Source organism: Pleurodeles waltl, chromosome 9, assembly GCF_031143425.1.
Source record: "Pleurodeles waltl isolate 20211129_DDA chromosome 9, aPleWal1.hap1.20221129, whole genome shotgun sequence".
In the NCBI taxonomy this organism is placed as follows: Eukaryota; Metazoa; Chordata; class Amphibia; order Caudata; family Salamandridae; genus Pleurodeles; species Pleurodeles waltl.
The window spans coordinates 642,412,991-642,485,079 of NC_090448.1; positions in this window are offsets into that span (position 1 = coordinate 642,412,991).

Sequence of the window (72,089 nt, forward strand, 5' to 3'; positions counted from 1 at the left end):
ATGCAATACATTGGACGTCATGGAAATGTATGAATGTGTCCCAAATGGGTATCTACATCTGATGGCAAAAAGTGATCTACAACAGTCATTTTATGTGTTTGTAATATGTGTTGACTCATGTGATGTGTGTAGTTGTTTGACTTTGGGGACATTACATTTCACATGACAAACAAAACTCAGGGATGATTGAGGATGGCTGATGAGTGCTATGTAGGATATGTTACACGTAATATGTCATTAATTGTTGGTTACAACTTCATGGTGACTTGTGTGTGGAATACACAAATGTCTGACATGTGTACATGTTTGGTACGTACTGTGTTTGAGACACTGGGCCTGATTACGACCCTGGTGGTAAAAACCGCCAGGGCCGTGGTCCGCGGGAGCACCGGCAACAGGCTGGCGGTGCTCCTTTGGGCATTCTGACCGCGGCGGTACAGCCGCAGCCAGAAACGGAAAGTCGGCGGTGTACCGCCGGCTTTCCGCTGCCCTGGGGAATCCTCCATGGCAGCGCAGCTTGCTGCGCCGCCATGGGGATTCCGACCCCCATACCGCCATCCTGTTCCTGGCGGTTTCGGCCGCCAGGAACAGGATGGCGGTATGGGGTGTCGTGGGGCCCCTGGGGGCCCCTGCAGTGCCCATGCCATTGGCATGGGCACTGCATGGGCCCCCGTAAGAGGGCCCCACTTAGAATTTCAGTGTCTGCTTAGCAGACACTGAAATTCGCGACGGGTGCTACTGCACCCGTCGCACCCCTTCCACTCCGCCGGCTCCATTCGGAACCGGCTTCCTCGTGGAAGGGAGTTTCCCGCTGGGCTGGCGGGCGGCCTTTTGGCGGTCGCCCGCCAGCCCAGTGGGAAACCCAGAATGACCGCCGCGGTCTTTTGACCGCGGTACGGTCTTCTGGCGGTTCCCGCTTGGCGGGCGGCGCCCGCCAAGCTTGGAATCACCCCCACTGTGCCTTAACTAAATCCATAATATGTTTGGTACACAATAGTTTGACTCATTACAATTACCTATGTTACTTGTGTTGCTGTGGTGGACCTGCTGCCCTGGCTGCAGGTGTTCATATATTTCAGATGTGCATTCCACAGAAGTGTCCAGTTCAAGTGTGTGGGCATGTGTAACCCTGTGTCAGGATTGGGCTGCATGGTGTCACGGTTTTGGGTGGGTCTAGTCAGGACCCCTTGGGTTCACAAAGTAACTCGCAAGGAGGTAGAGTACCAAAGCAGAAGAGTAGCTGAAGGCATACAAGGGGAAAGGCCAGCTATGGTAAGGCAGAGAAAACAGAAATGTGAAGGCAGAGCATCCTTGTGTGAAAAAATATGGAACAGGTCACTAATGTACAAACACGCTGGGGTTATCTCTAAGGTTGTACACAGGGTAGGGCTCTGAACTTGCCTCTGTGCAGATTAATCTTACAGATAGTCACCACGCAAGCCCCATAGAAAGAAGGCAGCAGAAATGATTCTGTGTCTGGACCCTTGGGGCACAACCAAGAATTGTACTTACATACACAAGACTAGCCCTTGTGGGTCCGGCTGGAGACACAGTGGGAATTTCTGGAAAACAGCCATACCACACTTTCACTGTTAGGCACTAAAGACTACATGCAACACTAGACGAGGATGGGGCAGGATTTGCCTCCTGGAAACCAGGTGCCAACCCAAGTACAAAGGAAAACACTTCTACAGAGGTGAGGATGGATAGTACACTTACCAGACACGATAACCCATGAGGAAACAGAAAGCAAAGGAACCAAATAGGAGGCAAAGCCAGGAACAGGGAACAGGCTCAGGCTGATCCAAAGGCTGGAACAGGTGTGGGAAACAGAAAGCAGGCTCTGGCAGAAACAAACATGTACAAGGCTGGGAAACAGGGAACAGACTCTGACTGGATGTAGGAGGCTGGCCTGGTTTGTAGTGGGTACCTTAGGTACTTACACCTTATATCAGGTCAAGTTATCCCTTATTAGTGAAATGTAGAAGTGTTCTAGCAGCTTAGGCTGATAGAGGTAGCTGTAGAAGAGCAGCTTAGGCTGAACTGGGAGACATGCAAAGTTCCTGCAATACCACTATAGTTACACAGTACTTATACACAATAAAATACAATACTCAGTGTTATCAAAAATAAAGGTACTTTATTTTAGTGACACAAGGCCAAAAATATCTTAGACGTAATACTCCTTCTGGAGGTAAGTATTATACAAAATATATACAATGGAGACCAAAATCAGGTACATAAATAGTCACAGAATAGTGCAAACAATAGAAAATATCATAGAATGCAATAGGAAGAAATAGGCCTAAGGGCAACACAAACCATATACTAAGAAAGTGGAATGCGAATCACAAATTCCCCCTAGACAAGTGTAGTGTGTAGAGGGGCACTGGGAGTGTTAGAAAAGCACACAGGTGAGCAAGATACCCCAACCCAGAGCCCAGGAAAGTAGGAGTAAAGTACTGCAACTTTCCTAAGGACACACTCCAAGTCATGATTAGAGTTATTACAAGAACCAATCAAGACTGCAAGCAACAAATGGTAGATTCCTGGACCTGAAGACCTGTAAAGAGAGGAGACCAAGTCCAGAAGTCGCAGAAGATTCCAGGAAGGACAGGAGCCCCTTCCAACCTAGAAGATGGTGCAAAAGCGGATTCTCCGGTTGGAAGAAGTTTGCAGAAGAGCACCAAAGAAGATGGCTGAGGGTTCCTTCGTGATGCAAAGGGTGTCCCACATCAAGATGTTGGATGCAGGCGAGTTGCAGCGCTGGATTCGTCCAACAAGCCTTGGTTCAAGCAATGTTGCAGATTACGTCAAAATGGGACTGCCTGGACTCAGGAGGGATCTGGGGGCCTCAACTCAGACTAAGGAGACAGAGGGGGTTACCAACACTGGAGGGAACCCACAGATGAACAGGCAGCTCCCACTGAGGTCCCAGGACATGGGGACAAAGAAGGTGCAAATTGTGGTTTTTGCAGCACTACAAAAGAAGGTCCCACGCTTCCGGAGAACAACTCAGCTAGTTGAGCGTCGCAGGATAGAGTGCTTCGGACCTGGGCCAGGTGGCACAAAGGATTCTCGCAAATAGTGCACAGAGGCGTCACGAGGTAGAGATGACCCGGTGCACAGGGGTACTGTTGCAAATGGGAAAGGCAAGCTCTTACCTCTGCCAAATTTGGACAGCTGGACCGTAGGACATTCTGTGTCGAAGGGGTCCACTACCTGTGCTCCAGGGAGCCCGCGTGTCGCCAGGAGAGGAGTTCCAGAGAACCGGTGATCGTCTTAGAAGGTGCCTGCTGGAGCAGGGAAGTGACTCCGCCACTCCACAGGAGATTTCTTCGGTCCTTCTGCTGCAAGGTGAAGACAGGGAGTTCCCAGAGTTTGCACACCTTGGAAACTGTTGCAGTTGCTGGCTGGAGCCGAGGTAGCTGAGTCACAGTAGCCTTTCTGGATACTTTGTTGCAGTTACAGCGGTTCCTGGAGCAGTCTGCGGTTCATCCAACGGTCAGAGGATGAAGCAGGAGTTGCAGAGAATTCCTGGTGGAAACTTGCAATCTGAATGTGAAGAGGAACCAACAGGAGAGACCCCAAATAGCCCTGAGAGGGGGGAATGGCTACCTACCCAGGAATGCACCTATCAGGAGGGGTCTCTGACATCACCTGCTGGCACTGGCCACTCAGAGATCTCCAGAGTGTCCCCACGCCTTGGAAAATGAAATGGCTAATGCCAGGGACACACTGGAGGAGCTCCAGTCACCACCGCTGGGGTAGTGATGAACAGGGGAGTCGTCACTCCCCTTTCCTTTGTCGAGTTTCAAAGGGAAAATCCTGCGGAAGCGAGAAGAGCTGTAAGTCCAGTTTCGCAAAAGACGATGTCAAAGAAAACCGTGAAAGGAGACAAATAAAAAAGTTCCAGATGTACTGCAGACAGTAAATGAAGAGCTGGACACAACAACAAGAACAAACACAGATGAAGATCTGAGAAAAGGAGAAATAAGTGCAAATTGAAGATCAAAAAGAAAAAGAGTTGCAAATCGAAGATACTCTGGTCCTGAATGGGCATACTGTGCAATAGATGAGTGGCAACGAGAAGTTTTGTCTTTTTGTTTTGATCTTGAATTTCCAGATCAAGATTTTCAAACTTGAATTTGTTTTTCAATTGAAAATTGAAACTAAATTGCCAGTTGAATAAGAAGAACATTACATGCTAAACGTGCATATGGAAATTGTTGTTTAACAGACTATGCTATGCTGAAAGAAACTTTGAAACCAATTTTGACATGCTGCTAAACCAATTTTTGTCAACAGTTCTGGAGAAGATTCCAAAAGCTGTAAATAACTTCAAAGATTAATATTTTTTTTTCTGATTTTTGGGGCTGCATAATTAAATATTTTTCTTTTCTTCTACTTTCTGATTCTTTACAGGCTGGATAATAATCACAATGGAGTGAAAACGAATATGTGTTGCAAGTGTGTGTATTGCTTTGGGTATTGTATGTGCGCTAGTGTGTTTACTGTTGATTGTGATCATAAGTATTCATCACACATCAAAACATAGTTATATTAGTTCTATAGAGACAACTACACTTTTAAAATTAGAAGAGTTTAACCCCTTAGCTGCTGGGCCTTTCCCCACCCAGTGCTGAGCCCTTTTTTGGCTATTTGGGGTAGTTCGCGCTTAGGGCTTCATAACTTTTTGTCCACATAAGCTAACCACGCCAAATTTGCGTCCTTTTTTTCCAACATCCTAGGGATTCTAATGGTACCCAGAGTTGGTGGTTTCCCCTGGAGGAGACCAAGAAAATAGCCAAAATACAGTGAAAATTTAGTTTTTTCCAAAAAAATGGGAAAAAAGGGCTGCCGAAGAGGGCTTGTGGTTTTTTCCCTGAAAATGCCATCAACAAAGGGTTTCTGGTGCTGAAATCACTATCTTCCCACCTTTCAGGAACGGGCAGACTTGAATCAGAAAACCAAATTTTTCAACACAAATTTGGCATTTTACTGGGACATACCCCATTTCTACTATATTTGGTGCTTTCAGCCTCCTTCCAGTTAGTGACAGGAATGGGTGTGAAACCAATGCTGGATCCTGGAATGCTAAACATTTCTGAAAACTAGACAAAATTCTGAATTCAGCAAGGGGTCATTTGTGTAGATCCTACAAGGTTTTCCTACAGAAAATAACAGCTGAAATAAAAAAATATTGAACTGAAAACAACAGCCATTTTTCTTTATGTTTTACTCTGTAACTTTTTCCTGCGATGTCAGATTTCTGAAAGCAATATACCGTTTTGTCTGCTGGACTCTTCTGGTTGCGGGGATATAAAGGGCTTGTAGGTTCATCAAGAACCCTAGGTACCCAGAGCCAATAAATGAGCTGCACCCTGCAGTTGGTTTTCATTCTATACTGGGTATACAGCAATTCATTTGCTGAAATATGAAGAGTGAAAAAGAGGTATCAAGAAAACCTTTGCATTTCCAAAATGGGATCAAGATAAGGTTTTGAGGAGCAGTGGTTATTTGCACATCGCTGAATTCCGAGGTGCCCATACTAGCATGTGAATTGCAGGGCATTTCTCAAATAGACGTCTTTTTAACACACTCTCTTATATTAGGAAGGAAAAAATGTAGAGAAAGATAAGGGGCAATAACACTTGTTTTGCTATTCTGTGTTCCCCCAAGTCTCCCGATAAAAATGATACCTCACTTGTGTGGGTAGGCCTAGCGCCCGCGACAGGAAACGCCCCAAAGCGCAACGTGGACACATCCAAATTTTTGGAAGAAAACAGAGGTGTTTTTTGAGAAGTGCCTACCTGTAGATTTTGGCCTCTAGCTCAGCCGGCACCTAGGGAAACCTACCAAACCTGTGCATTTCTGAAAACTAGAGACCTAGGGCAATCCAAGGAGGGGTGACTCGCGATGCTCGGACCAGGTTCTGTTACCCAGAATCCTTTGCAAACCTCAAAAAGTGGCTAAAAAAACAAGTTTTCCTCACATTTCGGTGACAGAAAGTTCTGGAATCTGAGAGGAGCCACAAATTTCCTTCCACCCGGCGTTCCCCCAAGTCTCCCGATAAAAATGATACCTCACTTGTGTGGGTAGGCCTAGCGCCCGCGACAGGAAACGCCCCAAAGCGCAACGTGGACACATCCAAATTTTTGGAAGAAAACAGAGGTGTTTTTTGAGAAGTGCCTACCTGTAGATTTTGGCCTCTAGCTCAGCCGGCACCTAGGGAAACCTACCAAACCTGTGCATTTCTGAAAACTAGAGACCTAGGGCAATCCAAGGAGGGGTGACTCGCGGGGCTCGGACCAGGTTCTGTTACCCAGAATCCTTTCCAAACCTCAAAAAGTGGCTAAAAAAACAAGTTTTCCTCACATTTCGGTGACAGAAAGTTCTGGAATCTGAGAGGAGCCACAAATTTTCTTCCACCCGGCGTTCCCCCAAGTCTCCCGATAAAAATGATACCTCACTTGTGTGGGTAGGCCTAGTGCCCGCGACAGGAAATGCCCCAAAACACAACATGGACACATCCTATTTTTTTTATAGAAAACACAGCTGTTTTTTCCAAAGTGCCTACCTGTAGATTTTGGCCTCTAGCTCAGCCGGCACATAGGGAAACCTACCAAACCTGTGCATTTCTAAAAACTAGAAACCCAGGGGAATCCAAGGAGGGGTGACTTGCGGGGCTCGGACCAGGTTCTGTTACCCAGAATCCTTTGCAAACCTCAAAATGTGGCTAAAATACCACGTTTTCCTCACATTTCGGTGACAGAAAGTTCTGGAATCTGAGAGGAGCCACAAATTTCCTTCCACCCAGCGTTCCCCCAAGTCTCCCGATAAATATGATACCTCACTTGTGTGGTTAGGCCTGGTGCCTGCGACAGGAATAGATCACACAACGGTCAATGTTGGTCCTTACGTGAGGCAGCTGTTGACCCTGGGGTGATCCATTCCTGACACAGGCACTAGGTGTAGGCACTCAAGTGGAGTAGTGTTTTTTTCAGGACAGGTGAGGAGTCACTGGGTGGTAGGAATGTTGTAGATCCCAGCATATTCCTGTAGTTTGTGTGACAGAAATGCGAGAAAAATAGAGTTTTTTTTCAACATTCAGCTTTGCAGGGTATTCTGGGTAAGAAAACTTTGGGGAATCCACACAAGTCACACCTCTGTGGACTCCCCCGAATGTCTAGTTTCCAGAAATGTTTGGGTTTAGTGTGTTTCTCTATATGGCCGCCGAATCCAGGACCAAAAACACAGGTGCCTGCCTTACAAAACCAGTTTGTTTTGCCATAGACAATTTTGATGTCTCCACAATATGATTTGGGTGGTGGAATTTGGGGCTGAACTAAATTGGTGAGCTCCCAAGAGAGCACTCTCTCTCTACTTGCCGCCGCATTCACCTGCTCTCTGGGTTGGCCTAACCCACTATTACCCAGTTGCACGAACAGCTTGCGAAGGGACAGCAGGACTGTCCTCATCACCTCCCTCATAATGTACTGGAAGAGGAGTTTTCGAATGGGACTCCTCTGACTGAAAAATCACTCCCAGAGTCTGCGCCATTGTCCTATCCCTCAGATGCTGTCTCAGTATCTGATGTCTCAGTCTCTGATCCTATGTCAGAGCGGTCCTCTATAACCCGAGTGCAGGCAGCAGTCATCCATCAAGATGCCATCTCTGCTATTGGCTAAACTGTTGCTCTAAAACACTAGCCTACGTAGACAGTCACAAAATCGATGGTGTGTGTGAGATACGTGCAACAGTAGAGGCCACCTTACCTGCGCTTCTTCCCTCAATCAGCACGTACTTTCAAGACACTCAAAAAACACCTTGTCACATACCATTCGTCACAGTCTTTAGCACCTCCTGCGCCCAGTCCAACAATCATTATTGGTGCTCCCACTCCCTCCTCCTCGGATTCCCTCATTACCACCCAGCAAAAGTGCCCTTCATCTCTCCATAGACTTTACTAATGTACTCAGCTATTTACATAAAATACAGATGTGCTCTTTGCAGTAGGCATATAAACCTTCTGCGCTTCTTTATGGCACTAAAACTGCCACTAGACAAGTCGGACCCTTTTCCCCCCAGGGAAACCACACACATATTGACAAAAGTGATGTATATATGACAGCCAACCACCTGAAACTCAACTCAAGCAAAACCGAAATAATCCTCTTTGGCCCTCACCAAAAAAACCTGGGACCCCCCATGGTGGCCCACCACGCTAGGCCCTGCACCCACTCCCGCCAACTACGCACGCAACCTCAGCATCATCCTAGACTCCTCCCTCTCTATGACCCAACAAATCAACGCTCTTACCTCCTCATGCTTCAACAAACTCCGTATACTGAAAAACATTCAAATGGATCCCCACAGAGACCAGAAAAACTGTCACTCACGCACTCATCAGCAGCAGGCTTGATTACAGAAACGCCCTCTACGCCGGCACCACTCTAAAACTCAAGTGCAAACTACACGCATCCAGAACTCAGCAGCACGACTCATCCTCGACCTCCACCGACACATCTCTCCACACCTCAAATCCCTCCACTGGCTCCCCATTGACAAAAGGATCACCTTCAAGATCCTCATCCTCACACACAAATCACTCCACAACACAGGCCCTGCCTACCTCAACGAGAGTCACCTTCCACACCCCCACACGAAACGTCCGTTCAGCTGACCTCTCTCTCGCCTCTGTCCCCCCCATCAAACACACCACCACCGGGGGCAGATCCTTCTCCTACATTGCACCCAAAACATGGAACGCACTCACAACCCACATTCGCAAGACCCAAAACCTACTTCTTTTCAGGAAGGGCCTCAAAACCTGGCTTTTTGAACAGTGAACCTCCTAGCCACTTTCCCTCCCCCCGTCCCCCCCCCCCAGCGCCTTGAGACCCTCACAGGTGAGTAGCGTGCTTTATAAATCTCTTTGATACAGATCTACCTATATATATATATATATATATATATATATATATATATAAATATATATCTACATAGATATATCTATAGGTATATCCATGTACCTAGATATATCTATCTACATAGATATATATATATAGATATATACATATATTTTTTTTTAGTTGTTGTATGGTTTCCTTGGCGGCCAAAATGGCCCCCAGGGAAACCCTACAACATCTAAAAAAAAAATTGCCCCCACAGGGGGTCACCCTGCCCACGGGCGACCCCCTGTCATTTCATTGTTTTTTTTTTTTGAAAAAAAAAAAATCCCCTGGGGGGGCGCAATCGCGCCCCCCCCCCCCCCCCAGGGGGCACCTACCTTTTTTTTTTTAAAGAAAATTATGCCGGGGGGGGGGGGGGGGGGGGGGGGCGGCGGCCCGTTTTCCGGGGGGGGGGCCGCCCCCCAAAAGTGAAATCCCTGGTGTCTAGTGGGGTTTCCTGGCCCCCGATCGCAGCTGTGCTGCGATCGGGGGCCAGGAAACCGTTTCAGAAGGCCTCGTAAGAAAGGGGAGACTCTCCCCTTTCTTACGAGGCCTTCTGAAACTGTTTCTGGCCCCCGATCGCAGCTGTGCTGCGATCGGGGGCCAGAAACAGTTTCGGAAGGCCTCGTAAGAAAGGGGAGACTCTCCCCTTTCTTACGAGGCCTTCTGAAACTGTTTCTGGCCCCCGATCGCAGCTGTGCTGCGATCGGGGGCCAGAAACAGTTTCGGAAGGCCTCGTAAGAAAGGGGAGAGTCTCCCCTTTCTTACGCGGCCTTTTCAAAATGTTTCCTGACCCCCCCGATCGCAGCTGTGCTGCGATCGGGGGAGCCAGGAAACCTGAAAGTGTTTCCTGGCCCCCGATCGCAGCACAGCTGCGACCGGGGGCCAGGAAACACTTTCAGGAAGGCCTCGTAAGAAAGGGGAGACTCTCCCCTTTCTTACGAGGCCTTCCCGAACGTGTAAAAGGCCGTTTTCCCCATGAAAGCAGGAAGCGGCCGCAAGGCTGCTTCCTGCTTTCATGGGGAAAACACCTTTGCAACGTCAGCGCGCCTCGCGCCTCGCCGCCCCCCAAAAGTGAAATCCCTGGTGTCTAGTGGGGTTTCCTGGCCCCCGATCGCAGCTGTGCTGCGATCGGGGGCCAGGAAACCGTTTCAGAAGGCCTCGTAAGAAAGGGGAGACTCTCCCCTTTCTTACGAGGCCTTCTGAAACTGTTTCTGGCCCCCGATCGCAGCTGTGCTGCGATCGGGGGCCAGAAACAGTTTCGGAAGGCCTCGTAAGAAAGGGGAGAGTCTCCCCTTTCTTACGCGGCCTTTTCAAAATGTTTCCTGACCCCCCCGATCGCAGCTGTGCTGCGATCGGGGGCCAGAAACAGTTTCGGAAGGCCTCGTAAGAAAGGGGAGAGTCTCCCCTTTCTTACGCGGCCTTTTCAAAATGTTTCCTGACCCCCCCGATCGCAGCTGTGCTGCGATCGGGGGAGCCAGGAAACCTGAAAGTGTTTCCTGGCCCCCGATCGCAGCACAGCTGCGACCGGGGGCCAGGAAACACTTTCAGGAAGGCCTCGTAAGAAAGGGGAGACTCTCCCCTTTCTTACGAGGCCTTCCCGAACGTGTAAAAGGCCGTTTTCCCCATGAAAGCAGGAAGCGGCCGCAAGGCTGCTTCCTGCTTTCATGGGGAAAACACCTTTGCAACGTCAGCGCGCCTCGCGCCTCGCCGCCCCCCAAAAGTGAAATCCCTGGTGTCTAGTGGGGTTTCCTGGCCCCCGATCGCAGCTGTGCTGCGATCGGGGGCCAGGAAACCGTTTCAGAAGGCCTCGTAAGAAAGGGGAGACTCTCCCCTTTCTTACGAGGCCTTCTGAAACTGTTTCTGGCCCCCGATCGCAGCTGTGCTGCGATCGGGGGCCAGAAACAGTTTCGGAAGGCCTCGTAAGAAAGGGGAGAGTCTCCCCTTTCTTACGCGGCCTTTTCAAAATGTTTCCTGACCCCCCCGATCGCAGCTGTGCTGCGATCGGGGGAGCCAGGAAACCTGAAAGTGTTTCCTGGCCCCCGATCGCAGCACAGCTGCGACCGGGGGCCAGGAAACACTTTCAGGAAGGCCTCGTAAGAAAGGGGAGACTCTCCCCTTTCTTACGAGGCCTTCCCGAACGTGTAAAAGGCCGTTTTCCCCATGAAAGCAGGAAGCGGCCGCAAGGCTGCTTCCTGCTTTCATGGGGAAAACACCTTTGCAACGTCAGCGCGCCTCGCGGCGCGCTGACGTCACAAAGGGGCGGGTGGGGGGCGGGGGGAGACACGGTAGCTTCCGTGTCTCCCGGGGGGGGGGGGGGAAAATAAATAAATCCTCGGGTGCGACGCACCCGAGGATTTATTAATGCCCTTCCTGGTGTCAGCCACTGGTCGTGACCCGCACCAGGGAGGGTGTGTGGGCGTCGGCCAGTGGCCGACGCCCGCACTTAAGAGGTTAATAGGGATGAGAGATACTTTCCTCTAGATGACTCACAAGGAGATCTTTCTTCAAATGCTTTCTATCGCTTGTTGTATGAATATGTTGAAACAATTAATGTGGGAGAGAGCTATGTTTGTTTGCAAATTCCTTCATCAGTGGAAGAAGGATTAACATACCATAGCTAGCCATTAACATATGGAATTAGTTGAAGTCTTCTACTAACAAGGCTTTATAACCAGGAATAAATTCAATATTTCTACTCTAACCTAGACGTAGTGTTTTTCTTTTGTTCTGATTAATCACATTTGAGTAACATTGCCAAAGAAAGAAACATTGACATTGTGGGATGTTTCTTTGAGCCTACACTAACATTTGGGACTGCCTATGCACATCGCAACAACCTTACATGCTTGCTTTTACTAGTAGAAAAGTCCTTTTTAGAGCAAACTGATGACAGGAGAAAAGCTTTTGAAGGAGAAAATAGAGAAAGTGTTAGTGAAAAGGACATTTAGAAATGACTACGCATTTAGTAAAACTAAAACCCTAGGGAAGCTAGCTTTCAATGCGCATCATGTAGGAAAGCTTTGCATTTGTACACCACAATCTAGATTTGACACTAATTTTGTTAGAACGAGTGAATGCAGCCATGTATTTCTTTTCAAGAATACATGGGACTTTATGGTAAATGGCCAGGACCCTGTTATTCCATGGGTTTATTACATCTGTGGAAAGAATGCTTGGTATCATCCCCCAAGGGGATGGTATGGGACTTGCTATTTGGGAGTTGTATTCCCGAAGATTTACCAAATTGACAACGTAGATGACACACATAAGTAAAATTAACTGCAAAGACCTAGACCAAAATGGGAACCCTATTCTGATCTAATTGGGGATATATTCGGAGCAATTATTGTTCTGTAAGAGTTGTTCTGAATGCTCTGAAAATTAGAAAGTTGTCAACTATTGTGGATAACATGCTAACTGATTTTTCTGGAGCTGTAATTTTAATGGATAATGAAATGGCTGCAGTCTGTTCAATGGCTCTTCAGAACCGCCTTGCGTTAGATATAATTTTAGCAAAAGAAAGTGCAGTCTGCCGGATGCTGAAATCGAAACATTGTTGTGCATACATTCCCGACAACAGTAAAGGAATTAGAAATTTTATTAAGAACCTGACAGATTCAAATTCAGGTTTAAAAGATCTGAAAGAACCAGGCTAATGGGAACATGTTGGCAAAAGTGTGACAAATGTGAGAAATTGGCTGGATAACCTTGGTAAAGGGATTGTGGGAAAAATTCTGAGACCATTATTGACCGTGATTACTTGTGTCATTTGTACTATCGGATTTTACAACCTGTATAAACTGATTAAGAGAAAACAAATGAAAAATGATCAAAGGTGGGAAGTATTGAGACTTGAGAAACTGAAAAGCAAAAAAATGTATGATTTAAGACAAACTGAAAATTGGAGAAATATAAGAAATAATTGATGTATTAGAGAGACTACGTTTTAGGCTACAAAAATAACATAAATGATTCAATAAATGAATTAATGGAGTTTTGTAATGACATATGAAGTCACCAGAGGAGGGATTGTCCGAGTGTGAAAATTACTAATAAAATTGTGTGATTAACTGAAAGAAAAACATGCGTTTAAAAGTGAAAGTGAAAATGAGGCCTACACTGATAATTGAGACAGATATTTCAAAAATGAAAATAAATTAATGTCTAATTAAATGTATTTTATGCTTTGCTAACTGAGAGTAATGAAAACATAAAAATTTCATGTTGCACATTTTACTACAATTTTACCCATGCCTATATTAAGCTAATTCAGTTGAAATAATGTGATGTTTAGAAATTGCTGATGTGGGTGGAAAGCCACTGCCAATGTTCTGTCCTTCCTGAAGCATCCTGTTGACGTGGAAGGAAATGTTCTAGTATTGATAAAATTATTTAGTTCCTGTTAGATAGTGTTACACAGAAAACAATGGCTTTCAGTAGTTTTATGTAGTTTGAAACATTTCATATCTGCAAACGGAAACTGGTGATGACAGTGAAAGAAGCTAAACCAATGAGGGAGAAAAGACCACAAGAATGCAACATGAAGAAACATGCTTTAGTTTTAATTGGTTCTGTCCTAACCACCCCATAGTCTGACCAATGGTAGAGTAGCAAGTTATTTTCTGGGACTTTAATATAGCAATGTTTAGGCGATATAGGTTCAGATTTATTTTTTCTTGCTCAAATTCAGGCTGATTCAAGATTCTCTCTTGCTGCAGTTACTGTCTGTGCTGTGTTCAGATGTGTTATTATTTCCACTACTGAAATAATGTGCTATGTGCCAAGTACAGTTCTGATGCGCTAAGGCCAAATATTACTGAACTGTTTCCCTATATGTCACTGTCCACTGAAGCTGACCATGAATATGCTCCACTGAAGAAGACTTTGCTGCCTGCTGAACCCATTAAGGAGAGGTATAATACAGTATGCACATTTGTCTTCCTTGCAGGTTCTCATGTTTTTCTCTTCTAGAAATCTAACCGCTATTTTTGCTAGCGCCATAGATTGATGTTTTCCAAATTATTTTTTTGTTTTATTTTTGCATGAAGTCCAACATGATTAATCTAATTAGGGTAATAGTTAGAATGTCACGTTCTGAATTTGGCGCAAAATAACTGATTATGAGTAATACATCTGTGTTAACTCAATGTATTCAATTTCAACTGTGCATCTGTTATTGCTGTTATTCTGTATGGTGATTCTTGAGTGCCTAATAATTCATATTCTGTCAAAGCTGAGATTCTTTAGAAGTTTTAGTCAATCTGTGTTATTCATGTATCTTTATAATTTGGTTTTGCGTCTAGTTTACGTGATCTTTGCATTGTAATCTAAAGGGCAATAAATGTTTAAACTTTACTAAACTGGTGTGGTGATTCATGGCCAAATAGGTCATGATGTGTTTAAATTACTGACTCTGATGTTGATTAATGATGGTATGGTTTGGTTTTGTTTACTATTGACATCGTTCTGTTCAGGGCCAAACACTCACATCTATCTGAGTCCCAAGGTTAATTCGACCTCATTAGGGTAGATACGTGTCCCACTATAAAATAAATTATCAAAACAAATGTGAGATAGGATGCGCCCACAAAAGTCAGGATCTGAGTGCATTCTCATTTGGCTCACAAAAACAACTGTGCGTTGCCCCAAGGCTACAAGAACAGCCCTGGCCTGTTCTTAGCCAGTGTAACATCAATATTGCATGGTATTGATCCTGATGCGTTGTCTTGTGTGGATGACATCTATTTCACAGATTACGACCTCAAAATTTGTCTTTCGAGGATCAACTGGATTGTTTTTGGATTCTCAGCCCTTGGTTACAAATTTAATTTAAGAAAACTAAAATAGCCTTTCCCAGTGTATTGTTCCTGGGATATGAGCTATCAAATGAGGGCAAGAGCCTGGCCCCACACTTTTTAGAGAAATATGCTCAAATCCAGCCACCAAACACTATTAAGAAACTACAATCTTTATTTGGTTTCTTCAACTTTGGCATAACTTACATTCCTGACTATGCACGAGGTATCAAGCCACTCTGTTAATTAATACGCCCTGATTTTTCTAGCAGACAATGGACAGTAGAACACACACGTATCCTTGGAGGAATGTAACAGGACATGCTAGAAGCAAAACACTTACACACTCGGGATAACAAAACAAATTTGGACATCAGAATAATTGCTGGTGCCATGGGTTCACTTATGTCACCTTTAATGAAAGCGACACGGTGCCCATGGCATATAAATCCTATTTATATTCCAATGCAGAACAACGCTTTGCACCCACAGAAAAAAATCTAACTGCAGTACAGGTGGCTGTCATTAAGGAGAGGCCAGTTGCCCAAGGGAACTCCGGTGCCAGCCTTAGAGGCCGTCACCAAAGCAAGTGTTTCTAACTCTAAAGCATTACATCCATGCTGGATCCAGTGGGCAACCTACCTGACTGCCACCGATGTTGATTACATCTTTGATCCAAAACTTCAAACAGAAGAATGTCTCTAATACGAGCAGGAGTACCCTGCACCTCTAGTCATCTTGCCACTTGACAGATATCATACTGTCATTTACACTAATGGTTCAGCACAACCACCTGTAAGTACCAAACATGTGAGGGGAGTGATGAAGGATGGTGTATTCCACCCTCACAATACCTACAGGCAGACCCTGGGGGACTGCACAACTCAGCTGGCTGAACTCAAAGCACTTATCCTAGAGCTAGAATACACGGATCCAGGACAACTCACTCGGATTCCCTGTGATTCGTACTACTGTGTCCAGTCCTACAACGATTATCTTAATCATTGGTGATTGAATGGGTTCAGAGACTCCAAAGGGAACACCATAAAGAACAGAACTCTGTGGGGGAGGGTGGCTGATTTTAAGACTAAGCTACCTAGTGCTCATGTAGTCCATACACTGGGCCACCAACGTGTATGAGTACACGTTATTGGCAAAACTTTGGGTGATGAAGTGGCGAAATCAGCAGTAGTTACAGCTTCTGTTGCTGCAGTGACTTGTTCTCAGACACGATTGGATAATGACATTTTGCCTGCCATGAAAGCTTTGGCTGAAAGCAAGCCTCTTCCAAAAGCATACTCTACAAAATATTAATAACACATCAGTGCACAGAATGTTGCTTAAGCAACACTTCCTGGAGTTGGAGATCAAGTGATCACCAACCAAGCCCAGAGATTAGATCTCATCAAAGCAGCGCATGAGGGTGTTGCATCCACAAGTGCTGGTGCTGCAGCCATAATAACACTCTTATAGAAATGCTTCTTGTCACTAGGTCTAGACAAGCAGACCGAGCAATAAGCTCTTTGCTGTGACATTTGCCAGCAGATAAAGGGCTCAAACATCAAACGGGCTACATAGACATCCCTCGTAATGTCCAACAGACCTCTACAATGTGTGTACCTGGAACACTGCAGTCTTCTACAACCTGATTGTGCAAAAAAATACATCTTATTCGCTGTAGATTCTTGTTCTAGATTCCTGTGGGTATGGCCTCAGCGTTCGGCTGACACTCTAACTATTATAAAAGACTTGCTGATCTTTATCGGTACATATGCAGTTGCAGCATTCCAGGGCCTTTGCTTCTAAGGCATTCAGGAACACCATGGGGATGATGGGCGTTGAACTCTATTACTCCTCACCCTACCATCTTAGGGATACCTATGTATGTCCCAGATCTAGATGGCCTTGGTTTGGTGGCAGCAGATACACCTTTTGACATAAATGAACGTTTCACTGTCTTACAGGAGCTTCAGCAATTTTGTGATGATAATTCATTTGCCAGTGCTGCCACCTTAGGAATAAGGGATTTGCCAACAACTTCTCCTGGCTGGATTCCTAAAGTTGGAGATCTGGTTTGTGAGAAGATTGCTGTAACGGAGGAATTTGTCCCATCCGACATAGCACCGGTCCAAGTCCTGGGAATACAAGGTACCAGCACTGTCATCCTACCACCACTGCCTGGTTCCAAAACAAACACATTTGTCTCCATTGACAACATCAAACTCCATGATGTGACAAATCGGGCACAGTGGACCCAGAGGTCTCTTGGGAAGTTCCTGGTCCCCTCTCACTACCCGACAGGACATATCTCTTCAAAGAAGAAACAACTTTACTGACAACAACAGCATGTACAACAATGCACAAATGCCTCCTCGAGCATGGGGAGGGCAGAAAATTAGCTTTTGCTGATTCCTGTTACCACCTCAACGAGAAAACCTGTCCAAGTTGTGGCTGTCTTCTATTCCATCATCACCTAAACTGACGACATCGTCTACTATGAGCCTCCACGTGAAGTGGATCCTTCCACCAGTAATGCACTCACTCTTGTGTTTGCAGAGACTGCTTCTGGTTATTTTATCGACCTTGATGATTTTTCTTCGACTTTATCCACATCTGCACCTGAAACTGTTTCAAAGACACGTAATCTGTACATATGGCTTAAAAATAACTATTTAAGTTATCCATGAAACTATCTGTGGATATTTCTGACATTGCTACAGAGGTCATTCAAATTCCAAATGTCTTTAAAATTTCAATGACTGATGTAATCACACCTGGTATTTCCGATGATTGGGATGTTCAAACAGTTGATTCCATGTTAGCTGAATTGAAGGATTATACTGTATTTGAAAGTGATGATATGTACACTAACAGAATGAATTATGGGGAAATGTTCTGTTATAACAACTGGGAACATTCTACCTTCACCATGCAACTAGGCACAGATCAGTATTCAATTACACACAGTGGGAACACTGTTCAACTCCATCTGGGGGGAGCCCAAAGCATTATTCAGATACATTCACCTATTTTTCTGGGCATGACATTAAGAATTAAAATTAGGAACATTTTGCTAACAAACACAAAATTGTTTTTTTCAGATTCCTTTGTTCCCCGACTTGCAGTTGAAGGCTACGAATACTGGGAGAACAGTACTGATGTAAAGAGTGTATGGGGAACACAAGACTGGCAAAATAGAGTAGGGACGTTTTATTTAGAGCGTGCCTTGTTCCAGTGCAAATGATCTTTATAAATGACATCCTGTCTAGGGTTAGCAAAAATGAAGAAAATTAATGCTCCCAGTACTCCCACACCAGCGAAATACACCAATTGGCAGTCCTTCCTAAACATCACTGAGGAAGAATTAGATGCAAAGGTTCAGGCTATAATTCTTCACTTTCTAGTTGTGGTGCATGGTTATTATGGCTTATAGACACAAATGGGTGTCAGGCACGTTTTGTGAATTTCTCTGGGCCGGCCAGACCATCGCTTTGTCTGGGGTCAACACTCGGGTATAGTTTCTACATACAGGGGGTTATTCTAACTTTGGAGGAGGTGTTAATCCGTCCCAAAAGTGACGGAAAAGTGACGGATTTACCACCAGCCGTATTACGAGTCCATTATATCCTATGGAACTCGTAATACGGCTGGTGGTATATCCGTCACTTTACCGTCACTTTTGGGACGGATTAACACTCCTCCAAAGTTAGAATAACCCCCACAGTGTGGGTAAAGTGTGCCAACAGTGGTTACAGGCTAACACCTTGGCAGCAGTTAAGGTGCATCTTGATACTCTTTCTGAAGATATAGACTTGCAGGACTTCTTGTTAGGTCTGAGAAAGCCACGCTCTAGAAGATTAATCTATGCCATATGTAATGAGATCTTGTAGCTTTCTCAAATGGAAGCAGCTGCGTGTTTAAGGCAGATTGATAAGGAAAATTTGGAAAAGGCTTTAGCTTTTGTCGATAATGGCATGGACACACAGGATATATTCTCTTAATAACACAGTGTCATCTGCGATCAACATCGTTCAGAGTGACATGTCCTTTTTACACCATGGCCAAAGTCAGCTGCGTTCCATAATGCAGTTAGGTTGGACACTACAGATTTTGAAAACTTTTCATGGAAAATCATTAACAGTAGTGACCTGTTTGCTGCTTTTAATTTATCCAGGGAACAGACAATGGCTAAAATGGAAGCACGTTTCACCATGCTTCATATAGAGGAGTTAAAAAAGTTGCTTTTCACAGTTGCAGAAAGTCCATCAACAGGATGGCTTGTGCATGGCTTTATAACTCTGCCCATTTCCACCTTTTGTTTTTCGAAATGCTTGAAACATCTTGACGTAGGCAGATACGAGTGTAGGAGGCTGGCCTGGTTTGTAGTGGGTACCCTGGGTACTTACACCTTATACCAGACCCAGTTATCCCTTATTAGTGAAATGTAGTAGTATTCTAGCAGCTCAGGCTGATAGAGGTAGCTGTAGCAGAGGAGCTTAGGCTGAACTAGGAGACATGCAAATATCCTGCAATACCACTATAGTTACACAGTACTTATACACAATAAAAGGCAATACTCAGTGTACCAAAAATAAAGGTAGTTTATTTTAGTGACACAAGGCCAAAAATATCTTAGAGGCAATACTCCTTCTGGAGGTAAGTATTTTACACAATATATACAATAGACACCAAAATAAGGTAAGTAATTAGTCATAGGATAGTGCAAACAATAGAAATTACCATAGAATGTAATAGGAAGAAATATGTCTAGGGGTAACACAAACCATATACTAAGAAAGTGGAAGGCGAATCACGAATTCTCCCCTAGACAAGTGTAGTATGTAGAGAATCACTGGGAGAGTAAGAAAATTACAAAGGTGAGTAAAACACCCTACCCCAGAGCCCAGGAAAGTAGGAGTAAAGTACTGCAAGTTTCCTTAGGACACACTACAATTCGTGATTTGAGTTATTGCAAGAATCAAGCAAGACTGCAAGCAACAAATGGTGGGTTCCCGGACCTGAAGACCTGTGAAGAGAGGAGACCAAGTTCAGAAGTGGTAGAAGATTCCAGGAAGGACAGGAGCCCCTGCCAACCTAGAAGATGGTGCAAAACAGGCGTCTCCGGTTGGAAGAAGACTGCAGAAGAGCACCGAGGAAGATGGCTGCGGGTTCCTGCGTGATGCAAAGGATGTCCTACATGGAGATGTTGGATGTAGGCGAGTTGCAGTGCTGGATTCCGCCAACAAGCCTTGGTTCAAGCATTGTCGCAGATTGCGTCAAAATGGCGCTGCTTGGACCCAGGAGGGACCTGGGGGCCTCAACTCGGACTGAGGAGGCAGAGGGGGCTCCCAACACTGGAGGGAACCCACAGATGAGCAGGCAGCACCCACGAAGGTCCCAGAACACGGGGACAAAGAAGGTGCAAACGGCGGTTGTTGCAATACTACAAAAGAAGGTCCCACGCCGCAGGAAAACAACTCAGCGAGTTGAGCATCGCTGGATAGAGTGCTGGGGACCTGGGCCAGGCTATGCACGAAGGATTCTTGCAAACAGTGCATAGAGGCCTCAGGAGGTGGGTAACCATGCTAGACAGAGGCTACTTTCTCACAACGAGCGGCTAGGCAATAGCTATATTAAAGAAGAGTGGGAGTCGCACTTTGAATATAGATGTTTGAATGGCGAAACAGGTCTTTCTTATTGAAATCGAATGTGAGTAGCAGAAATGTGGCCTCACATTGCTACTACTAATGTAAATTATGACATGCTGAGCAGACTAAAGGCGCTACTGTTCCAGAAACAAGTTGCGTTGACATCGCCTAGAGAGACATATGCTCTCCAGATACCAAGATCACCAGCCAAGATACAATTCCTATTAAATAGCAAGTTTCCCAAGCAGTTTGGAGAGCTGGTATACAGACTATTCAACGCTTCAAACACTGCAGGGATTGTTCACTTCTTTAAGGCCGTCGGGTCTGGATTTGTGTCCATCTTCCAGACTGTCTTCAGACTGCTTTAAAAAAGAACAAGTGATGTCAAACATTCATCCCCAGTACAGAGATCTGGGCCTAAATCCATCATTTTTTTGCCACCCATGCCTTTCCAGTTTGGACCCAGCCATATGCAAATCAGTCTTGACCCCGTCCCCATGGGAACAGTCCAGCCCTAACTGCCAATCCAGGTCCTCCCTGGACTGGAAACAAGCATCCTGGAACTGGTTTCAGGGTATCACCCTTCATCAGCCAGGCTATCTTGACTCCAGTGGCATGGGGAGCAAGGGAACCACGTCTGGGCATACCCTTCCCACTTGGGGCAGCAAATGTAAAAATAACAAGTGATGGACGGAATGCTGAACAATGTCAAACATTCACCCCCAGTACAGTGATCTGGGCCTAAATCCATCGTTTTTTTGCCACCCATGCCTTTCCAGTTTGGACCCAGCCATATGCAAATCAGTCTTGACCCTGTTCCCCATGGGAACACTCCAGCCTGAACTGCCAAGCCAGGTCCTCCCTGGACTGGAAACAAGCATCCTGGGACCGGTTTCAGGGTATCACCCTTCATCAGCCAGGCTAGCTTAACTCCAGTGGCATGGGGAGCAAGGGACCCACGTCTGGGCATACCCTTCCCACTTGGGGCAGCAAATGCAAAAAGAAGAAGTGATGGATGGAATGCTGAACAATGTCAAACATTCACCCCCCAGTACATAGATCTGGGCCTAAATCCATCATTTTTTTTGCCACCCATGCCTTTCCAGTTTGGACCCAGCCATATGCAAATCATTCTTGACCCTGTTCCACATGGGAACAGTCCAGCCCGAACTGCCAAGCCAGGTCCTCCCTGGACTGGAAACAAGCATTCTGGGACCAGTTTCAGGGTATCACCCTTCATCAGCCAGGCTAGCTTGACTCCAGTGGCATGGCGAGCAAAATAACAATGGGTTAAACCCAGATCTGTGTGTGTTTGATAAGTTTCAGCACTCCTTCCATCATTTTATTTTGCGATGTTGCAAGAGTGAAGCTTGGCTACCACCTGGAAATCCCGTTGTCATGGTGCCTAAGGGTCACTGACAATTAAATTTGTCTGCTCAGTGAGTTGGTCATTTCCAGTCCACATCGGATGGTGAACTTGGCTGTATCCCTCCCATCAACAATTGCTTGAGATAGTATGGATCGGGCCTCCTCTGAGAGCAAGGGCACCACTTCCACAACCGAGACCCAGATGGTATGGGAGTATCAAAGATGCACACGGTGTTCACCAGCCACAGTGCCAGGCTGGCAGAAGAGAACATCCTCTTCCCAAAGGCATCCAAGGTTTTGGACTCCCTGTGCAGTAGAGTGGTAGTATAAGTGCCAGGATCTAATTTTGTAGGTGGAGGCCTAGAAAACCAAGCTCTCTGGGATGGGGTGCTGGGTGAGGAAACTGGGGTCCCCTGGGTGGGGCGATAGGACATTGTCCTGCCAAAAGGAGTCCCTGCGCAGGGCTTTGACCAGGCCCTGAGAAAGACATCACTAAGGGCTTCATTAAATGGGAGTAACAGTGCAGAAGTGGTAATTCCCAGCTGAAGCACCTCTGTCAAGACGTTTGTTTTGACTGCCGCCAAGGGTAGCGTATTGTCTAGGACTTCAACTGCTCTCTGCATCACCACTGCAAAAGAGGGACCCTCCTCCATAGCCATGGTGAGGGGAGGGACCAGGCCAGTGTCTGCAGAGGTTTCCAGACCACTGGAATCGGCCAGATCCTCATACCAGTTGTCCTCTGGCTCCTCTAACTGGTATCCATAATTGTCAACTGACCCCCTCCCATTCTTCTCCCAGTCGAGGCCTATTGAAGGAATAAGGCTCTGGCTCCCGGTCAGTGTTGGACGACACCCTTCCGGCTCCGTGTCGGAGTCAGGGATGATGATGAAGATGTAGTAGCCCTGGGGTGTCGGCAGCACAAGTAGTGTTAACAAAGGAATTGGCACCGGGGAAGATCGACTGATGCTGCTTGGGATCCATCCACAGGTCCAAGGGGCCAGACTGATGCAGAGGGTGAATCTGCTAGCAGAAGATGAGTGGGGGCTCATCCTGAGATCCTGTGGCCCAAAGAAGTTCCAGGGTGGCCTGCCACCCAAATGAGGCGCATGGCCTCATAAAATTCACATAACTGGGTGGGGATCGCTATGGCTCCCAAAAACTCTGGGAGGCGTGGAGACAAAAGCTAGGCTTCATATGCTGACGCTCCCTCATTTCGTTGGATGACTTTGACAGACATGGTGAAGTCAAAAATCTCTTAGACTTCTTGCTCTTCTTGTGCCAGTGGGACTTACCCGACGACCTGCAACAACGAGCGTTCTGAGCGGCTCCATGACCAATACCAGCACCTTTATCTCGACTGAGATTGTAAGCCTTGCGGCGTTGAGTGCAAGGAGCTTGAGGGACCACTCCCTCAAGGAGTTGGTGTTCATGGCGGGGCAATAGATGCAAGTCTTGGTGTCATGGTCAAGCTCTAAACACCTGAGGCATACCAAATCAAGTGGGTCCATCACCAACATCTGTCAGTGACAGGTGCTACGCAGTTTGAAACCAGCTTTCCTACCTGACATCCTCGATGCACTAGGAGGCATTTCTCAAACAAATGTTGAAATAATTTCAAGAAAAGTGTTCGTCAAAAGAGTTGAGGTAGCTCTTCCCCGGTCTGCCTTGACTGGCATGCAAAGGAAAGAACTCACATAAGTGTTCTGGGGTGGTGATTATATAGGCACCGCGCACCTCACTTTTGCGCAGAGTATGATGCCACGTGGAGCCGAAAGACACCACCTACCGGCAAGGTGTACTGCTCATGACATATTTCTGGATTCAGTCTGACACCTGGGGATTATTCTAAGGTGGAGAATCTGCAACTAGAAGTCTCTATCAGATAGATTTTGCAATTACAAACTCTTCTTTTCATATAATCACTAGGTTTGAGACCACCATATTCTTTTTTGTAATGTACAAAACATATGCCCTAGTTCTGCATTGCAGTAATCTTAATTAAAGTTACAAATGCTTGTATAATTCTAAGCTGCCACGAAAACAAAAGCAGAGTGTCAATGCCCATATTTTCAGCAGCACCCTCTGAGGGTCTCTCAAAAGTGAGATATTTTTCAAGTGTAGTTTGCAGGACTAAAATAACCCATTTCAAGACTCTTCAAGTGCAAGTTTACCCTTAGGTGTAAAGGGATAGATACATTTAATGGGCTAACAAGAGTTTCCTGATCTAATTTTGCATTAGCCTGAACGCTTGAATCTAGGCAAAAATGTCTTGCAAATGTGTGCACTGTTGTCCAATTTGTGCTTTACAAATATCAGTTGGAAGATTCCTGAGCCATGCCGTTGTAGCTACTTTAGCTTTAGTGTAATATGATTTAAGCTTTTCTGGCAGGGGTTTGCCTGTCAATTGGAAGGAAGCACTAATGCAAGCCACTAGCCATGTAATAAGAGACTGTTCAAGAGGTTGCTTAACTTGTCGTAAATGGACATACTTAGCCAAGGATTTATTGGGTTTTCTCAGGGCTTTAGCCTTGTCAGGGTAGAATCAATGTACTCTTCTTATGTCTAATGAGTGAAGGGACTGCGCTGAAGGTGTAGAAGGATTGAAGGAAAGTGGGTAGTGCAATGGTTTGATTAATAAGAAAATCACAAACATCTCTAGGACAGAAGGAAAGAGGTATTTTCAGTATTACCCTTTTACACTCATATACTGTTTAGGGTTTGCTGGATAACAAAGCAAGTATTGCGCTTACTCTGAGAGCAGATGTGATGTGTACCAAACAGGCTGCTTTCCAGGAAACATACTGCACTTTAGCCTTGTGAACATGCTCAAAAGGAGGGTCTAGTAGGTTTGACAGAGCTAGATTTACTTCACACAGAGGATATAGTCTCTGGATGGATTGGTGGCAACACTTGTAAAATGTAGCTAACATTAGGCTAAATGTAGCAGGTAAGATATGACACCTCATCTTGACAGGCAACAGGTTTTCATCCATTGTTTTGACAGCATGAACATAATCACTTCCATTTCACTGAAATACAAGTCCCTATGGAAAGACATTTGGCCTCTTAAAATCTCGACACAAGCCGGGGAAATATTTAAATGCCCATACTGTATGACTTCAGGAGCCAAGCTGTCAAATTTTATTAAGTTTGAGTATTGAGCCCCTGAAGTCTGATCAACAGTTTGGGTTTGAGTGGCATCCTCAGATATGGTTTGATAAACACATGTAGAAGGTCTGGGTGCCACCACAGCGAGTAAGAACATCTACCTATTGATGATTAGTCTGCTAAAGATGCTAAAGATAGGTCCAAGCAACAGCCTAATGCTCCATTGGCTGACCTTCCTGGGGTGGTGTTTATGACCTTGTGTCTTCTTATTTGTTGACCTAATGATTGGTGGTAGTGCTGTCTGTCTGAATCATGATTGTTGTCTTTTTCTGAAGGAATGTCTTGAGGGTCAGATGAGCTGCTCTCAGCTCGAGGTAGTTTATGTGATATCCTCTCTCCTTTTCCGTCTACCCTCCTTGAACCGACAAATGATTCAAATAAGCACATCAACCTGTCGGACAGCATCTGTGGCTGATGTTAGTAGATGATATTCTCCCTGGAAGGAAAATCCTTAAAGATGATTCTGACTGTTGCACCACTGTGCTAGAGACTGTTTTTGAGCAATAGTCAGTAGCAATCGGGCTTCTCAAATGTTCATTCTTTCAAACCACTGGTCCTAGTGACACCATTACAATAGTTGAATTTACCAGCATGCACTTAGGACAATGTAAATACAAAATGACAAAGAACCTAGAAGTGATAATATCTGCCATCTGTTGGGTTGGTAGTTCTCAGCAGTAGGAAACGCTTGTCCCTTATAACTGAAACTCTATCCCTCAACGGAAACACTTTACTGTGAGTGTGGCTGCTCTCAGGCAGGGCAGCTTTTTTATTGAAGAGTAAGTTGATTTTTGGAGACTGATCTGAAACCCCAATTTGCACAACAAGCTGCATATTACAAGGATGTCATGTTTTACTGTTAGCAGAGTTTGACCTTCATCAGGCAATCATCCAGACAGGGACAGATGAAGATATATTTGTTCTTATCAAGTGGGCTGCTACCACCGTCATGCATATCGAAAAGGCGTGGGGAGCTGATTTCAGACCATGTAGCACAACTGTGTATTAGCTGAGCGTTTCTTCTACTACAAATTCCTGTGCTGAGAAGCTACCAGAATGTCAAAATATGCATCTCTTAAGAGTTATTACACACATCCAAGCTCTATCACTTGTTTGAAAGTAGGACAGACCCTTTCTTCCACAGAATTGAAAGTTGGTACTTTAATGATGATTCTGGAGGAAGTGACAGTGGAACTGCATTGATACGTAGAAAGCATCCATGAGACCATATTTATAACCCTTTTGCCTCTTTTTTAAATATTTCTTTATTGTGATTAAATGAAAATAGAAACACAATCAGGTGCCATACAATATGACAGTAATTTGACCATGGGTATTTACAAGTATAGTAGGTGTAACTACATACTGGGTGCTAAGCTAATAAAACCTGTTATCTTTGTAATGGCAGTTAGAGTTGTATCTTTTTGACCGAACAAATCGATTTGGCTCTTTCCAAAGATAAGGGAGGAACAAAAAAAGCTATTGTAATAACTACAACATAACATTACTCTCATTAAGATATACATTAAGATCAATAATGCAAGGTATTGCTATCTTCATACCATAGATGTTAAGTTTGCATCCTATGGAAGGAAGATCCCCAGGTGCAGGAGGAAGGAGAATACATATCTCGGATGGGGGGGGGGGGGGGGGGGGGGGCGGGAGCTTTTAAATATATAATACCTTTACATGCTATTGACTGGACTAAATGAGTTAGCATCTTATAACTTGTGCATTGTGAAGGTGATCCCTGAAATGTGGGTGTGTTTGTTAAATGTGTATAAATGCCTGCAGTAGGAGGGTGCTCCCAGTAGTTCTCTACCTACATGCCTGGTGACGCCTGACTTGGCCTCCACCTTTTCTAAGTAAAAGTGCCAGTTAGGAGGATTTGCGGAAGACATGTGACCGAGGCTCTGAAACCCCAAGGCTTGCTGTTCCGCCAAGATGCCAGCAAGCAAATCCTTGAGCCATGTGTCGATGGGGGCAGGAGCTGGAGATTTCCAGCACATAGCAATCCTCAGCTTCGCCAACACCATGGCCAGATCTATTAATTTACTAACTGGCTAGCGAGCAGCAGAGCGGGAGGTGATCCCCAATACACAGTGCATGACATCCCTGTGGATTGTAATCCCCACCATGTCTGAAATGAACCACGTCACCCCTTCCCAACAGCCTGTCAATTGAGGGCAAAATTTGCGGGCGGGTGTGGCAGCGGGGGCAGGTATCGGTTGATCTGGGGTACATTTTTGCCAGTCGTTCCAGTGTAAGATAGGCTTGGTGTAAGAAGTTAAATTGCGTATATGTAGGTCAGGTAGGACCTCTATACATTGTGCCCATTGTTTGTCAATCAGTGAAGTGGCCAAGGTCTCATTCCAGTAGGCACGCAGTGGCAGTAATGGGATCTCCCTGTCTACAAGTATAGCTCTGTACAGGTGCGTGATAGCCTTGCGTCCAACCCTGTGTGTCAACATTATTTGGAGGGGTGAGATACGTCTGGTTCGTCATTTGTTTTGTACCACAGCGTGTGAAGAAGACAAGTGAGGGTGGCGTACAGAAGAAAGGAACCTTGTGGGATCCCGTAATCATCCACTAACTTATCGAAGGTGTTAAAGATTTTGTCAGTAAACAGGTCCCCCCAAACTGTGATGCCCGCTTCCGTTCAAGTTACTGTTTGCAGTTGTGTTTTCATTATTCAGCAGTCTGGTGGCATCCAGAGAGGGATTTCCAGTGCTTTATGCGGGTACTTCCTGTGATTTATGTAAATATTGTGACCAGCAGAATTTGGCCCCTTTCACTAGAGCATTACCACCCTTCCCCAGTATCTCAGTCTGGGAGCATGTCAACCACTGTGATATTGGGGGTGATGCCGATCCTCCAAACGAATGTCCTAATTCTATCGTATTATGATCAGCTATCCATCGCATGGGCCACTGGAGCTGGGCTGCTGCATAATAATATTCGTAGTTCAGGGCGCATAATCCACTGCGATCTACAGGGGAAGAGAGTATAGATAGTGCCACTCTTCTGCTGTCCTTGCCCCATATTAGTGTAGTGAATAAGGTGCATAATTCTTTGAAAAATATAGCGGGTAAGCACAATGGTAAGGCGGAGACAAAATACAGGAATCTAGGAAGAATTAGCATCTTTGAGTTGGCTACTCTACCTACTGGGGACAGTGGCAGTTATGTCCAGAACTGTAGTGTTGATCTCACCTTATTTAGGGATGTACCTATATTTCCTCCTATAAGGTCCCTGTTAGAGTGATACACCTGAACTCCTAGGTATTTGATAGTGGTACAAGACCAGGGAAGTGGGGTGGCAGGAAATGCCTCAGGCTCGGCATCAGTCAAGTCTGTCAGTGGTAACAGTTAAGACTTGTCCCAAATCACTCTGAGTCCAGATGCCTCACCAAAGTCCCATAAATCAGGGGAAAACTGCAGACTTGTTATGTAGATAGACCAGGGAATCATCAGCATAAAATTATATTATATGCCAGCAGCCTTCAGCCTGAATACCCCATTCGGGTATGCGCTGTCGCAGCGCACATGCAAGAGGCTGCATCACTAGCGCGAATATATATTAGGGGATACCGGGCATCCCTGATGGGTGCCTCGTGCACTCAGGAATGGGTCAGAGATGATGTCTTCACTCGGACCTTGGGTCGGTTATAGAGGAGGGCCACCCATTGTAGGAATTTAGGGCCCATTCCCACCTTCGTAAGGACAGTTTGTAGACAGTCCCACCCGAGGGTGTCAAATGCCTTTCCTATGTCCAGCGAAGCAACCCAAGGGTGGGTTTTGGGGGTCTTTGCCTAGCTCATCATCTTAAACAGTAGTCGTAATTTGGGGATCGTTTTCCTCCCTGGTATAAACCCATTTTGGTCTGGATGTATAATGGCACGGAGTATAAGAATAGGTCAGCAAGAACCTTTCCTAAAATTCTGTAGTCTGAGTTCAATAAGGAGAGTGGACGATATGATTCTCTCAGCAATACATCCCAGCCCAGCTCGGAAGAACGGTCAGGATCGCTTCTTGAAGAGCGTGGGGCAGTATACCCCTCAAATAAGCACAGTTACACATTTTCAGTAAATGAGGGGCAAGTGTAGAACTATAGGTGAAATAGAATTTTATTGGCCAGCCATCTGCAACAGGGGTCTTGCCCCTCCCCATTTGTTTAATTGTGTATGTGATCTGCGACATGGACAGCGGAGTCTCAGGATCATCACGCCGGGAGACCTGAAGCTGAGGGAGATATAAGGTACCAAGGAATGACCCAATATGATCAGTATTCCCGCCTACTGGAATGGCATATATATCTGCATAATAAGTGCAGAATGATTCATTTATATACACCTGGGATCCGAGCGATCATGTAAAGCCCTTAGTTCGTATTTGTGAATGTCCCCCTCTAGTTTATGTAACGCTTTACAAAGCATCATCTTGGCACCATATGCCGTTTTGATTGCATGTTCCCGTAGGACCACTTTAAAAGCGTCCCACTCAATACTGTGTTCGGGCGATGTGCCTCTTTTCACTAAAGTATGTGGAGATGTGTTCTCCCAGTGTAGTGCGAAAGGTTTCCTTGAGGAGGGCATCCGTGGGTAGATGCGAAGTTGGGATACTGGAACGTCACGGCCCCTGGAAATCTGAAGTTGTAGTGGGCAGATATTGTACAGCCTAAGTATTCTGCTCCCTGAATCTTCGTGAGTGCATCCGATGCATCCGAGCTGCAATACATAAGATCAATTTGTGTGTGAAGATTGTGCAATCCAAAGGGGTATTCCATGACTAGAGGGTGTAAACTGCGCCAAGCATCTGTTACTGGTCTTTGTGTGGCCCAATGTGTGAGGTGCTGCGCTAATGCAATCAAGTGCGCTCCTGTGACTGCGGGACAAGAGCGGTCCCGGAGAAGGTCCAGGACACAGTTGAAGTCTCCGTCTCAATAGTGTGGTGCAAGTGTATTCCGGAGAAGCGTCAGGGTCAGGCAGTGCAGGAAGACAGCTTAATTAGAGTTCGGAGCATACAGTGAAATACTTAACACTGGGAAGCCATCTAAAATCCCTTCCAATATTGCGCACCTCCCCTCTGGGTCAGCCTTGGTGTGTGTAACCTCTATCTTCACTTGGTGGCCCCCTAGGAGCCTGAAGTTTGGGCTTTCTCCTGTTTGTTGCAAACCATAAGGGAGATATTATATGTCAGCTGAGAGTATTAAAGGTGGAAGCAAACTACTGATGCAGGGGGATCTACTCACAATGCCGGGTGTTGGGATTATCCAGGTAACTGCTTGCAGGCAAGATAAGGAGCATATGGTGCCCTTATGAAGTAATGTTGTACTTTTGCTACCAATCTACCCCCTGGTGTTTGCCCTTTAATATGGAAGAAAGTTGTTGGTGGTATCTTCCAACAATGTCATTTTGGTGGGTCATTTGTAGTTTGTTATTAACATTAGCTGCAGCGAGTGAGGTTTTTGTCTACTCACAGTGAGGATGTTTGTGAGGATGTTTGTGCCTAAGAGGGGAGGGCTGGAATTAATCAGGTGTCTCCAACAATGAGCCAATGGGCCAGGTAAGGGGTGGTAATATAATTGAACTGCCAATCATGTTGTTTTAGGTTGCATCAATCATCAATCTATTGATATTTGCAGAAAAGGGGTAGGAGGTGGAATTAGCAATCTTTTTCAGGCACCTCTCCACGACCAGTTAGCTGTATTTCTGTTGCATATGGTGTAAAACATGCACCACCTATAGTCTGCGGAGCTGAGGGTGTCATGCAATGCCAGGGGAATCCTGCCCTGGGGTCCTTTGTTGTTTCATAAAGGTTGGGAGAGGAGCTCCTCGTATGGCCTCAATGCGGCCTCACAGGCTAAATGTTTATGCCACTCAAGCCACTCTGCGAGTCGGGTGGCCATTTCCCCACTGCAGAAAGGCCTAAGCGATCCGAGTGACGTTACCATCGGGTCTTTCAGTGCAGAATCACAGTAGCTCTCCAAGGAGGGATCATCATGCAGTCGGAGAATTCATAAGGTAGGTGCATGGGCGGGAGTATGGGGAGGGAGGCCACAACCAGCCAGGATGAGCACCACTCAGGACGCGGCAGGACAATACCTTGCAGTGCGGTCTTCTCCCTCCGCAGCACTGGGAGTCTGCCGGCCCATCCATCAAATGGCCGTGTTTCCCCCTGATGGAGCTCTGGTAGCGGCAGTGCAGAGGCAAAGACTTTTCCTTGATCAGCAGTTGCGTAGGTAAGGCAAGCCCTTGAGAGTTTCTTTGGGTGGCTGAGTCTGGCTTTGTCACTCCTCCTGGTCCTTTCTTTCGACTTGAGTGCGGCGGTACGTGCTGTTATTTTCAGGAGGTATTGTGAATAGCTAGCTGTTGGTAGGCAAAACACCCCAGCGTTCCATTGTCAGTTGCAACGAGGGGGCTATTGCAGGAAATAATCTCGCTTCTGGAGCAGTACCTGGTGAGGCAGGATGTTTTATTAGGCTGAGGGCCGCGAGTTCCATGCAGCGCGTCCTGCACGGTCGCCATCTTAGCTAAGACCCCACCCCATTTGCCTTGTTACTGCAATTCAGTCTGGCCCTTAAGGTCTTTATTGTCTGCCCATTAAAGAATGCCTTCTTCTAGTCGTTGGTTTTGACAGCGTCTTGGGTATAGATGGCCTTCATTAGTATGGTTTCCCTGGCCCTGGTATTGGTCTGGCTGATGGGCAGTGAGGGTACACAACCATCAGGGGGCACTACCTGCAGACTCAAGTAGTGTACTACTGTCTTAAAAATGTACAAAAGGGTAGTAAGGGTGAAAGGCGCCGCACATCTGAGCAGTGAAACAATTGCATATGTGCACGTATTTAGAGTGAAAACAGGGTCTGGTGCAACCTGGCCCAGTGCCTTACTACCCGGTAGGCACAAATACGGGTATCCGAGTACCCATAGACAAACTTGAAAAAGATGGCCACAGCACACAGAGTATATAGTCCAATGGTGTGACAGGGATAATTATCCCTGATAGTATATTGATGAAGTGAAAGGTATTTGTGCCTACCGGGTAGTAAGGCACTGGGCCAGGTTGCACCAGACCCTGTTTTCACTCTAAATACGTGCACATATACAATTGTTTCACTGCTCAGATGTGCGGCGCCTTTCACCCTTACTACCCTTTTGTGCTTTCTCTATGATTATGTTCTGTCTGAATTAGGGTGAGCCGCACTCTGATAACATTTACTGTTTTACTGTAATATTTGGTTACATCCTGCTCTGAAAGAATAGCCTTTCTTTTGACTTCACGACATGGCTACATTTGACGACAACCGGGACACCTTAGCTGCTGAGCTTTTCTCTAGCAAATCGCTAGCACCACGCACCACAGACCATACACCCACTAAAGAAGGACTGAGACAAAAATTCATTAAACTAGAAAGACTTAGAAAACAAGAGCTAGCTCGCTGGTGGGACATCACCACTCTCAAACGCTATCTGGAACTCAAACAAATACCTAGGGGATTGCGAGTGATAATATTCCCATCCTTTGAAGACCTAGACCCTGACTTGCTTGGGGAATGGGAACACCTTATCTCCTCCACCTCTTTCAGCATGATTAACATACTTATTAAACATGCGGATAGAAAACGTAACAAACTACTCCAGGACATCACCTCTCTGGAGGAAGAGATTAAGAATCTTAACCTCACAGAAGCAACTGACAAAAACTACACGATTATGAGGGAGATACTGACGGGATACCAATTGTACATTAAGGATAAGAAAATGCGTAAACTTATCAGAGATGATAATGACTACACAAATGGCAGGATTTATACATTTGCACGGAGGTTCGATCAAATCAACAAGGAATCTAGCAATAGAGCCACTAATACCACTACCCCTTCGGGGTCAATCACGGGTAGTCTATCTGACATTTCCAATCTATCAAGTGACTGTTCAGACCCACCTGGGGATAGGTCCTCTGTCAGTACACATCCACTGAATACAACCCAACAATCAAACTCTTTTTTAGAGGAACTTGGCCGATACAGAAAGGGACTACGACAGAACTACAACAGACCAGGCACAAACACAAACCCACCCGGAGGGGGGGTAGGAAACACCACAGCAAACACCAGGGAGGGCATGACAACTCGCTCGACCACGAAAACCCAAAAGACCTGAGTGGTCCCCCTTCAGAACAAAACCTCTCCACCTCAGAGGAAACTGTACAGGTTATGAATCTTTCCAAATTGAAATTATCTATACACGAAATAAATGTCTTGAAAAAAGGTTTGGGCTTTTGTCCTACTTCTACACCTGACTACACTTCTTTACACATAGATCCTTTTAGGTTTGTACGCAACCTTAAGCTGAAAAAGTTTTTCCAAAACAAACCAGACGCCATTGAGTCTGCCCGTAGTTCAGTAACAACTTGTAACCAATCCATCAAGGACCTACAGGACATCCATACAATTCTCTCCCTTGACAATACATCATCATCACCTCCTAGTTTTGACGAACTACTAACTCAACTTGACATCACACCCAACTTAGACATTAACAGTGGGCTCAAACCCAGATCCACGTTTGTCCCCACTTTGCCACCAGACAATCACATTGATGTCTTCTACAAAGCCGTTAGCACGGAATTGCACAACTTAGAGGACAAGAACAATACTTGCACCCACAGACCATACAAAAATCTCAATCCTTTTGAACTCAAAGCACTGCATAAACTCTCTAACTGCACAGACATAGTTATCAGGGAGGCAGACAAAGGGGGCAACGTTGTCATTATGAACAAGACTGACTACATTGCAGAAATCAACAGACAACTCTATGACACACAAGCCTACTCTGCGCTTCAATCTAATCCTCTTCCTGACATCACTAGTCTCATTAAAAAGAAACTGACCTCCTGGAAGAACCTGTGTCTCCTAACTGATATTGAATACAGATTTTTGTACACGGAGGCGCCTCGGGCTCCTTGCATTTACATTCTACCCAAGGTCCACAAATCAGGGGACTTTCCACCTGGAAGACCAATCATCTCAGGGATAGGCTCTCCCACGGAACATATTTCTGAGTACATTGACTCTTTTCTCCAACCCTTGGTACACAACTTAGCCTCATACATACAGGACACTAGGGACTTACTATGCCAACTTGAGGACATCGAATGGACAGAAGGGTGTGGGTTTGTCTGCCTTGACGTTAGCTCTCTCTACACCTCCATTCCCCTGGAAAAGGGTCTGGAAATGCTCCAACTAACCCTTAATGCCCGTGACGCTACACTCTATGAACACACGCGCATGCTTCTTGACCTCACCCGGTTGGTGCTAGAGAACAATGTTTTCTTACATGATGGCAGATGGTTTCGGCAATGTCAGGGTGTAGCCATGGGAGCCAAATTCTCTCCATCATACGCTAATCTCTATATGGGCCAATTTGAGAAAATCCACCTGTGGTCCAATTGTCCGACACACATCACCGAACACATCCTGTACTGGGGGAGATATATCGATGACATTCTTGTCATCTGGACTGGCAACATCCCGGACCTCAATGGACTCATACAACACCTTAACACTAATGAGTTTAACCTAGTGTTCACCCATAAAGTGGACACTACCCAAATTGAGTTTTTGGACTTATTGTTATACATCTCTAACAATAAGATCATGTCGAGACTCTACAGGAAACCCACTGCCTGCAATTCTATCCTGCATGCTCAGAGCGCCCATCCCCTCACTCAGATCAGGGCCATTCCATATGGAGAAATGGTCAGGATTAGACGCAACTGCACTGACACGATGGTCTTCAAACAAGAACTGAAAAGCCTAACTCACCGCTTCCAAGCTAGGGGTTACACTGACAAACTCATCTCGGCTGCCAGTAAACGCATCTCTAATAAGAACCAACACGCCTTACTGCTTAAAAGCCCCAAAGAATCTGCCGCCAGTGGCTCTCCAAACAGGAGACCGGTCGCTTTCATTACCCAAAACAGCCCTGCGAGCAAGGCGGTCTTGCGCATTCTCAAGAAACATTGGCACTTGTTAATGTTAGACACCTGCCTTAAGAACTCAGTAGGGATATCACCCACCATTGTGCATACTAGAGGTCGCACACTCAGAAACATTCTGTGCCCCAGTTTTCTCTGCCCCTCCCCCTCTACTCTCCCACAGGGTTGGCTTCCAGAAAAACCTAACGGCTTTTACAAATGTGGCTGCTGCATATCCTGCCAATTGGCCCTTAACAAAACGGTTTCATTCTCCTACAATACTGGGATCACGCACCAAATCAAGACATTCATGAATTGCAACACAAAGTTCACTGTTTACTGCTTGATTTGTGTATGTGGTTTGGTCTACATTGGTAGCTCCATACGTCCACTCAAGGAACGAATACAGGAACATGTCAGAGCCATCAGAAATGTCAACACCAACTATCCTCTTGCTGTCCACTTCAACACCCTGCACGGGGAAAAAGATCTTTTAAACATTAGATTCCATGGCATTATGCATGTTTCCAACTCCCCAAGATGGGGGGACAGAACAAGGGACCTGCGAAGATGCGAGGCAAAGTGGATCTTAAAACTTCGCACAGTTGAATCAGGCCTAAACACAGACCGTGAGCTACACTATTTTCTCTCTTGAGGTCTGAGATCCACTCCTCCGGTGTCTCTCACTGAATAATTGGGCCCCTCGGTGGCCAATACCCGTGAATACGTATATGCATATACCTTACTCTTCACGGGCTATGACATTCCTGTATTTTACATGTCTCTGTATTGTACATATGCTTTACTACCTACTCACCCTCTATTGTATCAAACTATTACGCTCCATGGCTTCTGTTTCTACATGCTCCGTCACCTTTGGTTTTTTACATCTAACATCTGTACTATGCTACGTGGCTTTGGACTGTTTATTTGTATTACTGCCCTTGTATTATTATAACCTAATATTTGTATTGTGTACCTGTTTTTGTACTTACCATAACCATGTATTAATACATTCCTCCACTAACCTGTATTATCAGTTACCACCAACACCACACCCACGTTACCTACCTCGCTTCTTAATCACGCTCTCTGCACCGACTTACAATTATTACCTTTTGGCGTGCTCCCTATCGGATTTATATTTACCTTACCTTCCAGCTACTACTACCATTCAACCAGTCGCTTCTTTACCCATATTCTTCTTATCTCTTTCTATATCGTCTTATCTTTACTGTCCACCTCTTTTAATGTATTCTTTCTTTACATGAACATTGTATTGCAAGCCCAGTCTTCTCTCCTGTGTTCCTCCACCTTACAATATGGCCGCCCCTTCGACATTTCATAGATCTACGCTTCTTCCTTAATCTTAGGCACTCGTTCAATCATTTTTCACATCCAACATGGCCGCCACACTGACTAGCTTTCTCAATACGAGTCCGTCGTCTATTTCTACAACATTCCCTTCCACGTTCTTAAAACGAGATCTCACGTCCTCCCGGACTATTACAACGCTCCGATTACTTGGTGCCACATTCAACAACTTCCCAGGTAAGCCTTCCTCTTCTGCCCATATGCCTCCCTGCCTTATGCAATCATCGCTCTATTTTACGTTTAGTTTGGCGGTTCACTTTTTCACCGCCTAAGTGCCAGCTTGCATTTTGCACACAGCCCAAGTCTCCGTTTACTAATTATGCTGTTTTACGCACACAATTCTTTGCTCCATCCCTAACTAGCGGTGTTTTGATTGTGCTATATACGGCGCTGCCAGCTTTTCACGTTTTACCGCTTTTTCTCGTTTGAAAACTACTTGTTTTCATGCCGACAACGCAGCCCTGTACACATGGGCTTTTTTCCGCTTATTCTCCAACTCTCAACCCGCCTTGACTTTTCTGGATGATTTGCCTTGTCATTAGTATAACTTATCCTAGCTTACGTTACTGCGCTGAGTTTTCACCTCACTTCTCTTTAACTTAGTAATTACCTGCAATTCATGGCCATAAGTGATTACGCCAGGACCACTTTACCATTGTAGTGAGATCTTATTACTCACTTGTTTTCTCGCACTCCACACCGCTACAGCTTAACCTGCGATTATACCAATTGCTCATGTTCATGGTTTCCTCTTTCAGGTTATATTGGCTCATTTCTCGTTCCCTCTCCCCTTTTCTCCGACACTTTCTTAGGCTCCCGACCATAGGCTTATCAGGGCCTACCATTACTGCCCTTTTCTTATTGGGTTCACTACCCTACCCAGGCTCATTACCACTAGGTCCATTCCTAAATAGGTATGTATTTGTGACCTATTCCTCTTATTTTCTCCCTCTCTCTTTACACATCGCTCTTTTAGACTTCTTCCTTCCCCCCCCTTTTTTTTGCTTTACTTTTTGTTTCTACTCCCATTCTTTCACTCTTACTGTGTACTGTTTCATTGTTTTTTCACAATCCTTGTTATCTTTCCTACCAGCAACTATTGACTTTCTGGAGCCCAGCTAACTGATCACGGGGCTCCCTCGCTACCTACCTTTGTCACGTACCATTCTGGCCAGATGGCCCAGGTATGTTCTATGTACTTAGTTCCTGCCACTTCTCTATCTGGTCCACTCACTTGATTCACTTGTGTGCCCTCACTCATCCGGCTGCCGGACCTCTCTCTCAGCCCTTCTCCTCTCGTCTACCTGTTACATCTCACTCTGTAGGCTCGTAGATACCACTCCAGTACACTGTTGCATTTGTCCACCCTTAAACTTTGAATATATACCTCCCGTTACTCTAGTTCTAGGTTACACAACTTTCAGCCACAGTTATTCACTTTCTCTCTCACACTCGGCACTTAGGGTCCCAATCATGAACCTGTACTTGCTACGCTTTTCCAACATTCACCTACTCACCTTGTTAAGTCTACTTAGTTCACACACACATCACTGGGTTTGGATATCCAACTACTTGGAGTCTCTTTCGTATATATTCACATATGAGCCCACGCTTTACGCCACACATTTATGTTGGCCATAACAATAGTATTTTCCTTTTTTGTATCTCATTACTGTTTTGCAGCCTTGATGAAGTCACTTGTGTGACGAAACACGTGTTGGCTGTATCTCGTTGATGACATTATAATCTCTAGCATCTACAATTAAAGACAACATCTGCAAAACAAGACCTTGGACTCCAGTCTACCTTTCACTTCATCAATATACTATCAGGGATAATTATCCCTGCCACACCATTGGACTATATACTCTGTGTGCTGTGGCCATCTTTTTCAAGTTTGTCTTAAAAATGTATTTGATTCCAATCCCCCTGCCTGAGGCTCTACATTTCATTCATTATTTGTACCATTTTGTCAGTATGATGATGAAACAGAGACTCCTTGAGAAAGAAAGGTTCATGATCTTCAGTTGGGCTTTTGGCTTCAGAATAGTAAGGCAGAGCCAGGAAGATTCTATTTCAGGACCGGAGACGGGGATTATGCCTTCTTTCTTCCTTTATTTCTCCAACAGCAGCTTCGACTTAACAATAAGAAAACTACATTTCTCAAGAAACATAAGGAGAAAAACTACAGTTCCCATGATTCCCCGCTGGGGCCAGTCAATGACATCCGGGTCACTGCCTTCGTGACGTCCTCTTTCTTTCTGCTCGGACAGCAGCTAAGTACATTTTTGCCTTCTCTCTGGTTTACAAAATTTTTAGGGTCGCGCCTGCATTGCATGCGCTCGCGCATGCGTATCGCAGCGAGACGCGTTTGTATTTATAAAAGGGCTCGGGGCCCTGTCAACTTCACGTCAGTGATTTTTATTGGTTAGTGGGCTTGCCTAATAAAATCTGCTTGCTTTCATTAGTCGAAGGAAAGCATACGTCATGCTTTTTCCAGTGGCTAGCCCTCCTCGAGCGCAGCGACCAAGTACAGAAATAATGCGAGGCTCGCTGTTTTCCATCAGGCTTGTGGACTTCTTTTTCTCTAATTTACGAGCGCGATCTCGCTTGGCAGAAGTCGAGCGCTTTACTTAGTTAATTTCACTTTTTTGGGTTGTGTACATAAATGCACTTTTGCCGATAGGTGAAAAGTCGGGTTAGGAGTTTACAACGCGATCAGCTCTAACATGAGCAAACGCGAGACCCATTGCATTGTAAATGCTTGTTCTTTGTGTTGCTCCTTGTAGCCCTAAACGGCCGCGGGTGCACGTCTCGGTGCCCCGATTCCAGCCAAGCTCAAACTTAGGCCCGCGCGAGTGTGGTGTTCTTGCCGGTAGGGGGCGATTTCACATGAACGCGCACAAGTCAGTTTTCAGTAGGATCTGACAGCTCACGCTTGCATTTTCTCAAGCTCAGGTGTCCCCGAGCCGCCTGGAAGCAGTACGCCCACAGTCTGTATTACACGCTCGAAGTGCCTGCCAGTTCACAGTGCCTGAGGCAGTGCATGTTATTATTTAACCCCTGACACTTACAGAGCGTATTCGGTCATTGGCGATTGACGCCACTCACTGCTTGGGGGTGGGGGGGGTCCGGCTCAGGCGCTTATAATTGTAATTATATTGCCCATTTACTTCACAGGGCGTGGGGCCCCAAGGAGGGGTTACTGTGTTGATTTGCACTTCGCACATTGAAATCTGCTACGTGGTAGCTCTATTATCGCCTTTGGCAGTCTAATATTGTGGTTTGTTCTGGGAACAGCGGCGCTATCTTCATCATAAGGTCTAAGTAATCCTACGTTCTTTCTCTGAATGGCATGCCTTAAGGGAGGGGCAGTCATATAAGGTTAGCAATGTGTTCATGCTGTGTACCTGTTTCTGCTTATGAGTCCCTGGGAGGGTACTTTGTCTTCATAAGAATGCATTTTTTTCTGTTAGCTTGGTCTTCATTGGCATTAGATTCCCAGCTTTCTCATTGTTTAACAGGGAACGAAGGGTCCAAACAAGAATGATAGAAACCTAATGTTCTCCTCGCAGTCAAGAAAGAGGACATCAAGAAGGCAGCGACCCGGATGTCATTGACTGGCCCCAGCGGGGCAGAAAAACAGTAGTTTTTCTACCTATTTTTCTTGGGAAATATAGTTTTGTTATTGTTAAGTTGAAGCTACTGTTGGAGAAATAAAGGAAGAAAGAAGGCATAATCCTCGCCTCCGTGTCCTTAATAGAATTGAAACTTTCCTTCATGTTTACTAGGTAATTTTTCATTTTCTGACTAATATCAAATGGCAGTAGGCAGTGGAAGCTAGCTCTGAGTCGACAATTGCGCTGACTGCCTGGCTAGCAACCAGAGAACTCTTGAGTCTTTCTAAAACATCTTGTAGCTAATGTTTTGGTAAACCGGTGATACATTATATCAAGCAGTCCATGATTTCTTGCTGGTATCTGACTAGGGGAGCCCATGCACTAGCATATTTAAGATGCATCACTGCTGTTAGAAATGGGGTCTCCAGTTGGCAGAGGTAGTCACCTTTGTCCAAATAGGGGCCACAATCCTAGTCAGGGTAAGGCACACACAATCTGAATTATCCTGTACCCACCCTCTGGTAGCTTGGCCATGAGCAGTCAGATTTAACTTAGAAGGCAATGTGTTACGTAAATCATGCAATAACACAGTCAAAACAGCACAAAAATACACCACACAGGTTTAGAAAAATATAGGATATTTATCTAGTTAAATTAAGGTCAAAATGATAAACATTCAAGAAGCCCAAGTTGAAATATCACCTTTGCAATTTTAAGAAGAGTCTTAAATCTTAAAAATCAACAGTTGACTCTTGTGAGCACAAAGTACCTGGATGCTTCAAAATTACACGCACGGAGACCGCAGAGGAGGAGATGCGTGGAAAAATAAGGTGTGTGTCGGATTCTCTGACGCGGCACAGACGATGAGACATTTTTTTCCACGCTGCAAGGGGCTTTGTGTCAATTTCCAGTGTACAGTCTTTGGTCCTTACTGTGATGCAGGGTTCTTTTGACACCCAGGGATGATACATGGAAATCCTGGGCATGCTCGTCGAAGTCACAGGCATTGTGTTGATCCGGTAGGTGTTGCGTCAAATTTTCTGTCACACAGCAGGTGCTGCGTCGATTCTTCACTCAGGTAGTCGGGCTTTGTTGTTCCGGCTCGGCTGTGTGTCGATCCAGGATGGCTGTGCGTCGAATTTTTGGTTGCAACCCAGGCACTGCGTTGATCTTCACTTGGGAAGGCGGGCTGCATCGTTCAGATTCGGCTGTGTGTCGATTTTCTCGTCGCAAGGCAGGATGTGCATAGTTTCCGGCAGCCTGTGCATCGATTTTCAGGCGCACACGGAGTTTCCTTGAAGAGATGACGTCTTTTTGGCCCTGAGACTTCAGAAAACAGGAGGCATGCTCAATCCAAGCCCCTGGAGAGCACTTCTCAGCAAAGTCAGAGGCCAGCAAGGCAGCAGGGCAACAGGAAGGCAGAAGTCCTTCACAGCAAATCAGTCCATGTGAGTCCTTTGGGCAGCCAGGCAGTTCCTCTTGACAGGTTGCAGGTTCTGGTCCAGAAGTGTCTGATTTGGTGGGGTCAGGGACCAAGTTTATATACCCAAAAATGACTTTGAAGTGGGGGAGACTTCAAAGAGTGGGTTTGAAGTGCACAGGTTCCCCTTTCAGCACAAGTCTGTCTACCAGGGTCCCAGTAGGGGGTTTGGCAGTCCACTGTATGAGGGCGGGTCACCAGCCTTTGAAATGTAAGTGTCAGGTTCTCCTAACTTCCAGCCCCAGGAAGACCCATTCAGTATGCAGATCAAGGCAGGTGTGACTGAGTATCCTGTGTTTGTGGTTGTCTGGGTGAAATGTGCAAGGGAGCTGTCAACTAACCCAGCCCAGACGTGGACTTGAGACAGGCTGTAAAGCCCAGATGGATTTCAACTGCAGAGAAATGCTCACCTTCTAAACCTGGCATTTCTGAAATAGTAATTTCAAATCCAACCTCACCAATAAGCAGGATTTTCTATTACCATTCTGGCCATACTAAACATGACCTGTTTACCCCTTTCTGATCAGAATCTACCACTCAAACAGTATGTGAGGGCAGACCTAATGCTAGCCTATGAAAGGAGCAGGCCTCACAGTAGTGGAAAATGAATTTAGAAGTTTTCCACTACCAGGACTTAGAAAACACACATTTATATGTCCTGCCTTTCACCTACAGAGCACCCTGCCCTATGGGTTACCTAGGGCCGACCTTAGGGGAGACTTATTTGCCGAAAAAAGAGAGTTTAAGGTTTGGAAAGTACTTTTAAATGCCAAGTCGAAGTGGTAGTGAAACTGCACACACAGGCCTTGCAATGGCAGTCCTGAGACATGGTTATGGGGCTACTTATGTGGGTGGCACAATCAGTGCTGGAGGCTCAGTGCTGGAGGCCCACTAGTAACACTTAATTTACAGGCCTTGGGCACATGTAGTGCAATTTACTAGGGACTTACAAGTAAATTAAATATGCCAATTGGGAATGAAATAATGGTACTATGTTTAAGGGAGAGAGCATATGAACTTTAACACTGGTCAGCAGTGGTAAAGTGTGCTTAGTTCTAAAACCAGCAAAAACAGTGTCAGAAAAGTGGAGGGAGGCAGGGAAAAGTTGGGGGATGACCACCCTAAGGCTGTCAGGTCTAACAACAGCCATTCTGCAAACTTTACTTTCTATCTCCAAACTTAACTCACATTCTTTGGTGACGCAGTAGTCTTTGGGGCTAAGATGTGGCTATGTCCCACTGACAGTACTGTTCTGGAGTCTGGTTTAGGAACAGAATTTATAAAATAAGTATTGTCCTGAGGAGCTCTATATATTTTTATGAACTGTGGAGTGTCGCCTTAACCATGGCAGGTATGGAGTTTTTTTCCTGCTATTTCTACTAGGCCAGGGACCAACAGTAGAAAAGACTTTGGACCAGCTCTCAGCTGTAATGACCATAGGGTGAGGAGAATTTAGAGGGCTATTAAGTTTCAATGCATCTCTGGCCAATACCTCATGAAAGGTACTAGCATCATCTATTGGTGAGGCACAAGAAGATGACAATGCTGGAGATGTGGGTGGATAAGATAAATGAGAATGGTCTGTGTCAGAATAAGGAGATTTAGATCTCAACTGAGGTTTCACCCTTCTTCTCTTCTCTGGGGTGCGAGCTGTATCGCTTGACAAAGACAGAGGCTAAAGAAGGAGGTAATGGTTGTTTCTTAGCTTTTGCTATTGGAGATGCAGATGTGGTCCTGGACGCCACTCTGGGTGGAAAATGCTGCTAAGGCTGCACAGACTCTTGCAGAGGATTCTCAAATGGGTGATGGGACTGAGCGGCTCTAATGCCAGAAGATAAGGATCCAAAGTGACAGGTGTTGGTAAGGATTGAAGAGGTTTTAAAATGCTTTCTGATGTTTTCCTTTTCTTCTGTGTTAGTGAGGGAGAAGATCTAGAAAACCTAGACATCTGTGTCTGATGAGTTGATGTGGGCGATGTAGAGGGAGATATAGCCATTCTAGATCTTCTCAAAGTTGCTAGACAAGCTGAGTTTGTATGTTCTTATCTTACTGACATCCAGAACAGTGGTATCTTATGTAATGCCAAGCAGTGGTTTCTTTTAGCAATCAACTGCAATACTTTTTTTTCCCCAACTTTTGGGGTTTTCATATATGGCGACCGTAAATTTGTCAATGTTGATTGAGATGTTGACGATGTTGCATCTTTGGGACCTCAAACAACGAACAGGTCAGCTCTGAAACCCTCAATGTCAACAGTGTTAGCCTTGACAGTGATCTTGACTGACTTTGGGAATAGTGAGGTTGATGATGTTTACCACTATTTCTTCTGTCCTCTGATTACCCCCTTTGGGAATCCTTTACAAGAAACATTATGCTTCTAGAAGGTGCAGGAGAGGAGTCTTCCTTAAGTCTCTTCTTATTTTTATTTTCTACATGCTCTCTCATATGCTGGAGCATCACTCTGAGCCATATAGCTTCCAAGTCTTTTAATGTCATTTACAGAATGTGAATCCGTGAGGCATACCACACAGACCTTACGTAGGTCTAAAGCGGTCTTCTTCCTTCCACATGTAAGGCACTTCTTAAGCACAGAAGGCACAATGACTAAAAAAGAAGGGAAACAAACATTTCACTGAGCATATGAGTTTAAAAGACATCAAGTGAAAGTGAAAAAAACCCATAAAAATGACAGAAAATTCAGAAAAAACAAAATGTGAAACCTCGCATGCTCTGAAAACCCACTCACAGGGGCTGGAAAAAAGATCTGGCTTTGTGAGGCAACTCTCAGTGCAATGCATCATTGGTAGGTGAAGCCACTGAATCTTTAACTGGACTGGAAACCTTTTTCTCAGCTTTAATATAGACATACCAGGATGCCTTTTTCAATTGCTATTATATATATTCAATCCCTTTGAAACTAAGATGCTGCAATGCAAACTTAAAATGGGTCATTTTTATTCCTATATTATATACACAGGAAATAAAATCACCTCAGGTAGGGCTCTAAAGGGTGCTGCTCATTATGTGAACACATAGACCCTGGACCCTGTGTATTTATTAATGAACAACATATGTGTGGGAAAATGCTCTGGGGTCCACATGATCAATGACCATCCTAGATGCAGCGCCCATTTTATGAGTCGGAAAAGCTTACCTGACTCAATTTGGATGGGGTGTTTGTTCTAAATTGTCATTCAGTATTGTATGTGTTAACGGTTTGCTACACCAGTTCCAGTCTCAAAGCATTAACCAGTTACCTACCCCTCAAAAGGAGTTGGTAATTAATCAACCACAGGTCCTTCCTGGAAAGGTTCGGGTGATCTGTCATGCAACGGGGGAGTAATTGGGGGGTGGGGTGGGGTGTTAAGGTCCCAAAAGTAGTTTCCACAGGCTGTTTCCCATATGAAAATATGTGCAGCCACAGAGTGAACAATCTTGTACTACCTGAGAAGGAAGGCAGAAGCCGAAATGTGATAGTGGAACTATATTTTTGTTCCCTGGTAAGTCTATCTGTTTGAATCACTTCTTTCTTGTGTATATATATATATATATATGTGTGTGTATATATTGCGGGGAGGAGCCATAACTCCCATAACTGACGAGAGGCAAAGTTTCATGTGGGTCATGACGACCCTCCGCTCAACAGTAGGAATAAACAGGCTTATACCGTTTGCATGTGCATACATGGTTTAGGCCCATTGTATTTCTTTCTTGTGCATTTGTTTTACATTAAGTTATTTAACCAAACTCAGGATCACAACGGATTAAACTTGTGCAGTGAGGTCAAATAACACTGAAGAGGTCTCATGGCAATTTGGACAGCTCTTTCCTATGTAAAGTATTTGCTGCATGCAATCTATGAGGCAGAAAACAGTGTATTTCTAATGTTATGTTTTCTGAATATGACCTTTGCACTGTTGTGATAAATGCCAAATATGTGGTTATTAGTTCAGTGATCTAAAGAAGGTGTCATTGGGCCACATTTATTTCCGCTGCCACATCCTAAATATAAATATATATACATGCTTAATTTGTGTGTGTACTGCTACAGACTGTGCATGTAAGCCCTTCTTTTTCACAGAACACCTGTGAAATAATGAATCATCACAAACCTGTGGTACAGAAAAAAGTATCGGGTCCAGCCATTTCCAGAAGAGTTATGCCTGCAGACGATTCTATCACCTCTGGCGATGAGCAAGGTTCCAAGATTGTTTCTGGAAGCGTGAGTGATAAAGTTATCTCATGCTCTACTGCAGAGTCCAACAGAGTAAATCTTGAGAGACTGTGAGATTCTGGAGAGCAGTCAAGTAGAGTGATCCCAGGACTCTGTGCATCAAACATGACTGATGTACTTCTGGAAGAAGGTGCAACTACTTTGTTTTCTCCCACTCCATTTCCGTGTAGGCATAGACTCCTTGTGTTTTGACATTCATGGAGTTTTCTTTTCTCTAAACACAAACAGCGGCGTGACTTCTTGGGCACTCCTTTACAATCTGAAAAAAGAAAGTAAAATGTAAATACATATGTAGAAATGCATGGGAGCAGTAATCACAACAGTAAACCTCAAACATTTATTGATAAAATCAAATAGGTACCTGTGTGGCAAAAGACCACACAGGGGAAGTAATTTTTGTCTGTTTTTCTTTTCTCAATTTTTGCACACTCCTGCTGCGCCGTTCCCCGCGCTCCCTCCCTGCTGCTGCTGCTCTTGGGGCCCGCCTCTTCCCTGCAAATCGCTTTTCCGTCCTCCTGCCTCCCAGCTGACCAGCCCATCCTTCCTCCCTCCCCTTCCTAATGGTGGCTGCCGCGAAGTGACGGGCTACTCCACTGATCTTCTGGTCAACATCTGCTCACTCCTTCCTGCCCAGCTCCACATGCTGCTAGCTCTGCATCCGAGATTGAGGCCTGGCTCCGCATGCAGGCACCCGACAGTGGCTTATCCCTGGTGACCTAGTGGCCATCTCCTCCTGTCTCTGTCTTTTTCTACTTTTTTCTCTTTTTTCACTCTTTTTTGTCTGTTTTTCTCCTCTCTCTTTTTGTACTCTCGTGCTGCATCGTTCTCCACGCTCCCTCTCTGCTGCCCCTCCCTGCGAAGCGTTTCCCACCCTCCTGCCTCTTCCTCCTCTCTCACCTTCTTAATGGTGGCCGCTGCACGGCCTCGCCACTGGCACGCCAAAGGCAAGCCTGTCTTCGCCCGTCCACGCCTGGACCACAGCCCTGGTTCCCACGCCACCCATCAGAACAACACCGAAGTTCTGCACGCCCTCAACCCCGGGAGATCCTCAGCCTACCACCTAGCCGACCCAAAGAACACTCATGGACCATTTTCCTGCCGCTTCTGTTCCCGTGACTGCCACCACCCGCCACAGTATACAGACACATCCTCTGCCTGTCAATCACCATCAAGACACAGAACCTACCAACCACCTTAGAACACATTCACTTTCAGATCCAGACTGATCCGAACACCTCCCTCTGTGGCACGCCTGCATACAGACTGCTCGGGCCAGACCACGGAGTTCCTCAGAGCAAACCAGGTCCTAGATCCCTCTCAGTCCAGATTCAGGAGCAACCACAGCACCAAAACAGCCCTCCTCGCAGCCACCGACGACATCCGTGCCATACTGGACCATGGAGACACAGCCACCCTCATCCTCCTCGACGTCTCTGCTGCATTCGCCCCAGCCTCCCACACCACCCTCTGCACCAGACACCACAACACCGGCATCCACTACAAAGTATCCTCACCGGAAAAACCCAGAGTGTCAGACTCCCGCTGTTCACCTCGGCACCCAAAGAAACACACTGCGGAGTACCCCAAGGATCCTCCCTAACCCCAACACTCTTCAACATCTACACGGCACTTCTTGCTAAAATTATCAGACAGCACAGCCTTAACATTGTATCCTACGCAGACAATACACAACTGATCCTCTCCTTAACCAACGACCCATCAACAGCCAAGACAAATTTCCACAATGGAATGAGAGCAGTTGCCGCCTGGATAATAAACTAGCTGCCTCAACTGAACTCAGACAAGACAGAGATCCACATAATAGGCTCCAACCCTCTCCGCCTGGGACGACTCCTGGTGGTCTACTGCCCTAGGAAACACCTCACCGAACACGCACACAACCTGGGCATCATCCTGGACTCCATGCTCTCCATGACCTGCCAAGTTGACGCCGTCTCATTGTCCTGCTTCAACACCCTGCACCTGCTTCGGAAGATTTTCAAGTGGATCCCCACTGAGAAAAGGACGGTCACCAACGCGCTTGTCAGCAGCAAACTGGACTACAGCAATGCACTCTACGCCGGCATCACAAAGAAGCTCCAAACAAGACTATAGAGAATCCAGAAGGCAGCAGCCAGACTCATCCTGGACATACCCCGCCCCAGCCACATCTCCACCCAACTCAGAGACCTGCACTGGCTCTGGGTCGACAAACGCATCACCTGCAAGCTGCTGACGCACACCTATAAAGCACTGCACAACATAGGACTGGCCTCTCTTAACCACCCCCTGACCTTGTAGACCGCCACCAGGCATCTCTGCTCCTCCCAACTCGCCCTCAACATCATCCCCAGAATCAGGAAGAGCACAGGTGGAGGCAGATCCTTGTCTTACCTCGCAGCCCGGACATGGAACATGATTCCACTCAACCTCAGGCAGGCCACCTAGCAGAAGCAGTTCAGGAAGGATCGTAAGACCTGGCCTTTCGAGTGAGCAGCACACCCGCAATAGCGTCTTGAGACCCCATGGGTGATAAGTAGCGCTATACAAGTGATTGACTGATTTGAATGCAATTCAAGTTTATTTCAGATTTTGTTTTAAAAACTAAAAAAACACAACAGTACATATGTAAATAAGCTTCCAAAATGACTACGATAAAAATATCAAAACTACAATTCATCAAATAGAGTCTTTGGGAAAATGTAATAGCAAAGAATAAACATATTCTTAGTAGTTAGGTATCTAGAGCGGAGTAATGTTTGTTTAATCCATGCAATGTTGCGGAATCCAGCCACATTATAAACTATAGTCTTATCGGTGCTTCATGAATGACATTTTAGTAAGTTTACTTTTCTTCTTGGGGGACGAGGGGACGGCATACACAACACAGTAAAAATAACAAGAGTGCATCAGTTTCAGGCTCTTTTTTTCAAGCTGGACAAAGATCATCATCAAAGTAACCTTTGGCCCATTTTAGGCAGAATTTGTGGATGGCATGATTTCAGACCTAAACTGTACATACGGCTGCTTAGAACTATGGCATGAAATGTTGTCTATGAACAGCTCAAAAAAAGCCATGATCTTGTGATCTAAAAGTCTGCCTGTATTGGTCCCATTCTTACATTTCTGCACCTCATTTTCACCAACAGACATGACTGAATCATTTCTGAGAATGGATTTTGTAATCCCGTTCACCTTGCCATACCATAGAGCTGTCACAGGCTATATAGTGTATTTTTTAAGTATGGCAACCATGGGATAAAGAGATGATTTTGACGCTGTAAAAGTTCTTCTAGCACAGACCTATAAGGGCCACATTTCTCTGTGAGCTGCAGTCAAAATAAAAGAGGTCTTTAACAATGTATTCAATTGGGCAGTGGCCCAAATCGATATATAAATCAACAGGAGAGGAGCACTCTCAAGCTCACAGCGGACATGAGGAATTTATTTTCAGTAGTGGCTAGCTTGTTGGTTTTTCATGCCTCCACAACTCAGCACAATAGCATGCTGAACCTAAAGCCTTGGTCCTATAGATTTCCATGGCTGGAGAAACAGTACAAATGTTGGTTGTTTTGTACATTCCCAAATAGCAGATGACTGATGTTGAAGTTTTAAAATACTCTTTTCAATCTGGGATAGCCACTTCATACTGCTGGGCAATCTTACACCCAGATATTCAAAGTCAGTGACCTGTTCTAGCCTTTCGCCCTCAGCCTTTAAGCTAACTTTATAAGATTTGTAGGAGTTCAGCGACATGCACTTTGTATGGCTGCATTATGTTCCAGCCCATGCTGCTTACAAAAATCATAAAACCGTTTATTAGGGCCTGTAGCCTACTGGAGTTTTAGACATAAGAAACGTGTAATCTGCAAAAAGCAACATTGGGACTTTCAAAGATCCAATTTTTGGGGCACCTCTACCTGGAATATCCAGATGGGCACCCACACTCCTAATACAGTCAGGAAAAAATTGGGGCTAGGGTACACCCTTGCCTTACTCCCTTTGCAGCCATTATTTGGTGTGTCAATTCTCCCATACTGCCACATCTCGACTGGGCATAATTCTTACTATGAAGTTTTATCAAGATGAAAATAATTTTCACAGGGATTCCCATAAGGGCTTGCACGCTCCATAATTTGGGGCGGGGAATCATGTCAAAAGCTGATCTAAGGTCAACAAATGTAATGTAAAGGTGACCCTTACAGAATTGTCTTCCAACAGATAGCACAGAACCTGAAAACCTGATCTACTGTGCTTGTCTTTTTTCTGAAGTCAGCCCTTAGGCCGGTGAGTATTCTGTTATCTTCTAGCCATGTCAGCAGTTTTTCTAATAGCTGGAGACCGAAATTCTTTTAGAGGTTGCCAATTAGACTGATTGGCCTATAGTTGATGGGGATATCACTGGCACCTTTTTTGTAAACTGGCATTATTTTGGCACCGAACCAAGATTGGGATATTTAAGTGCCTTAGCTTGTTTGCTTATGTAAGGGTCCCAAATATGTGGATCAGAGACAAACACATCTCCTGGATCCTCTATGGTCCTGCCCTCTTGCCACAAACAGTATTATGAATATCTTCATGGGTTTCGTCAAGTAATTTTACTAGCGGGTTCAGTGGCTTCAAAGAGATACGTATTGCTGAATCTGATTTGATCTGGTTTGCATTTTTAGTATCTGCATATAGTCCCTGAAAGTGGTCTGCCCAAGCTAGTGCCTGGATAAGAGAATCTAACTTGTGAATGATCTGGCGACTACTGATGGCAATAATATGCCAAAATGTTCTGTTTCCCCATTTTTAACGCAAACAAATAAATCATTCCATACCTTCTTCTCCCATTCAGTCCTTTCAATCATTGTGCCACTTTATAATTTGTCCTCACTATTTTATTTGGCACTTTGCTCCCAACATTTAATTGCATGTATGAGTGTAGCTTTAGTACTCCGTTTACATCCTCATCCTCAATGAATGAGTTGGCTGAACAATCAGGGGGTTCATTTGTGATGTTAAGATCTTCTGCAACTATCAGGGGTCCACTAGCTGAGTTTCCATCTATTATTTTCTCCAGCTGGCCAAAACCCTGCATACTTCAGTTTCTGCCACTGCTTGTATTGTATATATTTATTATAATAATGGACATGTTAGCCCTCTCTACAGTGTAGCATTCAAGGCCTACAATGGGCATTATAATTCTAAGACTGAGGGATGTTTTTACCCAAATAGTTGAACCTTCTACTGGTCTGCCCCTGGCATATTGGACAGCTTTAACAGCATACATTGAAAAGCTGGACCTATGAAGAGGATTAGTTCACCAGGTTTTCTAAAGCAAATATATGTCATAACAATCATAAACCCGTTCTGGATCAATCATCTTCAATTGTAGACCGGCTACATTCCATGATAGCAAACTCCACTTATTGGATTCAACACTGTGAGATGACAGGGCATTATTTGATACTGGATTATCAGAGAATCGATCCACAGAGATGTTTGAATATTGTTAAGGGTTCTGGTGCACGAAAAAGTTACTTATTTGCAAATGTAGTACTTCATTTTAGGAATGATCATTGAATTAATGAACAAATAACATCGACTCCTACATGAGAAATTCTATAAAAAACATTTACAAGACATTTTTTGCACATACAAGACTATTTAAAGCCATGCTTCTTTTAAAATTAAAAAAAAGACAAAGCCCAGTGGGCTATTAGGATTTTACCTTGTTACAAACAAAAAGAAACCAGCATTGTGCCTTGCACACTCCAAGATGGGACACCCGGGATTTCTGGATAGTACTCTAGGTAGATGAGCATGTTTGTGAACTCAGTAAAGATTCCCTTGATGACAACTAGGATTACAATTGAGTAACATTTCCTTTTCCATTACAGGAACTTTACTCAAATTCATGGATAGTAAAGTCACCCTCACTTTGCAAGAAACAAAGACACTAGGAGAAGAAGGTGGTCGACAGACCTGTTGAAGCTGTATTTAAGACGCATTATTGTCTTTCATCTTTTTTCTGGAGTCAAAATCGAAGCAACAATACCAAAAGTGCAAACTCATGTCCAGGAAATTTACACAGTAACCTTTCTTCAGTTTGGTATTTCTTATGAGGTCTGCGGATGAATGAAACCTGAGACTTTGCAAAAGGAACCAGTTTGTCTTCCACAGTGTAGCAGAGTACAACATTTAAGTGGATGAATTAAAGGATTTATAAAGTGAGACAGCTGCTCCAAAAAAGTATCCCACTACTACAGAACAAAAGTATTTAACTCTCAACTGACAAGTTAGAGAACAGAAAACAACAGGGCTGTAGGTAATTAGCCTCTTTCTAGCTTGGTTATCCCCACTTTTGCCCTGCTTGTCAGTGTGTTTGACTGTGTCTACTGGGATCCTGCTAACCAGGACCCCAGTAGTTATGCTGTCTCCCCTAAATTTAGTTATTGGTAACTGTTATCACTGTATTTGGTGCTCCATTATAAGTCCATAGTATATGGTACATAGGTACCCAGGGCATTGGGGTTCCAGGGGATCCCTAGGGGTTCAGCATATTTTTTGCCACCCATAGGGAGCCCAAGCAAAGGGTTCTGCAGGACTGCCACTGCAGCCTGCGTAAAAAGGTGCAAGCACCCTTTCACTGTCACTTTTCACTTCACCAGGTCACTTATCAGTCACCCCTATGGCAGGCCTCTAGCCCAGAGGGCAGATTCCAAAGTACCTGTGTGTGAGGGCACCCCTGCATTAGTAGAGGTGCCCCGGCGAACTCCAGGCCCATTTTCCCGGACTTTGTGAGTGTGGGGATGCCATTTTATGCTTGTACTGGACATAGGTCCATAATGGTAAATCCGAACATAGGCATGTTCGGTATCAAACATGCTGGAATCATACCCCCAATGCTTTTGCAAGCATTGGTTGTATGATCCCAGGTACTCCAGGGGCTCCTTAGAGGATCCTCAGTATTGCCATTACATCCTTCTGAGCCCAAGCTGCTGCCACCTCCCAGACAGGTTTCTGCCCTCCTGTTGCTTGAGAAGTTCAAGCCCAGGAAGGCAGAACAAAGAATTTCCTTTGGGACAGGGGTGTTACACCCTCTCCCTTTGGAAAGAGGTGTTACAGGCCTGGGAGGGGTAGCCTCCCTAAGCCACTGACAATGCTTTGAAGGGCACATTTGGTGCCCGCCTTGCATAAACCAGTCTACACCAGTTCAGGGACCCCCAGTTCCTTCTCTGGCGCGAAACTGGACAAAGGAGAGGGGAGTGACCACTTACCAGTCCATCACCACCCCAGGGGTGGTGCTCAGAGCTCCTCCAGAGGGTCTCTGGGTTTCGCCACCTTGGATTCAAGGTTTTCAGGGAACTCTGGGAGCATCTGAGTGGCCAGTACCAGCCGGTGACGTCAGAGCCTCCTCCTGATAGGTGGTCAACCAGCTAGGTAACCAATACCCATTTCAGGGCCATTTATGGTCTCTCTTTTGGGTGGTTGCTCAGATTCGGATTGTAAGACTCCAGCAGGAATCCTCTGCAACCTCCACTTCGACTTCTGACCGAAGAAACTGCTTCTGAACTCTTCAGGACCCTACAAGTTGCAACAAAGAAGCAAGATGCCTCCTGCAACATTGTACCTTCCAGAAACTGCAACATTTCCCTGGTCATGCATCCTCTGAGGACAGCCCGTTTTCAGCCTGTATCAGAAGAAAGAAGGAATCTCCCTTGGGGTGAAGGAGTCACCCACCTGCTTCTGCAGGCACCAACTATGATGACGACTGGCTGCATGGATCCCCTCCCCTGCTGAGCTGCGTGGATCCTGCATCACGGGTGGTGGACTGAGGGGGTCCCGGCGGTCCTCTCTTCCAACTGTCCAATTTGTGTGGTGGTAAGCCCTTGCCTGCCCATGCAGGACAGTACCCCTGTGCACCGTGTCCTTTGTAGCTGCCAAAGCTTGTTGGCATCTTTTCCACAAGATTTTCAGGCATCCTGAAGCTCCAAAACCAGCACTCCATCTTGCAACACACAGCTCCCTGAGTGCTTTCCCAGCAGCGAGGGAGCCTTTTTCGTGGTGCTGCGTGGACCTCTTCTACGAAATTAGTGTTCCCATCATGTGGGACTCCTGTGGGTGCTGCCTGGTCTTCTGTGGGCTCTCTGTGTTGCTGAGGGCCCCCTCTGACCCCCCCTCCTGGGTAGAGTCCACCTGGTCCTTCCTGGATCCCGGCAGTTCCACTTTCCGCTAACGAAGAGTTTTCCATGTGCCAAGGCTTGTTGGCGGAATCTGAAGACACAAACCCAACTGCAATCCTCTTTTCAGTATGGAACATCACCTGCATCTTCCAGGAACTCTACTTCGTCTTCTTGGGTGCAATGCTGACTCTCCTTCTTCCCCATCAATTCAACTCTTGCACCTTCAGTCTGGTGGATAGGGGCTCCTGCCCTTCCTGGACTCTGCTGGGCTTCTTGTACTTGGTCCCCTTCTTCCACAGGTCCTCTTGTCCATGAATCCATTGTTGGTATCTTGCAGTCTCTTCTGGGTATTGCATTATTCTTCTTTCTTTCTAAGTGGGTGTTCTGGGGAATTTACAGTGATATACTCCTGCTTTACTGGTTGCTCTCCTTGTGCTGCATTTTAGTGCTGGTAGAGCGAGCAGCTCTGAAAAATCTGCCCGAATGGCATCATGTGTGCACAAGAGCACATTGCCATTCAAGTTGATTTTGCTGCCACTTGAATGCAAAATCTACTTTAGCATCTACTTGAGCAGCAGCAAATCTACTCCATAAGCAGGCCTGTGACCACCATTGTTAGAAAACTGCACTAGAGGATGCTACATTTTTCTCATGCTCGCCAGCTTGCATTTCTGGAGTCTTGAGGGGAAAAAAAACATGCAGTGACAGGTGGAATTTGGCTGGAACCCTGAGTTACTCTTGCCAAATTCTGCCTATTCCACTGGTGGAATAAAACATTCCGCTCAACCCTAACAGATTTAGACACATGGCATCTAAAAAATTAACAGAACAGCAGCATTCTGTACAATCTGTAGCCGATTGTCGAGAGTCCAGAAGGCCAACGTACAGACTATTAGCATTGTCCAACCTTGCCGTGAATGATCACAGCATGAACTACTGTTTTCTGAGTCTCAAAAGGTAGCAAGTCCAAGATTTTCTTAACTGAGCCTAGTAAAGCAAAACATGACCCAGCGATTGATAGGTCTGTCAAACTTCATGTCCAAGTTTGTAACAACTGTTGAAGGTTGAGTGAGAGTGGCCAAACCTGCCAGTCACCTATCACTGGACCAAGCGTCCTATGCATTTCCAAAGAGCATGACTCTTTGGAAGTGCCCAAGAGGATTGGTGCAAAAAGTGAAGATACCAATGGTTTTTATGTAGCCATTGAGCTTCAGCTGTCCGTTGTCAAAGACCTATTCTGAATAATGTAGAGCACATAGAGGGCTTTGCTCAACCTTTATGCGCGACTGGATCGTTTTCTCGTCTGTTTTGCTTACCTGCTCCTGACACCAATGGCTTTCCTCCACATTCTTGTGCTGTCCGGCCTAGCAGCATTTCAGCCGCACCGTGTTTTGATTGTATGATGTGTATTGTTCCATTGCAGTACAAAAGATGGGCTACTTTCTCTTCTTCTCTTTCTCTCCCTTGCCCTTCCCACTCTCTCTTTTCATTATACCCCCTTCCATCTCCCCATACCCGGGCGCCTGGCACTTTCACTGCCATCCATCACCCTGTCTGTGGTTGACCATCTTAAAATTATTTTTTACCATTTTAAAATGTGTGCCTACACTAACATCCACGGCTGCCATCTTTGTGTCCACATTACATATCCTATTCTCCCTAGAAATATTATGGGTATTCATATCAGACTACAGTTACGGATACCTATACATTATTTATTGATTACAATGAACCCTTATATTACACTTGTACCATTAACACAAACTGTCTTTCTCCTAGAAAGCACAATACATAAGACATAAACATTTGTGATAAGATACTTTGTCCACCTTCTGCATAAGCAGTTGGCTATTGCATACCACTGCAAATAGCTTTCAGCTCCACTGTCACAATTAAGTTTCACTGCGAGTATATGATACCTTTCTTCACTCCCCATCCTTTATTGTATCACAAATGATTAACCCATTCTGATGGATACAACTACCTGTGGATTCCTCACCTTATGAATTCGTCCTTGCGCCAGCATCCGAAAGAAAGTCTTCTTCCCAGCTGTCCACGTCAACGAGGACGTCATAATGGCACGGCTCCACGTGACTACATCTGACGTCACGTGCCAATAAGAGGTCCTCGTCGGCGTGCTGACGTCAGTTTTCCTTTTTTCTGTGCCTTCGACGCCAACGGTTTTTCTTCCTGACTCGTTGATTACTGTTGCGTTTTTGGTGGTTACAATGTCTCCTCCAAAGAAGTCCGGTTTTAAGCCATGTAGGGACTGTGGAGGTCGGATGTCAGTGACCGATCCACATTCGGATTGTATTTGGTGCCTTAGTTCTGAGCATGACGTTAAAGGGTGTTCGTCGTGCCACAGTATGAACTCTAAGGCTCTAAAAGAGCGAGAGGCGAAGCTTTGTCTGGCGAAAGCAAAGAAGAAGGGCCATAAGAGGGATTCCTCCCATGCTTCACCAAAGAAGCATAAGAAGCGGCGTCATCATGATTCACGGCGCCGTCATGACTCTCAGCGCTGGTCTGAGCGGAGTCGATCGAGGTCGAGGTCTCCGTCTTCTCGACGCCAAAAGACATGGGAGATGAGCCCTCCTGTGACGCCTCAGCCCAGGAGTCCGGAGTTATCACTGGCGCCGTCGGTCTTTGAGGTTACTCATCATAGTCCTCAGTTTTCGCTGGCGTCGCAGGAGCCTGGTGTACAGCAGGTTCAAGGACGGTCATCTACTCGGCAATATCCTGCTTTCCCGGCTCCAGGGGCGGATCCGGCTGCATTTTTTAATGCAATGTACGCCGTTTTTCAGTCCATGGCTCCTGCTGGTGTACCGGCGGGTCCCACGGGGCCAGTGGCATTTGATTTGGGCTCTCCGGCTCCATTTATACCTTTTTGCCCTGCTGAGGGTGTCTGATCAGCGCCGAGGATGTCTCTTCGTGGGAGATCTTCACCACCTGTGTCGGTGGCTCCACCATCGCGTCAGCCGACGCCGCGCCATTTGACGTCGATGTTGTCTCCTTCCCGGCCGGCCCCATCGCCTTCCTGCCAGCCGACTCCGCAGAGGACATCGTTGGAGTCCGTGTCAGCGCCGACCCCGGGTGATGCTAAGAGTCACCCATCTCTTCCTGTGCCCTACCGGGATTCGAAGTCTTCGGCGTCGATGGATTCATTATCGACGCCGACTTTGGAAACACGCCTTCAGTCTCGTAGAAAGGCTTTACGACTTCTGGAAGAGGAAGAGTTCAGGCAGTTGGAGGAGGGTGAAATTGATCCTTCTCATGAGTACCAAGGTCTGGCCACTGCAAGCGGCCTGGATACTTCCCCGGAGTGGGACATTGCATCTCCGGAGGAGTTTACAGAGGAGGCCGCATCCTTCCATACGGTGGTCAGGAAGGCAGCAGAGTTTCTGGACTTGCCCTTGTCTGTAGCAGAGGTGAAAACTAACCTGCTCACTGAGGTGTTGCACCCTTCTGCGTCCAGCGCTGATCCTTTGCTGCCCTTCAATGAGGCTTTGACTGAGCCTATATTGAATTTGTGGAGGAAGCCGGTTACGACTCCTGCAGTGAACAGGGCAGTAGCGAGGAGGCATAGAGGAGCACCAGGAGATCCGGTTTTCCTGTCACATCATCCAACTCCTGAAAGTTTAGTAGTCCAGGCGTCTTGCTCCGCGAAGTCTGCTCCTGGAACATTCCCTGGAGTTCCAACTGATAGGGAGTCCAAGAGGATGGAGCAGTCTTCTAAGAAGATCTTTTCATCCTGTAGCATGGCGCTCAAGGCTACAAATTCTACCTGTGTGCTGGGCAGGTATGTCCACGCCCTTATGGACTCTGCTAAGGAAATGGTCAAAGATCTGCTGCAGGAGGTACAAAGGTCCTCTGGGTCTCTTTTTACGGATGCGCAGGCGGCTGCACAACAGATTATACAGTCTGGCCTGGACACGTCTGATTCGGTAGCCAGGGCCATGGGGACACCTGTGGCTACTAGGAGGCACGCCTGGTTAAGGTCCTCTGGGTTTTCCTCGGACGTTCAAACCACCTTGTTGGATCTGCCATTCAATGGTGAAAAGCTGTTTGGAGAGAAGGCGGATTCTGCCCTTGAAAGGTTTAAGGACAGTCGGGCAACAGCTAAGTCTTTGGGCTTACAGACTGCCACTGCTACATCTTATAGACCTTTTAGCAGATTCAGGGGGTTTGCACATGGTTCTGCCTTTCAGAGGTCCCAATACTTGGCCCAGCAACCTGCCAATCCGCCCTATCGTGCCTTTAGAGGGCTGGGTAGGGTTAGAGCTACAGGGCCAGTCCAGCAGCCTTCATCTTCATCCTCCTCCTCCGGTGGACAACAGCAGCAGCAGCCCTAGTTTTCCCCACTTTATCATTCATACCTCTCCTGTAGGGGGAAGGTTGAGTCTTTTTCTCCGCAAGTGGGAGTCGATTACAACGGACTCTTGGGTGTTAAGGATTGTGGAAAAAGGATATGCTCTTCCCTTTCAGGAGTCCCCTCCTCCCTTTCCCCCCCGTCCCTCATTTTGTTCAGAAGACCATCTTCTGTTGTTACAACAGGAGGTTCTGGCCATGTTATCAAATGGCGCAATAGAGTTGGTGCCGGTGCAGGAAAGGGGTCAGGGGTGTTATTCAAGATATTTCCTGATTCCCAAAGCGGACAGTCGTCTAAGACCGATCCTGGACTTGAGGACTTTGAATTTGTTCCTCAAACAGGAGAAATTAAAAATGCTGACCCTAGCGCAGGTACTATTGGCGTTGAACGAAGGAGACTGGATGGTGTCTGTCGACTTGCAGGATGCGTAATTTCATATTCCGATAATCAAGTCGCACAGGAAGTATCTCCGGTTTGTGGTAGGGACGCAACACTACCAATGTGCAGTCCTTCCGTTTGGACTTACTTCAGCACCTCGAGTTTTTACGAAGGTGATGGCAGTGGTTGCAGCACATCTCAGAAGGAGGAGAGTAGCGGTATTTCCCTACCTGGATGATTGGTTGATCAAAGCCAAGTCTCCAGAGCTTGTGGTGTCTCACCTGCAAATGACAACCCAGTTGTTGTTCGATCTGTGTTTTTCAGTAAATGTACCCAAATCTCACCTAGAGCCCTCTCAACGCCTCCTGTTCATAGGGGCAGTACTGGACACAACATTGTTTCGGGCCTACCCCCCCGCCTCAGCGGGTTCGGGACATTCAGGCGCTGATTCCAATGTTTCAGAATGGAGCGGTAGTTCCAGTCTTCAAGGTTTTATGCCAGCTAGGTCTGTTTGCTTCTTGCATTCTGTTGGTCACTCACGCACGCTGGCATATGAGGGCTCTTCAGTGGTGCCTCCACAGGCAGTGGTTCCAGCACAAAGGAAATCCCGGGGATTCCATAAGGATCTCCAGGGACACTGAGGCGGATCTTCGTTGGTGGATAGTGAAGGGCAACATTGCCCAAGGAAAACTGTTTTCGCTACCACCGCCTGTGGCCACAGTAATATCGGATGCTTCCACTCTAGGGTGGGGAGCTCATCTGGGGACCTGGAGATCAAGGGTTGTTGGTCTTCAGCGGAACAGATGTTGCACATCAATCTGTTGGGAGTTGCGGGCGATACGTTTGGCGCTCAAGGCCTTCCTCCCTTCCCTTCGCGGTCAGTCGATTCAGGTCCTGACGGACAACACTACCGCAATGTGGTACATAAAGCAGGGAGGAGTAGGGTCGTACCTTCTGTGCAGAGAAGCTCTGCGACTCTGGTCCTGGGTTCAGGACCATCAGATTTGCTTAATAGCAAATCATTTGGCCAGAGCTCTGAATGTATGTGCGGACGGTCTCAGTCGTCACTTCTCAGTAGATCACGAGTGGCGTCTCCATCCGGACCTGGTCCTCTACAACTTCGGGATGTGGGGTACGCCTCAGGTGGATCTATTCGCCACTTGGGAGAACGCACACTGTCTGTTGTTCTGCAGCCTCCAGTATCCGTTGCAAGGAGCGTTGGGGGACGCGTTTCAGATGTCCTGGAGCGGCCAGTTGCTTTACGCGTTTCCCCCCATACCCTTGATTCCTCGGGTTCTGAGGAAGGTTCGTCAAGACCAGGCCCAAGTCATCTTGGTGGCACCGGACTGGCCGAGAAGGGTGTGGTACACAGACCTACTTCAACTCTCTCAGTGCCCTCCGCTCCGTCTCCCACTAAGGGCAGACCTCCTCTCACAGTCGCAGGGGCAGGTTCTACACCCCCACCTACAGAGACTGCACCTTCATGCCTGGAGATTTAACGGGGCAACCTGAGTTCCTTTTCTCTCCCACCGGATGTAGTGGATGTTATTCTATCGTCCAGGTGACACTCCACTAAGGGGGTCATTCTGAAGACCGCCGCGGTGATTCTGTGTTTCCCGCTGGGCTGGCGGGCGACCGCCAGAAGGCCGCCCGCCACCCCAGCGGGAAACCCTTTCCCACGAGGAAGCCGGCTCCGAATGGAGCCGGCGGAGTGGGAAGGTGCGACGGGTGGAGTTGCACCCGTCGCGAATTTCAGTGTCTGCTAAGCAGACACTGAAATTCTTTGTGGGGCCCTCTTACGGGGGCCCCTGCAGTGCCCATGCCATAGGCACTGCAGGGGCCCCCAGGGGCCCCACGACACCCGTTACCGCCATCCTGTTCCTGGCGGGCGAACCGCCAGGAATAGGATGGCGGTATGGGGTGTCGGAATCCCCATGGCGGTGCAGCAAGCTGCGCCGCCATGGAGGATTCCTGAGGGCAGCGGAAAACCGGCGGGAGACTGCCGGTTTTCCCTTTCTGACCGCGGCCAAACCGCCGCAGTCAGAATGCCCTTGAGAGCACCGCCAGCCTGTTGGCGGTGCTCTCGTGGTCGTTGACCCTGGCGGTCAAAGACTGCCAGGGTCAGAATGACCCCCTTAGTCCTAAAGACTGTTTTCTTGATTGCAAATACTTCTGCTAGAAGGGTTGGGGAACTTTAAGCCCTTTCTATTAAACCTCCATTTACCATGTTTTCCCCTGATAAAGTGGTGTTGTAAACCAGGGCAGCTTTTCTGCCAAAAGTTGTCACTCCTTTTCATATGGGTCAGACTATTACCCTTCCCTCGTTCTACCTTCCTCCCCACCCCTCAAAGGATGAAGAGAGACTCCATCGGTTGGACCCTAAGAGAGCTCTTGAGTTTCTACCTGGAGAGAACAAAAGACTTTTGACTGGATGATCAGCTGTTCGTAGGGTATGTTGGACAGCGGAAGGGCAGAGTGGTCCAGAAACAAACAATCTCCAGGTGGGTCATCCTGTGTATAAAGGTTTGTTACTCTCTGGCGAAGAAAGTTCCCCCTGAGGGTATCAGGGCCCATTCCACTAGGGCTTAGTCGGCCACTTCGGCCCTAGCGAGAAGAGTTCCATTAGTGGACATTTGTAAGGCGGCAACTTGGGCGTCCCTCCATACCTTCGCAAAACATTACTGTTTGGATTCTGAGGTGAGGAGGGACGGTCATTTTGCTCGCTCGGTATTGCAAGATTTCTTGGTGTAATCAGGTGGGCACCCACCACCGAGTGCGGTACGACTTTGGGACTCTATTCATAAGGTGAGGAATCCACAGGTAGTTGTATCCATCAGAAGAACAAGTTACTTTCGGTAACGCTTTTTCTGGTGGATACAATATCTACCTGTGGATTCCTCGCGGTCCCTCCCGCCTCTCCGTTGCCTGCCCGATTTCACGGATATCTTGCAAAAAGGTTTATATTTGTTTATGTATATATATATATATATATATATATATATATATATATATATATATATATATATGTATTTATGGGTGTAAATTTAATACTTATATTTCATGTGAATATATACGTTAATGTATATATATATATATATATATATATATTTATGGGTGTAAATTTAATACTTATATTTCATGTGAATATATACGTTAATGGGAAGTGTTCTTGTGTATATGTATTTTTCTTTACGTTTTTTATGGATCGGTTCTCACGGTTTCACCTCAAAGGCACGAAACAAATGAGGTGAAACTGACGTCAGCACGCCGACGAGGACCTCTTATTGGCACGGTGACGTCAGACGGAGTCACGTGGAGCCGTGCTATTATGACGTCCTCGTCGACGTGGACAGCTAGGAAGAAGACTTTCCGTCGGATGCTGGCACAAGGACGAATTCATAAGGTGAGGAATCCACAGGTAGCTACTGTATCCACCAGAAAAAGCTTTACCGAAGGTAACTTGTTCTTACAGTCTTATGTTTGCTCATAACATAATTACCACCTTTTTTTCTCTTTGAGTTGACTTCTTTTCAACAAGAACAGAAACATTTCTTATTCCTGATTAGTGCGACTATGTAATTAGGATTCTTTCTTTATCCACTAACCTATGTCACATTTTAGTGACAAAGAACTTCGTATTCCTTCTTACACTACTGGTTCTAATACTCTTTGCTACTTTGCCCGTTATTACAATTAGGATCTCACCTTTTTCTTAAGAGTTGTTCTTCTTTTCACAGTGACCATAGTTTTGGGTTCTCATGGGTCATCCATCATCCAACTTCCACGCATTGCACTCTTATCAAATTTGTACTCTTTTTTAAAATATTTTTTTATCACTTACACCCAAGTCTATATCATTTCTTTACAGCCTTGAAAAGGTCCTTATGATGAAATGTGTTGGCAGCAGATAGTGTGTGCCTGCCTAACTTGTCTTTAACTGTTACCTGCTCCCCTCACTTGAATCATCAACTGAAAACAACTTTTGTTATCTCAATATATCATCTTCTAGATACAACAGAAAATACTGGTCATATATTTGTAGCTTGGAGCGACCTTACCCTCATGTAAGAACCGTATTGTCATAGCTAACAGATACATGCTCGAAATATAATAAAAGACATTTTCTGCTTTGTTGTTCAAATCTTCCAGACAATTACTAGAAACTTTTTTTATACACATTGTTAACAGTTCGTGTGCTCCTGCCAAATTCAACCCATGTTATGAGTGAAGTTTATTCCATCACTCTGATGGCACTCGCCTGGTATCGGATTGGAGTCTGATGTTGCACACAATATAAGTACTGTTCTGACTACAACTAGTTTGTTACCATCGTTCCACAATCCCTTTGAAATATGTGATTAATCTTATCTACTGCTACCAGTATAAAGCTACCTCGTTTTAATGTAGTTACTCATTTTTAAGAAATCCCACTCAAAGATGGTCACCACAAATCCGCAAGCATCCGCTGCGGTCATCTTTGAATGGGTTCTAAGTTGACCAGCAAAAACGAGGGCTCATGCATTGTACCCATCTAGGAGAAAAGAAAAAACAATAGTCAAGCATTGAAGAGACCTATTGGTTCTAGCAATGCTTGACACCTATTGGCTCTGGGTCTAGCTCTGTGTAAATGCTGATGTGAGGCTCCTCATACAGTTTTTGTCTCTCACTCATCTGGGATCTGCACCGTCATGTGTTCCACCCACCTATGCCTTTCATTTGTTCTGTGTAGCATCAGTAACGCCTGCCTTTTGTGCTGTTGGTACCTTCCCGAGTCTTTGGCAAGTATGCTTGGTGGTAGGGGGATCTGCACCATGCTTTAATGGGATATATTTCAGGAATACGGGTTTGGGAGGCTGCCAAGGAATGCACTAGAAGAGTTATAGGAGGGCCCTCGTTGACTTGCAATGAAAGTGAATCTGTCCCATTGGGAATCTGACATTTCAAGAGACACACTTCGTGTATCTGTCTGCTACCAACAGGCCTGGACGATTCCCTTACTTGACTGGGATTGCTGTGGAGCCTGTACATGTTGTTTGTATGGGCCAGGATGGCATGCAAAGTTAATAGTGAGGCAGTGTTGTAGAAACCACTACTCGTGCCAAACCCCTCTAATCCACCCTCACAGGAGAGGCAGCTACTGTTGCTAGGGACCTTGTGTGGTGCATGAAACTAGTAGCTGTCTGTTGGAGACTTTTTGATCACCTGAGTTGCAGCTCATATTGCTAGGGTCGGCTGGTGCACTTGCGAACTAAAAAACAGCTCTACATCAAAGGTCAGTATTTTTGCTAGTAGCTAGTAGCATTACTGCCATGTCCTGGGTTGTTTTCATGAAAAGCTGTGGGTGATGCAGACAGAATTAGGAGAGAAGGTTGTGGGGCCCCATTTAAGAGGACAAGTCAATGAAAAGCCGGGGTCCTGCATACTCTCCCTGCTCCCTCATACGAGTACCAGAAAACAAGCAGCACAAAGCAGGGCGGGTGTGAGTGCTGTGGCTCTGTCTGAGCACCAGTTACATCCCAGGTGTGCAGATTTTAATTTGATTTTTAATGCTGCGCTGCCGGCTTGATAGTTGAAATCAAATTCTGTTCATCTTTCAGTAACATTTTATTCTCTGAAATTGGTCTTGAAGTACCTTTTTTGATGCAGTTGGCTTCTTCTCAGTTGCTTCTGTCAGGGGTGGTGGACAGTGAGTCTGACCTCTAAATGGAGTACCCTGCTTTCCTGCATCCCAGTTTATTCTATAGATGGCATTACAGAAGTATCTTTATTCATATAGTTTGGTCGAGTATATTATAATATTTTTTGATTGATTCAGACTTGGTCTGCCAAACGTTCTTCGTACAAAAGTTCATTGGCAGCTTGCTTTAAAATAAATACAAAATATGCCTTTGTTAGATGAAACAGTTGAGTGGCACTTATTTCCCTCCTGTGTTGATGAAAATAAAAAGCGTGATTACATGGTCTTTGGGATGTTCTTTAAACCTGACCAGAAAGAGTGCACACGCTGCCGGTTCATGATCATCGTCGGATGATTTTCGTGGTAGTAAACAATACAATGCCCCCATCAAGCCCAAGATTTAGTAAAGACCAGTACACACAATAAGTAACGCTTAACAGATGCCTAAGTCAAAATAAGCGTTCGACTAAGGATTTCCAAAATGCACGAGCGTCGCACTGTCATCGCAGTAAAACATAAAATTAAAAATCGTGCGGTAACTCCAAGATTGCGTGAAAACACATATTTAATCAATGTGCACGAAAACAACCATAGCTTAATTACCACTTTAAAAAAGTATTTTGTTTGTGATTGTGCCTCCACTGTTGATTATATTCTAATGCCCCGAAGCCTTTAGCAAGATGATTTTTGCAGTGATACTGTAAGCGCGTCTGACCTTAATAAGTAAACTTCCAATGAGACGCGAATAGGTCGATGAACATTTTCACTCGCAATTAAGATGTTCCGACCATAACTCCAGTGCATGCAGATCAATAATCATTAATTAAGCAATAACATCAATAATCAATGATCATCAATAATCGATTGGAGTCAGTAATTGTCACACACTGTGACCTTTCAGTCATGAATAACCACACCTTTATTAAAAGTTATAATATTTATTTCCCTATATTAACTATGCTAATGTCACGTAAAATAACCTCAAAATCAAATGATAAACATACAGAAACAACATTGGCTGTCCAAAGCGACGAAAGAAACATAATCTAATCAAAGCTTGAACCACTACACATTCTAAAGTTAAGGGGCAAATTAATAATAAAAATAATTGTGCAAACAATATCACATACATTTAGATTCAGCAAAGAAAATACATCAAACGTTATTCCCTATAGCACTTTCATTAGTGAGGAATCCTTATCTAACACCAGATTAGTATAAGCATGTTGGGCTTCATGCAAAACAATTTAGTAAACACAAATTTGGAAAACATCTAACTATGACTGCGGTTTTTCTTTCTAGGTGCAATTGGCACCTAGAAAGAAAAAGCAAAACACATCAGTAGTAATATATTTCTCCTCAAGTGGATCGGCAAGCTAAGATAGTCTTTGTCTTCAGGACATCAGTGCGGTCAGCAAGGCGTCAGAATTCAGCATCAAAGTTCAGAAAACTCAAAGTCTTTAAGCAATAAAGTTAAGCACATCTCTTGTCAAGACGCTCAAGAAATTAATTGCCTTTTGGCTAGAAGAAAATGGGCAAATGCGCTAGGCAAAGGACAGATGCACAATGGCAGCTTCTTCTCAGTGCAGTCCGACTAAGTCAGACTCCCTAGAACCACTTCCCAAGTCCCAAGTGGTCAAGGGATTGCATGTTCACACTCTGTCCAATAAAACAAAAACTTCAAATCTATACTTTCTACTACTACTACTCGGTTCACATGTCGCTAATTGGCTCCTCTTGTAATGTCCTTATCATCCGGCTCGTCAGGCAACAATATCTCCATTGTTCTCCTCCTGAGAAAGTCAGTCTTACACACATTAGACACATATTGTTACATTTAGCAAGATCGGCATCTTCTAGCAATCGGTTCTCATGAGAAAGACTTTAAGCTACGAGCAAAATTAGACAGCACAGTGGGAAATCGAAGTTTCATTCTCCAAGCAAACATTTTTTGGTTTAGAAATACAGCTTGACATGAGGCTGTGCAACTAGGCTAGAACCTCTGCTTAGTTAAAGCCTACAAATAATAACGCTAATACATAATGCATTACCCTTAATATGATGTATTACTACATTAATAAAACAACAGCTCCATACTTTATATTAATAAGCCATCAATAAGTACACTTTGTGAACATTAGCGGCCACTCATCGTGATCACATTTTCAAATGCGTGCATCATTTTTCACTATATTAATACATTTTCTACACAAATCTATTACTCATAATACATGAATACTCATTAATATTTTATTAAAACACCTGCTTCAGCAATACTCTGGACAATAATTCTGACTTTTTTTGCTCCGCAATTTCTGGTCTGTAAACAACACTACAGACTGAGATTAGCTTGGCACCTTGCTCATTCTTCTGTATTTTGAAATCATTGATAAAAATTAAATGTTTGTACTTCTATGGTTTGCCTATCAGACACTGTCAGCCTGGTTCAAATCACAAAGTCCTTTATTCAAGTGTCATTGCAGTAACGGTGCCCTTTTGAAACCACACAACAGTTTTCGGTAAATGTCTCCATGCTGGTTCAATGCTTCCTGTTCTTCTGCTAACAGGGACCTGCGGGAGGCCTTGTCTACATAACCCAGTATTATAGAAGAGGTTGTAGCATGTTGTCAGTGAAATAAATTGACACTGAAAAGTAGAAAAAATTAACTCCAAAATTTGTCTTGGAGGTACATTTTGAAGCTTTGTGAAAACGTAACTGCTTTTTCTCCATATTAAGCACATATATTGAAGAAACTCAATTGATGTCCCATGTCAGGTGATTTACAATTTCAATTATGATTTTACTGTTCCTGATGCCCTGCATAATTTTGAAGCTGTTTCCAAAGTATGTTTTACAGTTGATGAAGTTTTATTATCAATTTACTGGAGTTCTGCTGTCAAAGCCCTTGGGCTAGACGGAGTTCTCATGGATCCTCAACTTGGATCTTTGGGCGCTTCTTTTAATCAACATATTTAGTAAATACTGTATTCCTAATCTACCTTTGTCGTGGTCATCATCTATTATAATCCCTAGTTTAAGAAAGGAAATAGATTGTAACTGCGCTGTTACAGACCAATCTTCCTTACTGACTCTTGAGTCACGTACTTACGTTGAGTGTTGTTTTGCCAGAATTAGGGAATGGGCCAACTATAATAACATTTTGAGTGCCTGTTAAAATGGTTTTAAAAAGGACTAAGGCGCTGTGAAGCAATATCAATCTTAATTTATTGATTGGCAAAATACTATCGCTAGACATTGATCATTATACTTAGCATTTATGGACCTAACTAGTATTGTTGACATCATAATTAGTTCAAAGTTATGGCTTCTCTTATTAGAATTTTGACTAGTTACAGCACTAGTCAATTTCCTAGCAAGTCTGCACAGTAACCTGACTGGTAAGTAGAGGCAGCTTCTCCATAAGGGCGGAGGAGCGTCACCCCCGCCAGCAGCAGCAGCTGCAAACCTTTTCCCAAAAACCGATCATAAACTGAGTTTACGAATTTTGGGGGGGAAACAAGGGGGGGGGAGGCGGGGGGGGGGGGGGTTAGGGGTTGACGTGCACTGAGGGTTCTGCACTCCCTCTCAGAGCGCATGTATGTCTGGCCGGCCGTCTCCCAGCCAATCCTGACGCGCCTTTGAGCAGCGTCAGGTCTGACCGCAGGGCAAGCTGGGAGCCTGTGTCAGCAGTCGACGAGGGAGAGAGAGAGGAGCAGCGCACGGCAGAGGAGGTAAGTGTTTTTTTTTTTGTAGTTTAATTTCATTCTTCCTCTGCCCGTGCTGTCCCACCCATTCAGATTAGCACATGCCGCGACTTGCAGGTAAGGTGAGGTTTGGACCAAATGGACAGCTATCTGAAGCAATTAATCTAAAAGAGCAGCTCATCAAGGACGTATGTTGGCCAAATTGTATTTATTTGATATAAAAACATAATTTATCTTGCAAATAACTGTGCTGATGTTCCTTTGGTTAGGAGGAACCCCTGTCCCTGTGCTGTTCTACGCAGATGATGCTCTGCTTTTGGTAGTAACCTTCCAGCAAAAGTCCAGATTTTTCGATACTTTGGGGTAGTTTTTGATGCCACCGCTACTTAAGACACCCATACTCATACCTCATTCCGGTCCTGACTCACAGCTGTTTCCTTAATTTTCTGCATGCCTGAAACCTTTCATTTTCTATGGGGATAATATTCCCTATTACACTGTTTAGTTTTTGGAGTCAATGAAAAACTGAGAAAGTTGGAAGAACAGCTTTGGATCCACATCAGTGCACTGAGGAGTATTTAGATATACATCTCTGCTCTGTCACTTTCAGGGAGGAATGGCATCAACACGGAGCTTCACAATGACACCTATCAGTGCTGAGGAGCACCTCTCAAAAAAAAATCTCCTGATCCAGTCTGGTGCCAGAGGTATATTTCAAAGATGAAGAATCTGTCAGAAGTAACCATCAAAAAGCTAAAACCGGATTGGGGTTCATCTTCAGATGGATCCCAACCTAACAGTTTGGGCTGGACTGTTCCCATTGGAGCAGGGCCATGTTCAATTTCTATAGGTGGTTCCAGGCTAACGTGTCATGGTGGGCAAAAAAAAAAGCTGAAGTGAACTGAGGCTAGAGTAATTACTGGTGGTCTTTACAAATTGGTCTACTTTATTTCCCTTTAGACCTCTGCTTGTGACATGTGCCGCATGTTTTAAATCTTGATTGTTGGGTGTGTGTGACATTCTTGTACACTGGTGAAGGGCATGGGCAAGGAGAAACTGATGTCAGTGTGCAGGGATGGCTCCTACATTCAACTTTGTGTTGTCATATTTGAAGGAGCGACAGAGGCTGTGGCACCACCTGCAGGCGGGCAGGAGCTATTCAAGACTCCCCAGATCTGGTCTGGCACCTGGGGAGATTCAGAAGGTGAAGAAGTATTCATCAGAATTTTTATCACTTCATACAAAATATTATAAATAGACACAGAAACTAAATAGACTGCAGTTTGGAGACAAAACCAGCTCAAGTTACTATGAACAATGGGAGTCACTGCTCTCCGTCTAATGGGGTGCAAGTTGAACATGGAGCAAACTAATTTTCTTGCTGATAGTTTTCTGGTAGGCTTCACCTCCTTGAAACATGGCATAATGAGCACACCATGCAGGGGTTGTATGACGGAACCACAAGTGCAATTACCACGATTGCTTTTACAAAGTGGTAATTGTAACGCATCAGTCATTACAACGAATGCACTTACTACGAAAGTTTTTAGCACAAAAATGCCTTTACCATGAACATTTCATAGTGAAGGCATGGTTGGTAGACATATGTGTGGTAGAAAATAAAATGGTAAGTATAACCTATATATATATATATATACACACACACACACATATACAGGTTTGTGTATATATTTAAACATATATATATATGTTTTAGGTATATATTTGTGGATAGGTTTAAATATATATATCACTTATATTTGCAAATATATACATATTTATGTATATACATACATTGCCACCCAAAATCATACCCACCCTAAGCTCTAATAATTTCCTAAATCCCATACCAACCTAAAACCTAAAAATGCCCTTACCACCCCAAAACCCATACCCACCCTAAACCCAGAAAATGCACTTACCACCCTAAAATCCATACCCACCCCAAAACCTAAAAATTCCCTTACCACCCCAAAACCCAAACCCACCCTAAAACCTAAAAAATGCCCTCATCACCCCAAATCCCAAACCCACCCTAAAACCTAAAAATGCCCCTACCACCACAAAACCTATACCCAACCTAAAACCTAAAAATGCCTTTACCACCCCAAACTCCATACCCACTCTAAACCAAAAAAGCCCTTACCACCCTAAATCCCAATCCCACCCTAAAACCTAAAAATGCCCTTACCACTGCAAAACCCTAACCAACCCGAAACCCTAAAAATACCCTTACCACCCTAAATTCCACTCACCCTAAAACCCAAAAATGTCATTTACCACCTCAAAAAACCCAAACCCACCCTAAAACCTAAATATGCCCTCTCCACTCAAAAACCCATATCCACCCTAAAATCTAAAAATGCCCTCACCACCGCAAAACCCATACCCATCCTAAAACCTAAAAATGCTCTTACCCTCCCAAAATCCATACCCACCCTAAAACCAAAAAATGCCCTTACCACCCTAACTCCCATACCCACCCTAAAAGCAAAAAATGCCTTTAGCACTCCAAAACCCATACCCACCCTAAAACCTAAAAACAACCTTACCATCCTAAATCCCATACCCACCCTAAAATGCCCTTACCACAGCAAAACCTATACCCACCCTAAAATCTAAAAATGCCTTTACCACCCTAAATCAAATACCCACCCTTAAACCTAAAAATGCCCTTACCACCCCAAAACCCATATCCAACCAAAAAACAATATATATATTCTCTGATATGAAATGGATTCCTGGATGTGAATAAAGAACAGTAACTGCATGGAGTGCCAGCGTTTGAATAATATATGATGGTTCTATATATATATATATATACATATATATATATATATATATAAACAATTAAACCACTTAATTACCTGTATTTACCTGAAAAACCTTTACCATGCATACACCTTCACAAGTCATGCATTTACTTACCTTTCAAACATTTACCACGCATATACCTTTATCATTCATGCCTTTAGAACAAAATTTGTTGTAATGGCATGCATTGTAAAGGTATATTCGTAGTAAATGGATGCATGGTAAAGGCATATTTGTGGTAATGGCATCTTAGTAAATGCATGTTGTGGTAAATTCTGTGTTGTAAACAATGTTTCCCCTTGCAGGCAATCAACAGGGGCAGAGGACTAATAAAAAATCAGCTCCCAACTAGTCAGCTTTGGCTCCCCAGCGGATGCCTACAGATATGAGATGTAATAGTGCTATGCTGATCACTCCAGTACAGCACAACATCCTGTTGTATCACTTGCGTGGTATGGGCTCTGTCAGCAGAACAGGTATGTTTCTTTGTCACACACACAGCACTGCTGTGATGGAGGACACTCTAAGCAGCTTATGCTCTCTGATTAGGACTGTTGAAGTGACTGTTACTGTCCACCAAAGCAGCAAGCATTCTGTGTCAACCTTACTTGCGTCTTTATCAGTGACAACAGCACTCACATCCTCTGTAAGGCTAACCACAACCAGATTCATCACTCATTTGTCACCACAAGACCTGGTTCTTCCAGAACTGTAACACCTATCATTTCTGCCTGATGACTCTCTTTGGCTGCATCAGTGTAATAGTAATGGGGAAACACTTTGGCGGTCATTCTTACTGCGGCGGGCGGCAGTAGCCGCCCGCCATGCGGTCACCGCCATTTGGCCGCTCCGCGGTCAAAAGACCACGGAGGCCATTCTGGCTTTCCCGCTGGGCCGGCGGGCGCCCGCCAAAGGAGCACCCGCCGGCCCAGCGGGAAAGGCCCTGCAACACAGAGGCCGGCTCCGAATGGAGCCGGCGGTGTTGCAGGGGTGCGACGGGTGCAGTTGCACCCGTCGCGATTTTCACTGTCTGCTATGCAGACAGTGAAAATCATGCTGGGGCCCTGTTAGGGGGCCCCTGCACTGCCCATGCCTGTGACATGGGCAGTGCAGGGGCCCCCAGGGGCCCCACGACACCCGTTCCCGCCATCCTGTTTCTGGCGGTAAAAACCGCCAGAAACAGGATGGCAGGAAGGGGGTCGGAATCCCCAAGCAGCGCCGCCATGGAGGTTCAGCCCTGCCACCCGCCGGATCCCCTTTTCTGACTGCGGCTTTACCGCCACGGTCAGAATGGGCACTGAAGCACCGCCAGCCTGTTGGTGGTGCTTCCGTTGCCCGCGGCCCTGGCGGTT